Source organism: Coregonus lavaretus, assembly GCF_964263955.1.
Source record: "Coregonus lavaretus genome assembly, contig: HAP1_SCAFFOLD_3142, whole genome shotgun sequence".
NCBI lineage: Eukaryota > Metazoa > Chordata > Actinopteri > Salmoniformes > Salmonidae > Coregonus > Coregonus lavaretus.
This window is the reverse complement of record NW_028162278.1, coordinates 1-68,025: the sequence shown is the minus strand read 5'-3', so window position 1 is coordinate 68,025 and position 68,025 is coordinate 1. Positions and strand designations below refer to the sequence as shown.

General features: G+C 48.5%; 2 pseudogenes across 2 annotated transcripts; both read right to left on the bottom strand.

Annotated features, from left to right (window-relative positions):
- Positions 1-610: 610 nt before the first annotated feature.
- LOC311119394 (synaptic vesicle glycoprotein 2B-like) lies at positions 611-19,426 on the bottom strand (annotated as a pseudogene). Its single transcript has 7 exons — positions 19,418-19,426; positions 17,473-17,562; positions 10,553-10,666; positions 5,823-5,911; positions 4,994-5,148; positions 4,204-4,337; positions 611-833 (listed from the first exon to the last, which is right to left on the bottom strand). The product of its transcript is annotated as a synaptic vesicle glycoprotein 2B-like (transcript).
- A 27,575-nt stretch (positions 19,427-47,001) lies between these two features.
- On the bottom strand, positions 47,002-65,533 carry LOC311119392 (synaptic vesicle glycoprotein 2B-like; annotated as a pseudogene). Its single transcript has 8 exons — positions 65,444-65,533; positions 58,524-58,637; positions 53,794-53,882; positions 52,573-52,727; positions 51,783-51,916; positions 48,209-48,412; positions 47,419-47,578; positions 47,002-47,185 (listed from the first exon to the last, which is right to left on the bottom strand). The product of its transcript is annotated as a synaptic vesicle glycoprotein 2B-like (transcript).
- Positions 65,534-68,025: the final 2,492 nt, after the last annotated feature.

Sequence of the window (68,025 nt, the reverse complement as noted above, 5' to 3'; positions counted from 1 at the left end):
TGGAGGGGGGGGAGAGGGGGGGGAGACAGAGAGAGAGAGAGAGAGGGAGAGAGAGAGAGAGAGAGAGAGAGAGAGAGAGAGAGAGAGAGAGAGAGAGAGAGAGAGAGAGAGAGAGAGAGAGAGAGAGAGAGACAGAGAGAGGGAGAGGGAGAGAGAGAGACAGAGAGAGGGAGAGAGAGAGACAGAGAGAGGGAGAGAGAGAGAGGGAGAGAGAGAGAGAGACAGAGGGGAGACAGAGAGAGAGAGAGAGAGAGAGAGAGAGAGAGAGAGAGAGAGAGAGAGAGAGAGAGAGAGAGAGAGAGAGAGGGAGAGAGAGAGAGAGAGAGAGGGAGAGAGAGAGACAGAGAGAGGGAGAGCGAGACAGAGGGGAGACAGAGAGAGAGAGAGAGACAGAGGGGAGACAGAGAGAGAGACAGAGAGAGAGAGAGAGAGAGAGAGGGAGAGAGAGAGAGAGAGAGAGAGAGAGAGGAGGGAGGGAGAGAGAGAGAGAGAGAGAGAGAGAGAGAGACAGAGAGAGACAGAGGGGAGACAGAGAGAGAATGATATCAGAGCTGCTGACATATGTTCAGTTTGTTTTGTACCATTAACTACTTCCCATGGAGCCACGTACGTGTCCTCACTTCCCTCACCTATAATCTTTATCCTTCCTATCTTGTCCATGAAGAGGGCTGACAGGATGTTGCCCGGCAGGGTTGCTAGGCTCCCCAGAAAGCTGACCATGTAGATGACCATGTCATTCTCCTCCTGGAAGTTTAGATGGCAGCCTTTCTTCGGATGGAGGAACGTTGCATTCTCCATCCGACAGTCTTTAAACTTGGAGTCTTCCCAAAGGTCTGCCAATCACAGAGACAAGGAAAATCCAAAATGAGATCATAGGGGATCTGTGAGTGGTCTGTTCAATGTCCACATCACATATACAGTGCATTCGAAAAGTATTCAGACCCCTTAACTTTTTCCACATTTTGTTACGTTACAGCCTTATTCTAAAATTGATTAAATAGTTTTATCCCCTCATCAATCTAAATCAAATCAAATTGTATTGGTCACATACCCGTGTTTAGCAGATGTTATAGTGGGTGTAGCGAAATGCTTGTGCTTCTAGCTCCGACAGTGCAGTAATATCTAACAAGTAATATCTAACAATTTCACAACATATACCTAAAACACACAAACCTAAGGAATTAATTAAGAAAATATACAGTACCAGTCAAAGGTTTGGACACACCTACTCATTCAAAGGTTTTTCTTTATTTGATCAACTTTTTACATTGTAGAATAATAGTGAAGACATCAAAACTCTGAAATAACACATATGGAAACATGTAGTAACCAAAAAAGTGTTAAACAAATCAACATTTATTTTATATTTGAGATTCTTCAAATATCCACTCTTTGCCTTGATGACAGCTTTGCACACTCTTGGCATCCCGTAGGGATGGTGGCTGGTTTCCTCCAGACGTGACGCTTGGCATTCAGGCCAAAGAGTTCAATCTTGGTTTCATCAGACTAGAGAATTTTGTTTTTCATGGTCTGAGAGTCTTTAGGTGCCTTGTGGCAAACTCCAAGCGGTCTGTAATGTGCCTTTTACTGAGGAGTGGCTTCTGTCTGGCCACTCTACCATAAAGGCCTGATTGGTGGAGTGCTGCAGAGATTGTTGTCCTTCTGGAAGGTTCTCCCATCTCCATAGAGGAACTCTGGAGCTCTGTCAGAGTGAGCATCGGGTTCTTTGTCACCTCCCTGACCAAGGTCCTTCTCCCCCGATTGCTCAGTTTGGCCGGGCAGCCAGCTCTAGGAAGTGTCTTGGTGGTTCCAAACTTCTTCCATTTAAGAATGATGGAGGCCACTGTGTTCTTGGGGACCTTCAATGCTGCAGAAATGTTTTGGTACCCTTCCCCAGATCTGTGCCTCGACACAATCATGTTTCTGAGCTCTGCGGACAATTCCTTTAACCTCATGGCTTGGTTTTTGATCTGACATGCACTGTCAACTTTGGGACCTTATATAGACAGGTGTGTGCCTTTCCAAATCATGTCCAATCAGTTGAATTTTCCACAGGTGGACTCCAATCAAGTTGTAGAAACATTTCAAGGATGATCAATGGAAACAGAATGCACCTGAGCTCAATTTAGAGTCTCCTAGCAAAGGATCGGAATTCTTATGTAAATGAATAAAAACCTGTTTCCGCTTTGTCATCATGAGGTATTGTGTGTAGACTGATGAGGATTCTTTTTTTATTTAAGCCATTTTAGAATAAGGCCGTAACATAACATAATGTGGAAAAAGTCAAGGGGTCTGAATACTTTCCGAATGCACTGTACATCACATACATAATGCACCTCACACATCCGGATAGTCTCAGAAAGAGGTTCAACGGCTAAGGTGAACAGCAAGGGGGACATGTCTCGTCCCTCTATGGAATCAGGGACTAATTGATTGATTTGTGAGAATCCTTGCACAGGGGTTCCACATCAGATATGTGATATCAGATATGATACCTCTGCGGAAGCACAGTTCCCGCTCAGCCCAGTCAAAACTGTTCGCTGCTCTGCCACCCCAATGGTGGAACAAGCTCCCTCACGACGCCAGGACAGCGGAGTCACTGACCACCTTCCGGAGACACTTGAAACCCTACCTCTTTAAGGAATACCTGGGATAGGATAAAAGTAATCCTTATACCCCCCCCCCCTTACCCCACCCCCACGAAAAAAAGTGGTTGTCCCACTGGCTATCATAAGGTGAATGCACCAATTTGTAAGTGGCTCTGGATAAGAGTGTCTGCTAAATGACGTAAATGTAAATGTATGACACCTACCTGTAGCGGTCCTCATGAGAGCCTACCTGTAGCGGTCCTCATGAGAGCCTACCTGTGTCACCTACCTGTGGCGGTCCTCATGAGAGCATACCTGTGGCGGTCCTCATGAGAGCCTACCTGTGTCACCTACCTGTGGCGGTCCTCATGAGAGCCTACCTGTGTCACCTACCTGTGGCGGTCCTCCTGAGAGCCTACCTGTGGCGGTCCTCCTGAGAGCCTACCTGTGTCACCTACCTGTGGCGGTCCTCCTGAGAGCCTACCTGTGGCGGTCCTCCTGAGAGCCTACCTGTGTCACCTACCTGTGGCGGTCCTCCTGAGAGCCTACCTGTGTCACCTACCTGTGGCGGTTCTCCTGAGAGCCTACCTGTGGCGGTCCTCCTGAGAGCCTACCTGTGGCGGTCCTCATGAGAGCCTACCTGTAGCGGTCCTCATGAGAGCCTACCTGTGTCACCTACCTGTGGCGGTCCTCATGAGAGCATACCTGTGGCGGTCCTCATGAGAGCCTACCTGTGTCACCTACCTGTGGCGGTCCTCATGAGAGCCTACCTGTGTCACCTACCTGTGGCGGTCCTCATGAGAGCCTACCTGTGTCACCTACCTGTGGCGGTCCTCCTGAGAGCCTACCTGTGTCACCTACCTGTGGCGGTCCTCCTGAGAGCCTACCTGTGTCACCTACCTGTGGCGGTCCTCCTGAGAGCCTACCTGTGGCGGTCCTCCTGAGAGCCTACCTGTGGCGGTCCTCCTGAGAGCCTACCTGTGTCACCTACCTGTGGCGGTCCTCCTGAGAGCCTACCTGTGTCACCTACCTGTGGCGGTCCTCATGAGAGCCTACCTGTGTCACCTACCTGTGGCGGTCCTCCTGAGAGCCTACCTGTGGCGGTCCTCCTGAGAGCCTACCTGTGCCACCTACCTGTGGCGGTCCTCATGAGAGCCTACCTGTGTCACCTACCTGTGGCGGTTCTCCTGAGAGCCTACCTGTGGCGGTCCTCCTGAGAGCCTACCTGTGGCGGTCCTCCTGAGAGCCTACCTGTGCCACCTACCTGTGGCGGTTCTCCTGAGAGCCTACCTGTGGCGGTCCTCCTGAGAGCCTACCTGTGGCGGTCCTCCTGAGAGCCTACCTGTGTCACCTACCTGTGGCGGTCCTCCTGAGAGCCTACCTGTGTCACCTACCTGTGGCGGTCCTCATGAGAGCCTACCTGTGTCACCTACCTGTGGCGGTCTTCATGAGAGCCTACCTGTGCCACCTACCTGTGGCGGTTCTCCTGAGAGCCTACCTGTGGCGGTCCTCCTGAGAGCCTACCTGTGGCGGTCCTCCTGAGAGCCTACCTGTGGCGGTCCTCCTGAGAGCCTACCTGTGGCGGTCCTCCTGAGACCCTACCTGTGTCACCTACCTGTGTTATAGAAGACTGTGTTCTTGATGGTGCAGTTCTCAAAGTACGTGTTGGTCGACCTGATGTCCTCAAAGTAACAGTTCTCAAACAGGGAATCTTCAAACTTCACAGACTTGATCTCTATATTCATGAACCTAGATAAGAGAGAACAACCCTGCTTCAGTAAAGACATCTGACATCACTGTGACATACTAGTTGTCCAGTCATAATATCCCATATTGTCATCACTGTGCCATACTAGTTGTCCAGTCATAATATCCCATATTGTCATCACTGTGACATACTAGTTGTCCAGTCATAATATCCCATATTGTCATCACTGTGACATACTAGTTGTCCAGTCATAATATCCCATATTGTCATCACTGTGTCATACTAGTTGTCCAGTCATAATATCCCATATTGTCATCACTGTGACATACTAGTTGTCCAGTCATAATATCCCATATTGTCATCACTGTGACATACTAGTTGTCCAGTCATAATATCCCATATTGTCATCACTGTGTCATACTAGTTGTCCAGTCATAATATCCCATATTGTCATCACTGTGACATACTAGTTGTCCAGTCATAATATCCCATATTGTCATCACTGTGACATACTAGTTGTCCAGTCATAATATCCCATATTGTCATCACTGTGTCATACTAGTTGTCCAGTCATAATATCCCATATTGTCATCACTGTGACATACTAGTTGTCCAGTCATAATATCCCATATTGTCATCACTGTGACATACTAGTTGTCCAGTCATAATATCCCATATTGTCATCCCTGTGACATACTTGTCGTGGATGTATTCTCCCTCTTTGTGGACCTGGTTGACCAGGGAGAAGTTGAAGTGGAATCGCTCGACTCGTTCTTGATGGAAGAGTCTCACCTTGGACTCGTACTCCTCATATTGCATGTACTTGGGAACCACACCGACAGCCCGTGGTAGCTGAAACACAGAAGGAACAGTCATCTATCACACCGACAGCCCGTGGTAGCTGAAACACAGAAGGAACAGTCATCTATCACACCGACAGCCCCTGGTAGCTGAAACACAGAAGGAACAGTCATCCATCACACCGACAGCCCGTGGTAGCTGAAACACAGAAGGAACAGTCATCCATCACACCGACAGCCCGTGGTAGCTGAAACACAGAAGGAACAGTCATCTATCACACCGACAGCCCGTGGTAGCTGGGACACAGAAGGAACAGTCATCTATCACACCGACAGCCCGTGGTAGCTGAAACACAGAAGGAACAGTCATCCATCACACCGACAGCCTGTGGTAGCTGAAACACAGAAGGAACAGTCATCCATCACACCGACAGCCCGTGGTAGCTGGGACACAGAAGGAACAGTCATCCACCACACCGACAGCCCGTGGTAGCTGGGACACAGAAGGAACAGTCATCCATCATGATTGACACATCCATAGAGACTGAACAGTGCTCTTTAGTGGTAGCAAGCTATCATGTTTAAGTTTTAGATATGCAGACGTTCGTGATCTGGATTGCTTTGACTGGATTGAATATCTCCTGTATTGGTTTAGGATCACCTGATGGAATAACAGGGGGGGTTGTTGAATATACTCACAACAAAAGGTTAGTACTGTTTGTTTACCTGAAGGCCATGGTGAACCAGACGATAGCCAGGAACAGACCCTGCAGTCTGAGGTCTGGTGCTGCCAGGGACATCACGTTCTGCATTACCTGGAAACATGGAGGCAACAGCACCAACAAGTCATCCTCCTGGTTCAGATACACTCTTATGAGCAGTGCTATTGACGGTTTTCAACACTCTTATGAGCAGTGCTATTGACGGTTTTCAACACTCTTATGAGCAGTGCTATTGACAGTTTTCAACTGTCTTATGAGCAGTGCTATTGACAGTTTTCAACACTCTTATGAGCAGTGTTATTGACAGTTTTCAACTGTCTTATGAGCAGTGCTATTGACAGTTTTCAACTGTCTTATGAGCAGTGCTATTGACAGTTTTCAACTGTCTTATGAGCAGTGCTATTGACGGTTTTCAACACTCTTATGAGCAGTGCTATTGACAGTTTTCAACTGTCTTATGAGCAGTGCTATTGACGGTTTTCAACACTCTTATGAGCAGTGCTATTGACGGTTTTCAACTGTCTTATGAGCAGTGCTATTGACGGTTTTCAAAAACTTTAGAACATTTTGAATCATGTCAAGAATATGTATTGTAGCAATCTGAATTCAACACCTAGTGTCCTAATAGGGGTTAGGATCTCTTGGGGTATTTTTTTTTTTTTTCTTTTTTTTTTTTTTAAATTTTATTTCACCTTTATTTAACCAGGTAAGCCAGTTGAGAACAAGTTCTCATTTACAACTGCGACCTGGCCAAGATAAAGCAAAGCAGTGCAATAAAAAAACACAGAGTTACATATGGGGTAAAAAACATAAAGTCAAAAATACAACAGAAAATATATATACAGTGTGTGCAAATGTAGCAAGTTATGGAGGTAAGGCAATAAATAGGCTATAGTGCAAAATAATTACAATAGTATTAACACTGGAATGCTAGATGTGCAAGAGATTATGTGCAAATAGAGATACTGGGGTGCAAAGAGCAAAATAAATAACAATATAGGGATGAGGTAGTTGGGTGGGCTAATTTCAGATGGGCTGTGTACAGGTGCAGTGATCGGTAAGGTGCTCTGACAACTGATGCTTAAAGTTAGTGAGGGAGATAAGAGTCTCCAGCTTCAGAGATTTTTGCAATTTGTTTCAGTCATTGGCAGCAGAGAACTGGAAGGAATGGCGGCCAAAGGAGGTGTTGGCTTTGGGAATGACCAGTGAGATATACCTGCTGGAGCGCAGACTACGGGTGGGTGCTGCTATGGTGACCAATGAGCTAAGATAAGGCGGGGATTTGCCTAGCAGTGATTTATAGATGGCCTGGAGCCCGTGGGTTTGGCGACGAATATGTAGTGAGGACCAGCCAACAAGAGCGTACAGGTCACAATGGTGGGTAGTGTATGGGGCTTTGGAGACAAAACGGATGGCACTGTGATAGACTACATCCAATTTGCTGAGTAGAGTGTTGGAGGCTATTTTGTAAATGACATCGCCGAAGTCAAGGATCGGTAGGATAGTCAGTTTTACGAGGGCATGTTTGGCAGCATGAGTGAAGGAGGCTTTGTTGCGAAATAGGAAGCCGATTCTAGATTTAACTTTGGATTGGAGATTCTTTATGTGAGTCTGGAAGGAGAGTTTACAGTCTAACCAGACACCTAGGTATTTGTAGTTGTCCACATACTCTAGGTCAGACCCGTCAAGAGTGGTGATTCTAGTCGGGTGGGCGGGTGCCAGCAGCGTTCGATTGAAAAGCATGCATTTAGTTTTACTAGTGTTTAAGAGCAGTTGGAGGCTACTGAAGGAGTGTTGTATGGCATTGAAGCTCGTTTGGAGGTTTGTTAACACAGTGTCCAATGAAGGGCCAGATGTATACAAAATGGTGTCGTCTGCGTAGAGGTGGATCTGAGAGTCACCAGCAGCAAGAGCGACATCATTGATATACACGGAGAAAAGTGTCGGCCCAAGAATTGAACCCTGTGGCACCCCCATAGAGACTGCCATAGGTCCAGACAACAGGCCCTCCGATTTGACACACTGAACTCTATCTGAGAAGTAGTTGGTGAACCAGGCGAGGCAGTCATTTGAGAAACCAAGGCTATTTAGTCTGCCAATAAGAATGCGGTGGTTGACAGAGTCGAAAGCCTTGGCCAGGTCGATGAAGACGGCTGCACAGTACTGTCTATTATCAATCGCGGTTATAATATCGTTTAGGTCCTTGAGCGTGGCTGAAGTGCACCCATGACCAGCTCGGAAACCGGATTGCATAGCGGAGAAGGTACGGTGGTATTCGAAATGGTCGGTGATCTGTTTGTTAACTTGGCTTTCAAATACTTTCGAAAGGCAGGGCAGGATGGATATAGGTCTGTAGCAGTTTGGATCTAGAGTGTCACCCCCTTTGAAGAGGGGGATGACCGCGGCAGCTTTCCAATCTCTGGGGATCTCAGACGTTATGAAAGAGAGGTTGAACAGACTAGTAATAGGGGTTGCGACAATTTCGGCGGCTAGTTTTAGAAAGAAAGGGTCCAGATTGTCTAGCCCAGCTGATTTGTAGGGGTCCAGATTTTGCAGCTCTTTCAAAATGTCAGCTGTCTGAATTTGTGTGAAGGAGAAGCGGGGGGGGGGGCATGGGCAAGTTTCAGCGGAGGGTGCAGAGTTGGTGGCCGGGGTAGTGGTAGCCAGATGGAAAGCATGGCCAGCTGTAGCAAAATGCTTGTTGAAATTCTCGATTATTGTAGATTTATCGGTGGTGATAGTGTTTCCTAGCCTCAGTGCAGTGGGCAACTGGGAGGAAGTGCTCTTATTCTCCATGGACTTTACAGTGTCCCAAAACTTTTTGGAGTTAGTGCTACAGGATGCAAATTTCTGTTTGAAAAAGTTTGCCTTTGCTTTCCTGACTGCTTGTGTATATTGGTTCCTAACTTCCCTGAAAAGTTGCATATCGCGGGGGCTATTTGATGCTAATGCAGTACGCCACAGGATGTTTTTGTGCTGGTCAAGGGCAGTCAAGTCTGAGGAGAACCAGGGGCTATATCGGTTCTTAGTTCTGTATTTTTTGAATGGGGCATGTTTATTTAAGATTGAGAGGAAATTACTTTTAAGGAACAACCAGGCATCCTCTACTGACGGAATGAGATCTATATCCATCCAGGATACCTGGGCCAGGTCAATTAGGAAGGCCTGCTCGCTAAAGTGTTTTAGGGAGCGTTTGACAGTGATGAGGGGTGGTCGTTTGACCGCGGACCCGTTACGGACGCAGGCAATAAGGCAGTGATCGCTGAGATCCTGGTTGAAGACAGCTGAGGTGTATTTAGAGGGTATGTTAGTCAGGATGATATCTATGAGGGTACCCATGTTTACGGATTTAGGGTTGTACCTGGTAGGTTCGTTGATAATTTGCGTGAGGTTGAGGGCATCTAGTTTGGATTGTAGGATGGCCGGGGTACTAAGCATATCCCAATTTAGGTCACCAAGCAGTACGAACTCTGAGGATAAATGGGGGTAATGGCTAAGGGGTTGGGTTGACTGAGGATCTCTTGGGGTAATGGCTAAGGGGTTGGGTTGACTGAGGATCTCTTGGGGTAATGGCTAAGGGGTTGGGTTGACTGAGGATCTCTTGGGGTAATGGCTAAGGGGTTGGGTTGACTGAGGATCTCTTGGGGTAATAGCTAAGGGGTTGGGTTGACTGAGGATCTCTTGGGGTAATGGCTAAGGGGTTGGGTTGACTGAGGATCTCTTGGGGTAATGGCTAAGGGGTTGGGTTGACTGAGGATCTCTTGGGGTAATGGCTAAGGGGTTGGGTTGACTGAGAATCTCTTGGGGTAATGGCTAAGGGGTTGGGTTGACTGAGGATCTCTTGGGGTAATGGCTAAGGGGTTGGGTTGACTGAGGATCTCTTGGGGTAATGGCTAAGGGGTTGGGTTGACTGAGGATCTCTTGGGGTAATGGCTAAGGGGTTGGGTTGACTGAGTATCTCTTGGGGTAATAGCTAAGGGGTTGGGTTGACTGAGGATCTCTTGGGGTAATGGCTAAGGGGTTGGGTTGACTGAGGATCTCTTGGGGTAATGGCTAAGGGGTTGGGTTGACTGAGAATCTCTTGGGGTAATGGCTAAGGGGTTGGGTTGACTGAGGATCTCTTGGGGTAATGGCTAAGGGGTTGGGTTGACTGAGGATCTCTTGGGGTAATGGCTAAGGGGTTGGGTTGACTGAGGATATCTTGGGGTAATGGCTAAGGGGTTGGGTTGACTGAGGATATCTTGGGGTAATGGCTAAGGGGTTGGGTTGACTGAGGATCTCTTGGGGTAATGGCTAAGGGGTTGGGTTAACTGAGGATCTCTTGGGGTAATGGCTAAGGGGTTGGGTTGACTGAGGATCTCTTGGGGTAATGGCTAAGGGGTTGGGTTGACTGAGGGTCTCTTGGGGTAATGGCTAAGGGGTTGGGTTGACTGAGGATCTCTTGGGGTAATGGCTAAGGGGTTGGGTTGACTGAGATCTCTTGGGGTAATGGCTAAGGGGTTGGGTTGACTGAGTCTCTCTTGGGGTAATGGCTAAGGGGTTGGGTTGACTGAGGATCTCTTGGGGTAATGGCTAAGGGGTTGGGTTGACTGAGGATCTCTTGGGGTAATGGCTAAGGGGTTGGGTTGACTGAGGATCTCTTGGGGTAATGGCTAAGGGGTTGGGTTGACTGTCGCTGGACACCGATCCGACTCCCGGTCGGGGCTCCCCCCTGAATTCACTACTATATGTTACCTGTTTGAGCAGGTTGGTGTGTCTGACGGTCCAGCGCTGGAAGGCTGTTCCAGTGTCACTCTGGATCTCAATGAACTCATCCTCCTGGGTCTTAGGAGTCGCGATGTTGGACACCTGACAGGAGGGATTATATAACATCACATTGATATAGACCTAATAGTGATTATATAACATCACATTGATATAGACCTAATAGTGATTATATAACATCACATTGATATAGAACTAATAGTGATTATATAACATCACATTGATATAGTGTCATGAGCACTCTCTCTCCCTGGTAGCAACATTAATTGCATTCAATTCTCTGCCACTCTGCTCACTCTCTCCCTACTCTGCCTAACGAGCTCCACCTGGCTCCGCCCTGCTCTGCTCTTGTTACCTGGCCAGCTGCACTGCATTTCCCACTCACCATCCTCACCTTGCCTCACTCTGTTCTAATTACTCTGCCAGCTGAACTGCATTTCCCCACTAACCTCTCCCAGTATATCAAGCCCTGTTTTTCAGCCAAGCCCTGTCAGATCGTCTTCAAACCCGGACCAGTAACCTGCCTGTCTGCGCTCTGACTCCTGTTTGTGATACCGATCCTTTCTTGACTGCCTCCTTGTTCTACTGCCCCGTCTATCCCGACCTGCCTTCTGGACCTCGACTACTCTCCGATCTTCAGCCCCTCCGGTAACTCGATTCTGCCTTCTGTCTCTCACCACGATATTTGCCCAGCCCTGATCTGTACTTCTGCCTGCCATTCATATTGCTGTTGTGTGTGTGTTCCCCCAGGTCTCCGACCACCAGATGAGCGTGCCCAGACGCTTCACCACCCTCAGCCCGATACGCCGCTCCATCACTGGGGAACACACACACTAAGCACTTGGACTGGACACCCCCGGACATTTGGTGACCCCCGGAGCACAGGTACCCACAGGACCCTGAAAAACCCCAGAGCCCCAAGCACCCCTGGAACCCCTGACACCCCTGGCACTCCTCTTCCCGCCTGAAACCTTCAATAAAGAACTCTGAATTTGAACTTGCGCTCTTGGGTCCTCTTCTGTCCGTGACAGAACGATCTGACCATCATGGACCCAGCGCACTCCCTGACCACGATGGAAGAAGAGCCAGAGATGACTGCCATACAGCGACTGGAACGCTCTGAGGGAGACATAAATCGGATGGCTGGCGACATCGCTTCCCTTCTCCAGCTATTCAACCAGCAGCAACAACAGTTCCAACTGCAGCAACAACAGCTAGCCCAAGCCCTGCAACTACTCTCAAACCCGGCTACTCCACCTGCACCCCCCCCTGGTCCTTCTGTTCCTGTACCACCGACACTCCTTCATCCCTCCGCTGGAGGTCCCAATGCTGCAGGCCCGGCAGTGCTGCCACCAGATCCCCACGCTCCTGAACCAAAGATTGGGAACCCGGAACGTTTTGATGGCAACCAGAAGCAAGTAAGACCATTCTTGAGCAGCTGCCGAATCCAGTTTGCACTACAGCCCAGGACTTTCTCAACAGAGGGAGCCAAGGTGGGGTATGCCATCACACATCTCACCGGTCGAGCTCGGTTGTGGGGAACGGCGGAATTCGACCGGCAAACCCCAGCCTGTGCCTCCTTCAGTGCCTTTGAGGAGGAGATGTTAAAGGTCTTTGACCTAGGCTCGCCAACAGCCGAAGCGTCACAAGCTCTGCTCACCATCCGTCAGGGCAATCGGACAGTGGCAGACTTCTCCATTGACTTTCGTACCCTGGCCAGTCAAAGCTCGTTTAACCCAGAGGCACTGGTGCAAGCCTTCCTCCATAGCCTGGCGGACTATATCAAAGACGAGCTTGTTTCCCATGACCCGCCCTCAACGCTTGATGCCGCCATTGACCTTGCCGTCCGCATTGACCGCCGTATACAGACCCGGAGGAGGGAGAAGGGCCGTCTCAGTCAACCTGCCATCCGCACTCGGGTCGATACCGCTTCTGTCCAGCCCCTGCCTGTCAAGTCCCATAGCCAACTCAGTCAGCCTGAGCCCATGGAGATTGGCCGTGCCTCTCTGACTCCCGAGGAGCGTCGGCGCCGTCTAAGCTCCAACCTTTGCCTCTACTGTGGTGGCGAGAATCACCGTGTCGCCACTTGTCCGGCAAAAGCCGCAGCTCACCAGGTGTAGGGGAGATCCGGGTGAGCTCAACAAGCCTTCAGTCTCCCTCCATCCGAAAGACCCTGCTTCATCTCCGCCTTCAGCTTTCTGACAAGACTCATACATTGGCCGCCCTTGTGGATTCCGGAGCCGAAGCAAACATCATGGACCCTGAGCTTGCACAGCAACTGGGCGTGAACCATCATCAACTGACACAACCCATTCCTGCACGAGCCCTGGATGGGCATCATCTTGGCACTGTCACTCATATCTCCGCCCCTGTGACAATCCTGCTGTCAGGAAACCACCAGGAGTCCATCCAGTTTCACCTCCTACACTCACCTGGCCAACCACTCATTCTTGGATACCCGTGGCTCCGTCAGCACAACCCCCACATCGACTGGGAGACAGGAACAGTCCGTGAGTGGGGAAGGAGTTGTCACCAGACCTGTTTAAGGGGGGCCACCCTGCCCGTTCACCGGGAAAGATCTAGCGCTACCTCCGACATATCCAATGTTCCGGCCTGTTACCACAGCCTGAAAGAGGTGTTCAACAAATCCAAGGCGACATCTCTACCCCCACACAGACCCTATGACTGCGCGATTGATCTCCTGCCTGGCACAGCACCTCCCAAGGGTCGTCTGTATTCACTGTCAGCCCCGGAAAGAAAGGCCATGGAGGACTACATTAATGACTCTCTTGCCGCCGGGATAATTAGACCGTCATCTTCCCCCGCAGGAGCGGGATTCTTCTTTGTCGGCAAGAAGGACGGTTCTCTTCGTCCATGCATAGATTACCGGGGTCTGAACGACATCACGGTTAAGAATCGCTACCCACTGCCCTTACTTTCGTCTGCCTTCGAACTGCTGCAGGGAGCCACTGTATTCACAAAGCTGGACCTTCGCAATGCCTACCATCTGGTGCGGATGAGGGAGGGAGACGAATGGAAGACAGCGTTCAACACACCAACCGGCCACTATGAATATCTCGTCATGCCCTTCGGCCTCACCAATGCCCCAGCAGTTTTTCAAGCCCTAGTGAATGATATCCTCAGGGACATGCTAAATACGTTCGTATTTGTGTACCTTGACGATATTTTAATATTCTCAAAGACTCTGTCAGAACACACGCACCACGTCCAGTTGGTCCTGCGCCGCCTGCTGGAGAACTCTCTTTTCGTGAAGGCAGAGAAGTGCGAGTTCCATGCCAAAACCGTTTCATTCCTGGGGTATGTGGTGACCGAGGGCAGCATTCAGATGGATCTCACGAAGGTGTCGGCTGTCACTTCCTGGCCAGTTCCTGAGTCTCGGAAAAAGTTGCAACAGTTCCTGGGCTTTGCCAACTTTTATAGGAGATTCATCAGAAACTATAGCACAGTGGCTGCACCCCTCACGGCGCTAACCAGCACTAAACAACCGTACCAATGGACATCAGCTGCTGATAAGGCCTTCAATATCCTCAAGACATGTTTCACTTCTGCTCCCATCCTCCAGATGCCAGATGCAGCAAGGCAGTTTGTGGTGGAGGTAGATGCTTCGGACGTGGGAGTGGGTGCAGTGCTTTCTCAAAGAGCAGCTGAGGATGGCAAGATGCACCCCTGTGCCTTCTACTCCCGTCGGCTAACCCCTGCCGAATGCAACTACGACATTGGGAACCGCGAGCTGTTGGCTGTCAAGCTCGCCCTTGAAGAATGGCGGCACTGGTTAGAGGGGTCAAAGGAACCATTCGTAGTGTGGACAGACCACAAGAACCTGGAGTATATCCAAACAGCCAGGAGGCTGAACTCCCGTCAACAGCGGTGGTCTCTGTTCTTTACGCGCTTCAATTTCACGCTCTCCTACCGCCCGGGATCTCGCAACATCAAACCTGATGCTCTTTCCCGGATGTTTCAGAAGGACGAGACCACCGCCATGACAGCCCCCATTCTTCCCAGCCACTTGGTCGTAGCGGCCCTCACCTGGGAGATCGAGAAGCAGGTCATGGAGGCTCTTCGGGACCAGCCAGGTCCAAGCACCAGCGCCCCCAACCGTCTGTTTGTTCCAGCAAATCTCAGGTCACCTGTGATTCAGTGGGGGCACGAATCCCGTCTGGCCTGTCATCCCGGCATCACTCGCACCCTTCATCTGGTCCGCCAGCGGTTCTGGTGGCGGCGGATGAGACGGGATGTCCGAGAATTCATCCGAGCTTGTCCCACTTGTAACCGAAACAAGACCCCCAACCAGCCTCCTGCTGGGTTGCTGCAACCCCTACTCATACCCAAGAGGCCCTGGTCCCACGTTTCACTGGACTTTGTTACGGGCCTTCCGCCCTCTGACGGACACACAGTCATCCTTACCATTGTTGACCGCTTTAGTAAGATGACCCACTTCGTGCCCCTTCCCAAACTACCCTCTGCTAAAGAGACCTCCCAGGTGGTCCTGGAACATGTGTTTCGTATCCATGGCCTACCCCAGGATATAGTGTCAGACCGGGGCCCGCAATTCTCAGCAACCTTTTGGAAGGAGTTCTGTCATCTCCTTGGGGCCACCGCCAGCCTATCGTCTGGATTCCACCCGCAGTCAAACGGCCAGACTGAACGCATGAACCAGGAGCTGGAGAAGGCACTGAGGTGTGTGGCTTCCCAAAATCCCCGGGCCTGGGCTCAACACCTGCTCTGGGTGGAATATGCCCATAATTCACTCACCAGTTCCTCCACCGGGCTCTCCCCCTTTCAGTGTGTCTACGGGTATCAACCTCCACTGTTTGCCAGCCAGGAGGCGGATGCGACCTGTCCGTCTGCTCTTGCGTATGCCCGCCGCTGCCGCCGCACTTGGGCCCAGGCTCGCACTGTGCTCCTGAAGTCTGGAACCAGCTACGCCGTCGGTGCCAACCGACGGAGGACCCCAGCACCTACTTACCGGGTTGGTCAGAAGGTCTGGCTGTCTGCCCGGGATCTGCCGCTGCGGGTTGAATCACGTAAGCTGGCCCCTCGCTTCATTGGTCCTTTTCCTGTGCAGAAAGTCATCAGTCCAACGGCGGTCCGACTTCAGTTGCCCGCTTCCATGCGGGTCCACCCCACCTTCCACGTCTCCAAGGTCAAGCCGGTCCATGAAAGTCCCCTGGTCCCTGCAGCTCCGGCGCCACCTCCTCCGCGCCTCGTAGATGGCGGTCCTGTCTTCACCGTCCGGCGGCTGCTCCGCTCTAGGCGAAGGGGTAGGGGTCTCCAGTACCTCGTTGACTGGGAGGGATATGGTCCAGAGGAGAGGACCTGGATCCCGGCCAGGAGGATAGTGGACCGGACCCTTATCACTGACTTCCACCGACTACATCCTGATCAGCCTGCAATCCGTAGGGGCCGTCCAAGAGGGGTTCCTAGCCGTCCTGCCCGCCCTGCTTCCTGTCCTGTGCCTGACCCTGCTCCTGTCTCAGTGCCTGTCCTGTCTCCCGACCGTGACCCTCCAGCTCCTTCTGAGGATGAGGAGATTCACTCGGACCGCTCGGAGGAGTTCTGACCCGCCGCCTGCTCCCCTCCACCCTCCCGGCATGATGTTGTTCTTGGGACTTCTGGGGCCGTCCCTTGGAGGGGGGGTCCTGTCATGAGCACTCTCTCTCCCTGGTAGCAACATTAATTGCATTCAATTCTCTGCCACTCTGCTCACTCTCTCCCTACTCTGCCTAACGAGCTCCACCTGGCTCCGCCCTGCTCTGCTCTTGTTACCTGGCCAGCTGCACTGCATTTCCCACTCACCATCCTCACCTTGCCTCACTCTGTTCTAATTACTCTGCCAGCTGAACTGCATTTCCCCACTAACCTCTCCCAGTATATCAAGCCCTGTTTTTCAGCCAAGCCCTGTCAGATCGTCTTCAAACCCGGACCAGTAACCTGCCTGTCTGCGCTCTGACTCCTGTTTGTGATACCGATCCTTTCTTGACTGCCTCCTTGTTCTACTGCCCCGTCTATCCCGACCTGCCTTCTGGACCTCGACTACTCTCCGATCTTCAGCCCCTCCGGTAACTCGATTCTGCCTTCTGTCTCTCACCACGATATTTGCCCAGCCCTGATCTGTACTTCTGCCTGCCATTCATATTGCTGTTGTGTGTGTGTTCCCCCAGGTCTCCGACCACCAGATGAGCGTGCCCAGACGCTTCACCACCCTCAGCCCGATACGCCGCTCCATCACTGGGGAACACACACACTAAGCACTTGGACTGGACACCCCCGGACATTTGGTGACCCCCGGAGCACAGGTACCCACAGGACCCTGAAAAACCCCAGAGCCCCAAGCACCCCTGGAACCCCTGACACCCCTGGCACTCCTCTTCCCGCCTGAAACCTTCAATAAAGAACTCTGAATTTGAACTTGCGCTCTTGGGTCCTCTTCTGTCCGTGACATATAGAACTAATAGTGATTATATAACATCACATTGATAAAGAACTAATAGTGATTATATAACATCACATTGATATAGAACTAATAGTGATTATATAACATCACATTGATATAGAACTAATAGTGATTATATAACATCACATTGATATAGAACTAATAGTGATTATATAACATCACATTGATATAGAACTAATAGTGATTATATAACATCACATTGATATAGAACTAATAGTGATTATATAACATCACATTGATATAGACCTAATAGTGATTATATAACATCACATTGATATAGAACTAATAGTGATTATATAACATCACATTGATATAGAACTAATAGTGATTATATAACATCACATTGATATAGAACTAATAGTGATTATGGTCTTTATGACTGTAGTGTACTAGATGAGAGTAGAGTTGTACTCACGGTGAACACCCTCTCTGGTTCTCCCTTGGCCTTCCAGTTGGTATCATGGACCTGCCTCAGAATCATCCAGGCCTCGTCATGTCTCCCATTCTGACAGAGACAGACAGAAACAGCTGTCAGCCTATCACATGCAGCTACTGGAATATACAATGCCATAGAAAGGTAAACTCTTAGAAAAAAAGGTGCTATCTAGAACCTAAAAGGGTTCTTCGGCTGTCCCCACAGGGAACTGCTACAGAGCAACTCCACCACACACAGGGAACTGCTACAGAGCAACTCCACCACACACAGGGAACTGCTACAGAGCAACTCCACCACACACAGGGAACTGCTACAGAGCAACTCCACCACACACAGGGAACTGCTACAGAGCAACTCCACCACACAGGGAACTGCTACAGAGCAAATCCACCACACACAGGGAACTGCTACAGAGCAACTCCACCACACACAGGGAACTGCTACAGAGCAACTCCACCACACACAGGGAACTGCTACAGAGCAACTCCACCACACACAGGGAACTGCTACAGAGCAACTCCACCACACACAGGGAACTGCTACAGAGCAACTCCACCACACACAGGGAACTGCTACAGAGCAACTCCACCACACAGGGAACTGCTACAGAGTAACTCCACCACACAGGGAACTGCTACAGAGCAACTCCACCACACAGGGAACTGCTACAGAGAAACTCCACCACACACAGGGAACTGCTACAGAGCAACTCCACCACACAGGGAACTGCTACAGAGCAACTCCACCACACACAGGGAACTGCTACAGAGCAACTCCACCACACACAGGGAACTGCTACAGAGCAACTCCACCACACAGGGAACTGCTACAGAGCAACTCCACCACACACAGGGAACTGCTACAGAGCAACTCCACCACACAGGGAACTGCTACAGAGCAACTCCACCACACACAGGGAACTGCTACAGAGCAACTCCACCACACAGGGAACTGCTACAGAGCAACTCCACCACACACAGGGAACTGCTACAGAGCAACTCCACCACACACAGGGAACTGCTACAGAGCAACTCCACCACACACAGGGAACTGCTACAGAGCAACTCCACCACACACAGGGAACTGCTACAGAGCAACTCCACCACACACAGGGAACTGCTACAGAGCAACTCCACCACACAGGGAACTGCTACAGAGCAACTCCACCACACACAGGGAACTGCTACAGAGCAACTCCACCACACACAGGGAACTGCTACAGAGCAACTCCACCACACACAGGGAACTGCTACAGAGCAACTCCACCACACACAGGGAACTGCTACAGAGCAACTCCACCACACACAGGGAACTGCTACAGAGCAACTCCACCACACACAGGGAACTGCTACAGAGCAACTCCACCACACACAGGGAACTGCTACAGAGCAACTCCACCACACAGGGAACTGCTACAGAGCAACTCCACCACACAGGGAACTGCTACAGAGCAACTCCACCACACACAGGGAACTGCTACAGAGCAACTCCACCACACACAGGGAACTGCTACAGAGCAACTCCACCACACACAGGGAACTGCTACAGAGCAACTCCACCACACACAGGGAACTGCTACAGAGCAACTCCACCACACACAGGGAACTGCTACAGAGCAACTCCACCACACAGGGAACTGCTACAGAGCAACTCCACCACACACAGGGAACTGCTACAGAGCAACTCCACCTACCCTCCTTTACCTGCTCCACCTACCCTCCTTTACCTGCTCCACCTACCCTCCTTCACTGTCTATGTAACAACATGTTAGTGTTATGTTGTTACTGGTTACCTGCTCCATCTACCCTCCTTCACTGTCTATGTAACAACATGTTAGTGTTATGTTGCTACTGGTTACCTGCTCCACCTACCCTACTCCACTGTCTATGTAACAACATGTTAGTGTTATGTTGCTACTGGTTACCTGCTCCATCTACCCTTCTCCACTGTCTGTGTAACAACATGTTAGTGTTATGTTGCTACTGGTTACCTGCTCCATCTACCCTCCTTCACTGTCTATGTAACAACATGTTAGTGTTATGTTGCTACTGGTTACCTGCTCCATCTACCCTCCTTCACTGTCTATGTAACAACATGTTAGTGTTATGTTGCTACTGGTTACCTGCTCCATCTACCCTCCTTCACTGTCTATGTAACAACATGTTAGTGTTATGTTGCTACTGGTTACCTGCTCCACCTACCCTACTTCACTGTCTATGTAACAACATGTTAGTGTTATGTTGTTACTGGTTACCTGCTCCATCTACCCTACTCCACTGTCTATGTAACAACATGTTAGTGTTATGTTGCTACTGGTTACCTGCTCCACCTACCCTACTCCACTGTCTATGTAACAACATGTTAGTGTTATGTTGCTACTGGTTACCTGCTCCATCTACCCTCCTCCACTGTCTATGTAACAACATGTTAGTGTTATGTTGCTACTGGTTACCTGCTCCATCTACCCTCCTCCACTGTCTATGTAACAACATGTTAGTGTTATGTTGCTACTGGTTACCTGCTCCATCTACCCTACCTCACTGTCTATGTAACAACATGTTAGTGTTATGTTGTTACTGGTTACCTGCTCCTACCCTCCTTCACTGTCTATGTAACAACATGTTAGTGTTATGTTGCTACTGGTTACCTGCTCCATCTACCCTACTCCACTGTCTATGTAACAACATGTTAGTATTATGTTGCTACTGGTTACCTGCTCCACCTACCCTACTCCACTATCTATGTAACATCATGTTAATGTTATGTTGTTATTGGTTACCTGCTCCACCTACCCTCCTTCACTGTCTATGTAACAACATGTTACTGTTATGTTGCTACTGGTTACCTGCTCCATCTACCCTCCTTCACTGTCTATGTAACAACATGTTAGTGTTATGTTGTTACTGGTTACCTGCTCCACCTACCCTCCTTTACCTGCTCCATCTACCCTACTTCACTGTCTATGTAACAACATGTTAGTGTTATGTTGTTACTGGTTACCTGCTCCACCTACCCTACTTCACTGTCTATGTAACAACATGTTAGTGTTATGTTGCTACTGGTTACCTGCTCCATCTACCCTCCTTCACTGTCTATGTAACAACATGTTAGTGTTATGTTGCTACTGGTTACCTGCTCCTACCCTCCTTCACTGTCTATGTAACAACATGTTAGTGTTATGTTGTTACTGGTTACCTGCTCCACCTACCCTACTTCACTGTCTATGTAACAACATGTTAGTGTTATGTTGTTACTGGTTACCTGCTCCACCTACCCTCCTTCACTGTCTATGTAACAACATGTTAGTGTTATGTTGCTACTGGTTACCTGCTCCATCTTCCCTCCTTCACTGTCTATGTAACAACATGTTAGTGTTATGTTGCTACTGGTTACCTGCTCCATCTACCCTACTCCACTGTCTATGTAACAACATGTTAGTGTTATGTTGCTACTGGTTACCTGCTCCATCTACCCTCCTTCACTGTCTATGTAACAACATGTTAGTGTTATGTTGCTACTGGTTACCTGCTCCATCTACCCTCCTCCACTGCCTATGTAACAACATGTTAGTGTTATGTTGCTACTGGTTACCTGCTCCACCTACCCTCCTTCACTGTCTATGTAACAACATGTTAGTGTTATGTTGCTACTGGTTACCTGCTCCATCTTCCCTCCTTCACTGTCTATGTAACAACATGTTAATGTTATGTTGCTACTGGTTACCTGCTCCATCTACCCTACTCCACTGTCTATGTAACAACATGTTAGTGTTATGTTGCTACTGGTTACCTGCTCCATCTACCCTCCTTCACTGTCTATGTAACAACATGTTAGTGTTATGTTGTTACTGGTTACCTGCTCCACCTACCCTCCTTCACTGTCTATGTAACAACATGTTAGTGTTATGTTGCTACTGGTTACCTGCTCCATCTTCCCTCCTTCACTGTCTATGTAACAACATGTTAGTGTTATGTTGCTACTGGTTACCTGCTCCATCTACCCTACTCCACTGTCTATGTAACAACATGTTAGTGTTATGTTGCTACTGGTTACCTGCTCCATCTACCCTCCTCCACTGTCTATGTAACAACATGTTAGTGTTATGTTGTTACTGGTTACCTGCTCCACCTACCCTACTCCACTGTCTATGTAACAACATGTTAGTGTTATGTTGCTACTGGTTACCTGCTCCACCTACCCTCCTCCACTGCCTATGTAACAACATGTTAGTGTTATGTTGCTACTGGTTACCTGCTCCATCTACCCTCCTTCACTGTCTATGTAACAACATGTTAGTGTTATGTTGCTACTGGTTACCTGCTCCATCTACCCTCCTTCACTGTCTATGTAACAACATGTTAGTGTTATGTTGCTACTGGTTACCTGCTCCACCTACCCTACTTCACTGTCTATGTAACAACATGTTAGTGTTATGTTGCTACTGGTTACCTGCTCCTACCCTCCTTCACTGTCTATGTAACAACATGGTAGTGTTATGTTGCTACATGTTACCTGCTCCACCTACCCTACTCCACTGTCTATGTAACAACATGTTGGTGTTATGTTGCTACTGGTTACCTGCTCCATCTACCCTCCTTCACTGTCTATGTAACAACATGTTAGTGTTATGTTGCTACTGGTTACCTGCTCCACCTACCCTACTCCACTGTCTATGTAACAACATGTTAGTGTTATGTTGCTACTGGTTACCTGCTCCTACCCTCCTTCACTGTCTATGTAACAACATGTTAGTGTTATGTTGCTACTGGTTACCTGCTCCACCTACCCTACTCCACTGTCTATGTAACAACATGTTAGTGTTATGTTGCTACTGGTTACCTGCTCCATCTACCCTACTCCACTGTCTATGTAACAACATGTTAGTGTTATGTTGCTACTGGTTACCTGCTCCATCTACCCTCCTTCACTGTCTATGTAACAACATGTTAGTGTTATGTTGCTACTGGTTACCTGCTCCATCTACCCTCCTTCACTGTCTATGTAACAACATGTTAGTGTTATGTTGCTACTGGTTTCCTGCTCCATCTACCCTACTCCACTGTCTATGTAACAACATGTTACTGTTATGTTGCTACTGGTTACCTGCTCCTACCCTCCTTCACTGTCTATGTAACAACATGTTAGTGTTATGTTGCTACTGGTTACCTGCTCCACCTACCCTCCTTCACTGTCTATGTAACAACATGTTAGTGTTATGTTGCTACTGGTTACCTGCTCCATCTACCCTCCTTCACTGTCTATGTAACAACATGTTAGTGTTATGTTGCTACTGGTTACCTGCTCCACCTACCCTCCTTCACTGTCTATGTAACAACATGTTAGTGTTATGTTGCTACTGGTTACCTGCTCCATCTACCCTCCTTCACTGTCTATGTAACAACATGTTAGTGTTATGTTGCTACTGGTTACCTGCTCCATCTACCTTCCTTCACTGTCTATGTAACAACATGTTAGTGTTATGTTGCTACTGGTTACCTGCTCCTACCCTACTTCACTGTCTATGTAACAACATGTTAGTGTCATGTTGCTACTGGTTACCTGCTCCACCTACCCTCCTTCACTGTCTATGTAACAACATGTTAGTGTTATGTTGTTACTGGTTACCTGCTCCATCTACCCTCCTCCACTGTCTATGTAACAACATGTTAGTGTTATGTTGCTATTGGTTACCTGCTCCATCTACCCTCCTCCACTGTCTATGTAACAACATGTTAGTGTTATGTTGCTACTGGTTACCTGCTCCATCTACCCTCCTTCACTGTCTATGTAACAACATGTTAGTGTTATGTTGCTACTGGTTACCTGCTCCACCTACCCTACTCCACTGTCTATGTAACAACATGTTAGTGTTATGTTGTTACCGGTTACCTGCTCCATCTACCCTCCTTCACTGTCTATGTAACAACATGTTAGTTTTATGTTGCTACTGGTTACTTGCTCCATCTACCCTACTCCACTGTCTATGTAACAACATGTTAGTGTTATGTTGCTACTGGTTACCTGCTCCACCTACCCTCCTTCACTGTCTATGTAACAACATGTTAGTGTTATGTTGCTACTGGTAACCTGCTCCATCTACCCTCCTTCACTGTCTATGTAACAACATGTTAGTGTTATGTTGTTACTGGTTACCTGCTCCACCTACCCTACTCCACTGTCTATGTAACAACATGTTAGTGTTATGTTGCTACTGGTTACCTGCTCCATCTACCCTACTCCACTGTCTATGTAACAACATGTTACTGTTATGTTGCTACTGGTTACCTGCTCCTACCCTCCTTCACTGTCTATGTAACAACATGTTAGTGTTATGTTGCTACTGGTTACCTGCTCCACCTACCCTCCTTCACTGTCTATGTAACAACATGTTAGTGTTATGTTGCTACTGGTTACCTGCTCCATCTACCCTCCTTCACTGTCTATATAACAACATGTTAGTGTTATGTTGCTACTGGTTACCTGCTCCACCTACCCTCCTTCACTGTCTATGTAACAACATGTTAGTGTTATGTTGCTACTGGTTACCTGCTCCATCTACCCTCCTTCACTGTCTATGTAACAACATGTTAGTGTTATGTTGCTACTGGTTACCTGCTCCATCTACCTTCCTTCACTGTCTATGTAACAACATGTTAGTGTTATGTTGCTACTGGTTACCTGCTCCTACCCTACTTCACTGTCTATGTAACAACATGTTAGTGTCATGTTGCTACTGGTTACCTGCTCCACCTACCCTCCTTCACTGTCTATGTAACAACATGTTAGTGTTATGTTGTTACTGGTTACCTGCTCCATCTACCCTCCTCCACTGTCTATGTAACAACATGTTAGTGTTATGTTGTTACTGGTTACCTGCTCCATCTACCCTACTCCACTGTCTATGTAACAACATGTTAGTGTTATGTTGCTACTGGTTACCTGCTCCATCTACCCTCCTCCACTGTCTATGTAACAACATGTTAGTGTTATGTTGCTACTGGTTACCTGCTCCATCTACCCTCCTTCACTGTCTATGTAACAACATGTTAGTGTTATGTTGCTACTGGTTACCTGCTCCACCTACCCTACTCCACTGTCTATGTAACAACATGTTAGTGTTATGTTGTTACCGGTTACCTTCTCCATCTACCCTCCTTCACTGTCTATGTAACAACATGTTAGTTTTATGTTGCTACTGGTTACCTGCTCCATCTACCCTACTCCACTGTCTATGTAACAACATGTTAGTGTTATGTTTTTACTGGTTACCTGCTCCACCTACCCTCCTTCACTGTCTATGTAACAACATGTTAGTGTTATGTTGCTACTGGTAACCTGCTCCATCTACCCTCCTCCACTGTCTATGTAACAACATGTTAGTGTTATGTTGCTATTGGTTACCTGCTCCATCTACCCTCCTCCACTGTCTATGTAACAACATGTTAGTGTTATGTTGCTACTGGTTACCTGCTCCATCTACCCTCCTTCACTGTCTATGTAACAACATGTTAGTGTTATGTTGCTACTGGTTACCTGCTCCACCTACCCTACTCCACTGTCTATGTAACAACATGTTAGTGTTATGTTGTTACCGGTTACCTGCTCCATCTACCCTCCTTCACTGTCTATGTAACAACATGTTAGTTTTATGTTGCTACTGGTTACTTGCTCCATCTACCCTACTCCACTGTCTATGTAACAACATGTTAGTGTTATGTTGCTACTGGTTACCTGCTCCACCTACCCTCCTTCACTGTCTATGTAACAACATGTTAGTGTTATGTTGCTACTGGTAACCTGCTCCATCTACCCTCCTTCACTGTCTATGTAACAACATGTTAGTGTTATGTTGTTACTGGTTACCTGCTCCACCTACCCTACTCCACTGTCTATGTAACAACATGTTAGTGTTATGTTGCTACTGGTTACCTGCTCCATCTACCCTACTCCACTGTCTATGTAACAACATGTTACTGTTATGTTGCTACTGGTTACCTGCTCCTACCCTCCTTCACTGTCTATGTAACAACATGTTAGTGTTATGTTGCTACTGGTTACCTGCTCCACCTACCCTCCTTCACTGTCTATGTAACAACATGTTAGTGTTATGTTGCTACTGGTTACCTGCTCCATCTACCCTCCTTCACTGTCTATATAACAACATGTTAGTGTTATGTTGCTACTGGTTACCTGCTCCACCTACCCTCCTTCACTGTCTATGTAACAACATGTTAGTGTTATGTTGCTACTGGTTACCTGCTCCATCTACCCTCCTTCACTGTCTATGTAACAACATGTTAGTGTTATGTTGCTACTGGTTACCTGCTCCATCTACCTTCCTTCACTGTCTATGTAACAACATGTTAGTGTTATGTTGCTACTGGTTACCTGCTCCTACCCTACTTCACTGTCTATGTAACAACATGTTAGTGTCATGTTGCTACTGGTTACCTGCTCCACCTACCCTCCTTCACTGTCTATGTAACAACATGTTAGTGTTATGTTGTTACTGGTTACCTGCTCCATCTACCCTCCTCCACTGTCTATGTAACAACATGTTAGTGTTATGTTGTTACTGGTTACCTGCTCCATCTACCCTACTCCACTGTCTATGTAACAACATGTTAGTGTTATGTTGCTACTGGTTACCTGCTCCATCTACCCTCCTCCACTGTCTATGTAACAACATGTTAGTGTTATGTTGCTACTGGTTACCTGCTCCATCTACCCTCCTTCACTGTCTATGTAACAACATGTTAGTGTTATGTTGCTACTGGTTACCTGCTCCACCTACCCTACTCCACTGTCTATGTAACAACATGTTAGTGTTATGTTGTTACCGGTTACCTGCTCCATCTACCCTCCTTCACTGTCTATGTAACAACATGTTAGTTTTATGTTGCTACTGGTTACCTGCTCCATCTACCCTACTCCACTGTCTATGTAACAACATGTTAGTGTTATGTTTTTACTGGTTACCTGCTCCACCTACCCTCCTTCACTGTCTATGTAACAACATGTTAGTGTTATGTTGCTACTGGTAACCTGCTCCATCTACCCTCCTTCACTGCCTATGTAACATCATGTTAGTGTTATGTTGTTACTGGTTACCTGCTCCACCTACCCTACTCCACTGTCTATGTAACAACATGTTAGTGTTATGTTGTTACTGGTGTAATGTGATTTTCTGGAAAAAAAATTCTAAATTTGTCTGTCATAGTTGACGTGTACCTATGATGAAAATTACAGGCCTCTCTCATCTTTGTAAGTGGGAGAACTTGCACAATTGGTGGCTGACTAAAAACTTTTTTTCCCCACTGTATATATATATAGGGAATCTAAAACAAAAATCCAGAAAATCACATTGTATGATTTTTAAGTAATTAATTTGCATTTTATTGCACGACATAAGTATTTGATACATCAGAAAAGCAGAACTTAATATTTGGTACAGAAACCTTTGTTTGCAATTACAGAGATCATACGTTTCCTGTAGGTCTTGACCAGGTTTGCACACACTGCAGCAGGGATTTTGGCCCACTCCTCCATACAGACCTTCTCCAGATCCTTCAGGTTTCGGGGCTGTCGCTGGGCAATACAGACTTTCAGCTCCCTCCAAAGATTTTCTATTGGGTTCAGGTCTTGAGACTGGCTAGGCCACTCCAGGACCTTGAGATGCTTCTTACGGAGACACTCCTTAGTTGCCCTGGCTGTGTGTTTCGGGTCGTTGTCATGCTGGAAGACCCAGCCACGACCCATCTTCAATGCTCTTACTGAGGGAAGGAGGTTGTTGGCCAAGATCTCGCGATACATGGCCCCGTCCATCCTCCCCTCAATACGGTGCAGTCGTCCTGTCCCCTTTGCAGAAAAGCATCCCCAAAGAATTATGTTTCCACCTCCATGCTTCACAGTTGGGATGGTGTTCTTGGGGTTGTACTCATCCTTCTTCTTCCTCCAAAGACGGCGAGTGGAGTTTAGACCAAAAAGCTCTATTTTTGTCTCATCAGACCACATGACCTTCTCCCATTCCTCCTCTGGATCATCCAGATGGTCATTGGCAAACTTCAGACGGGCCTGGACATGCGCTGGCTTGAGCAGGGGGACCTTGCGTGCGCTGCAGGATTTTAATCCATGACGGCGTTGTCATGAGCCCTCTCACTCCACCGGGTTACCACCTTAATTTGTTTCCACTATCTTCCACTCTGCTCACCACTCTCTCTCTACTCAGCCTAACTAGCTCCACCTGTCCCTGCTCTGCTCGGCTCTAATTACTCTGCCAGCTGCGCTGCATTACCCACTAACCTCTCCCAGTATTTAAGGCCCTGTCTTTCAGCTCTCCGGTGTCAGATCGTCTGCAAAGCTCACACCCGGAACCTGTTTGCTCGCGCTTCTGGCTCACCCTGGTTTTGTGACCCCGGACCTGCCTGTTTTTTGGATACTCTTCTGCCTCAGGAGATCCAGACCTGCTTCTGCCATTACGACTCCTGACTACTCTTCAATCCCGGTAACTCTGACCAGCCTTCTGCCTTGCTACTACGCATTTTGGATTTCCCTTGAACTGTACTGCTGCCTTGTTTCATTCCGCCCTGTTGTGTCTGTGTCTCCCCCCCCCCAGGACTTCTGGACCACCCACCACCGGCTTCATAGGACGCATCGCTGCCACTGGGGGGGGCACAGACCCAGCACATTGGACGGGATCCCTGTTACCCCTGGAGCCTTCATTCACTCCCTACTTCCCTTTTCCCTTAAGTTTAATAAACTTTCTGGTGTGACGCAATTGTGGTCCTCTGGTCGTCTGTCTGAACCGTGACAGTACGATCTGACCATTATGGACTCAGCGCACACTTTCCCCGACATGGAAACCGATGAGCATGAGCAGCAGTTCCAGCAGCAGCAACAACAACTCGCCATGATCTTTCAACTCCTCACCAACCTTACCCCAGCCAGTCTGCCCACCAGCCCTGCCCCCGAGTTACCTGCCCCGGTCATTGCAGCCGCTGCCCCGGAACCCAAGATTGGAAACCCCGAGCGGTTCAACGGCGATTCAACCCAGGTCCGGCCATTCCTGACTAGCTGCCGACTTCAGTTCTCCTTGCAGCCAAGGACCTTCGCCACGGAGGGGGCTAAAGTTGGGTATGCCATCACTCACCTGACGGGCCGAGCTCGACTCTGGGGAACAGCAGAGTTCGAACGTCAAACCCCCGCATGTGCAACCTTCGACCTGTTTGCTGAGGAGATGCTGAAGGTGTTTGACCTGGATTCACCCACCGCAGAGGCGTCTCGTGAACTGTTCAGTATTCGACAAGGCAGACGTACAGTCGCAGACCATTCCATCGACTTCCGAACCCTGGCTAGACGAAGTTCTTGGAACACACCATCGTTGGTGGACGCGTTCTTCCATAGTTTGGCTGACTATATCAAGGACGAGTTGGTCTCCCATGAACTGCCTTCCACTCTTGATGAAGCCATCGCACTGACTGTCAGGATCGACAGAAGGATACAGACCCGTCGTCGTGAGAGGGGGCGCCAAGGTCCACCTACTACCGGCATTCGGAGAGATCCGACTGGGCTCCTGTCATCTACTGCCACTCACCCAGGTCAGCTTGATCAGTCTGAGCCTATGGAGATTGGGCGAGCCTCTCTCACTCCTGCAGAGCGCCAGCGCCGCTTCACCTCAAACCTCTGCCTCTATTGTGGAGGTGATGGACATCGTGTGGTAACCTGCCCTTTAAAGGGCCGAAGCTCACCGGGCATAGGGGGAGTCCGGTTGAGTTCAATGACCATCCAGTCCTCCGACCGCAAACCCCTGCTGCAAGTTCACCTCCGCCTCTCTGACTCAACTCACACCCTGGCTGCTCTGGTGGATTCTGGCGCCGAAGCCAACATAATGGACATCAAGCTGGCACGCCAACTGGGACTGGAGAACCTCCGTTTGACACCTCCTATTCCTGCCCGGGCACTGGACGGACACTTACTCGGATCGGTCACTCATGTCACGGCCCCGGTCTCGATGGGTCTGTCCGGAAACCATCAAGAAACTATCCAGTTTCACCTGCTCCCCTCTCCAGGCCAACCCCTCATCCTGGGTTACCCATGGCTCCGCCGGCACAACCCTCAGCTCGACTGGGTGACCGGGGTGATCAGGGAGTGGGGAGAGGACTGCCACCGAACCTGCCTGCTTGCTGCCGCACTACCCCCTCGGCCAGTACCTACTAACTCCGCTCCTGACCTCTCCAATGTCCCAGAATGCTACCATGGTCTCAGAGAGGTGTTTAACAAAGCAAGAGCCACATCTCTGCCCCCTCACCGACCGTACGACTGTGCCATCGACCTCCTCCCTGGAACAGCTCCTCCAAGGGGTCGTCTTTATTCGTTGTCTGCTCCTGAAAGAAAGTCCATGGAGGACTACATCAATGGCTCTCTGTCCGCAGGATTAATCCGTTCATCTTCATCTCCTGCTGGTGCTGGCTTCTTCTTTGTGGGGAAGAAGGACGGATCTCTTCGCCCCTGCATCGACTACAGGGGACTCAACGACATCACAGTGAAAAACCGTTACCCTCTGCCTCTGCTCACCTCTGCTTTTGAGTTGCTCCAGGGAGCCACTGTTTTTACCAAGTTGGATCTCAGAAACGCTTACCACCTAGTGCGGATCCGGGAGGGAGATGAATGGAAAACCGCATTCAATACACCAACAGGCCACTACGAGTATCTGGTTATGCCTTTTGGCCTCACCAATGCTCCTGCTGTGTTCCAGGCTCTAGTGAATGATGTACTGCGGGACATGTTAAACAAGTTTGTCTTCGTTTACCTGGATGACATCTTAATCTACTCCAGAGACCTGTCTGAACACACCCGCCATGTCCAGCAAGTCCTTCATCGTCTTCTGGAGAATTCCCTCTACGCCAAGGCAGAGAAATGTGAGTTTCACGTCAAGACAGTGGCCTTCCTGGGGTACATAGTGGCAGAGGGAAGTATCCAAATGGATCCTGCCAAAGTATCAGCAGTCACTTCATGGCCAGTTCCGGAGAACAGAAAGAAGCTGCAACAGTTTCTGGGGTTTGCTAACTTCTATAGGAAGTTTATCCGGAACTACAGTACCGTTGCTGCCCCTCTCACTGCTCTAACCAGCACCAAGCAACCCTTCACCTGGACCCCAGCAGCCGACAAAGCCTTCAGTACCCTCAAGGTGAGGTTCACCTCCGCTCCCATCCTCCAGATGCCTGATGTGGACCGGCAATTCATTGTGGAGGTGGACGCCTCGGATGTGGGAGTTGGTGCTGTGATTTCTCAGTGGGCTGCGGAGGATAGGAAGCTCCATCCCTGTGCCTTTTTCTCACGTCGGTTGTCCCCCTCTGAGTGCAATTACGACATAGGGAACCGTGAGCTGCTGGCTGTGAAGCTTGCCTTGGAGGAGTGGCGTCACTGGCTGGAGGGGTCCACCATTCCATTTCTCGTTTGGACCGATCATAAGAACTTGGAGTACATCCGCACGGCCAAACGGTTGAACTCCAGGCAGTCCCGCTGGGCCCTGTTCTTCACCAGGTTTAATTTCACTCTGTCATACCGGCCTGGATCACGCAACACCAAGCCAGACGCCCTCTCCCGTCAATTCCAGAAGGATGACACCCCCTCCAAGGACCCTGTGTCGATTCTGCCAAGTCCCTGCATCGTTGCAGCTCTGACCTGGGCTGTTGAGGAACAGGTGCTGGAGGCTCTCCGTAACCAGCCAGGTCCCAGCACCTGCCCAGCTGACCGCCTTTTTGTCCCCGAAGACCTGAGGTCCCAGGTCGTTCAGTGGGGACATGACTCCCGCCTAGCTTGTCACCCTGGCTCCACCCGCACTTACAACCTGCTCGCCCAGAGGTTCTGGTGGCCCTCTCTGAGGAAGGATGTACGGGAATTCGTCCAAGCCTGCCCCATCTGCAACCAACACAAGTCGTCCTGCCAGCCCCCAGCCGGATTGCTGCAGCCCCTGCCTGTGCCCAGACGTCCCTGGTCTCACATCGCCCTTGACTTTGTCACGGGGCTGCCCCCTTCAAGGGGCATGACCGTCATTCTCACCATCGTTGACCGTTTCAGCAAGATGGCACACTTCATTCCCCTCCCCAAGCTCCCAACCGCCAAGGAGACCGCCCAGGTGGTCCTGGAACACGTCTTCCGGATCCACGGACTGCCAAGGGATGTAGTTTCTGACCGTGGTCCACAATTCTCCTCCGCTTTTTGGAAGGAGTTCTGTCACCTGCTGGGAGCCACAGTCAGTCTGACTTCCGGATTCCATCCCCAATCCAATGGGCAGTCAGAGCGGGCTAATCAGGAGCTCGAGAAGGCACTGCGATGCATGACTTCACGCAACCCCCACTCCTGGTCGCAGCAATTGACATGGGTGGAGTACGCACACAATTCTCTGACCTGCTCTGCCATCGGTATGTCCCCTTTCCAATGTGTTTATGGATACCAGCCTCCTCTATTTGCCAGCCAGGAAGAGGAGGTTACTTGCCCGTCTGCACTTGCTTTTGCCCGTCGATGTCGCCGCACCTGGTCACAAGCCCGAGCCACACTCCTCAGATCCGTTGCCAGCTACACTACCGGGGCCAACCGTCGGAGAATTCCTGCTCCCACCTACCATGTTGGTCAAAGGGTGTGGTTGTCATCGAAGAACCTGCCACTCAGGGTGGAGTCGCAGAAGCTGGCACCTCGGTTCATTGGCCCATTCCCTATCATAAGAGTGATTAGCCCAACTGCTGTCCGGCTCCAACTGCCTAATTCCCTGAGGGTGCACCCCACTTTCCATGTGTCTAAGATTAAGCCCATCCATGAGAGTCCGCTGGTCCCTGCGGCGCCTGGTCCTCCTCCTCCACGGCTCGTCGATGGTGGTCTGGTTTACACCGTCCGCCGCCTGCTTCGGTCCAGACGGAGGGGTAGGGGTCTCCAGTACCTCATTGACTGGGAGGGCTATGGACCTGAGGAAAGGACCTGGGTGCCAGCTAGTCGGATTGTGGATAGGACTCTCATCACCGCTTTCCACCAACGGCATCCTGATCAACCTGCAATCCGTAGGGGCCGCCCCAGAGGGGTCCCTAACCGTCCTGCCCGCTCGGCTTCCTGTCCTGTGCCTGATCCTGTCTCGGGACCTGTCCCATCTCCCGACCACGGCCCTCCGGCTTCCTCCGAGGATGAGGACGTTCACTCGGACCATTCGGAGGAGTTCTAGCCCTCCTCCGGCTCCCCTCCTCCCGCCCGGCGTGGTGTTGCTCTTGGGACTTCTGGGGCCGTCCCTTGGGGGGGGGGTTCTGTCATGAGCCCTCTCACTCCACCGGGTTACCACCTTAATTTGTTTCCACTATCTTCCACTCTGCTCACCACTCTCTCTCTACTCAGCCTAACTAGCTCCACCTGTCCCTGCTCTGCTCGGCTCTAATTACTCTGCCAGCTGCGCTGCATTACCCACTAACCTCTCCCAGTATTTAAGGCCCTGTCTTTCAGCTCTCCGGTGTCAGATCGTCTGCAAAGCTCACACCCGGAACCTGTTTGCTCGCGCTTCTGGCTCACCCTGGTTTTGTGACCCCGGACCTGCCTGTTTTTTGGATACTCTTCTGCCTCAGGAGATCCAGACCTGCTTCTGCCATTACGACTCCTGACTACTCTTCAATCCCGGTAACTCTGACCAGCCTTCTGCCTTGCTACTACGCATTTTGGATTTCCCTTGAACTGTACTGCTGCCTTGTTTCATTCCGCCCTGTTGTGTCTGTGTCTCCCCCCCCCCAGGACTTCTGGACCACCCACCACCGGCTTCATAGGACGCATCGCTGCCACTGGGGGGGGCACAGACCCAGCACATTGGACGGGATCCCTGTTACCCCTGGAGCCTTCATTCACTCCCTACTTCCCTTTTCCCTTAAGTTTAATAAACTTTCTGGTGTGACGCAATTGTGGTCCTCTGGTCGTCTGTCTGAACCGTGACAGGCGTAGTGTGTTACTAATGGTTTTCTTTGAGACTGTGGTCCCAGCTCTCTTCAGGTCATTGACCAGGTCCTGCCATGTAGTTCTGGGCTGATCCCTCACCTTCCTCATGATCATTGATGCCCCACGAGGTGAGATCTTGCATGGAGCCCCAGACCGAGGGTGATTGACCATCATCTTGAACTTCTTCCATTTTCTAATAATTGCGCCAACAGTTGTTGCCTTCTCACCAAGCTGCTTGCCTATTGTCATGTAGCCCATCCCAGCCTTGTGCAGGTCTACAATTTATCCCTGATGTCCTTACACAGCTCTCTGGTCTTGGCCATTGTGGAGAGGTTGGAGTCTGTTTGATTGAGTGTGTGGACAGGTGTCTTTTATACAGGTAACGAGTTCAAACAGGTGCAGTTAATACAGGTAATGAGTGGAGAACAGGAGGGCTTCTTAAATAAAAACTAACAGGTCTGTGAGAGACGGAATTCTTACTGGTTGGTAGGTGATCAAATACTTATGTCATGCAATAAAATGCAAATTAATTACTTAAATATCATACAATGTGATTTTCTGGATTTTTTTTGTAGATTCTGTCTCTCACAGTTGAAGTGTACCTATGATAAAAATTACAGACCTCTGCATGCTTTGTAAGTAGGGAAACCTGCAAAATCGGCAGTGTATCAAATACTTGTTCTCCCCACTGTATATTTGCATTAAAATATATGCGGGATTGGAAGTGATGCAGACAATTACATTGATGGAAGCTACAATCTATCTGCAATATTAAAGCTGATCTACCCCCTAATTAAAAAAATACAAAATAAAAATAAAGATTTCGAAAAAAACAAATCCAATTTTGACAAACTCCCATATCTACTGGGTGAAATGCCACAGTGTGCCATCACAGCTGCAAGATTAGTGACCTGTTGCCACAAGAAAAGGGCAACCAGTGAAGAACAAACACCATTGGAAATACAACCCATATGTATGTTTATTTATTTTCCCTTTTGTACTTTAACTATCTCCTGAGTGGCGCAGCGGTCTAAGGCACTGCATCTCAGTGCTTGGGGCGTCACTACAGACACCCTGGTTCGATTCCAGGCTGTATCACAACCGGCCGTGATTGGGAGTCCCATAGGGCGGCGCACAATTGGCCCAGCGTCGTCTGGGTTTGGCCGGTGTAGGCCGTCATTGTAAATAAGAATTTGTTCTTAACTGACTTGCCTAGTTAAATAAAGGTAAAATAAAAACATTGTTACAACACTGTATATGACTTTTGAACTGTCTTTATTCTTTTGGAACATTTGTGAGTGTAATGTTTACTGTTCACTTTTTATTATTTATTTCACTTTTGTTTATCCATTTCACTTGCTTTGGCAATGTAAACATATGTTTCCCAATAAAGCCCCTTGAATTTAATTTAATTTAATTGAGAGACAGAGAGTGGGATAGAGAGAGAGAGAGAGAGAGAGAGAGAGAGAGAGAGAGAGAGAGAGAGAGAGAGAGAGAGAAGAGAGAGAGAGAGAGAGGCAGAGAGACAGACAGACAGACAGACAGACAGTGAGAGAGAGAGAGAGAGAGAGAGAGAGAGAGAGAGAGAGAGAGGTGAGTTTTACCATAACTCAATGAATTGAAGCAGTGAGAGATTCAGTTACTGCCTCAGCATTTCTGTCTTTCTGCATAGCAGTAGTCCAACACTAGATGGCACCTTATCACACCCAGGCCCTTAATCCTGACAGAGCATCACACACTCCCACCCTGTTCCTGGAGAGCTACCCTCCTGTAGGTTTTAACTCCCACCCTGTTCCTGGAGAGCTACCCTCCTGTAGGTTTTAACTCCAACCCTGTTCCTGGAGAGCTACCCTCCTGTAGGTTTTAACTCCAACCCTGTTCCTGGAGAGCTACCCTCCTGTAGGTTTTAACTCCAACCCTGTTCCTGGAGAGCTACCCTCCTGTAGGTTTTCGCTCCAACCCTGTTCCTGGAGAGATAATCTCCTGTAGGTTTTAACTCCCACCCTGTTCCTGGAGAGCTACCCTCCTGGAGGTTTTAACTCCAACCCTGTTCCTGGAGAGCTACCCTCCTGTAGGTTTTAACTCCAACCCTGTTCCTGGAGAGCTACCCTCCTGTAGGTTTTAACTCCAACCCTGTTCCTGGAGAGCTACCCTCCTGTAGGTTTTAACTCCAACCCTGTTCCTGGAGAGCTACCCTCCTGTAGGTTTTAACTCCAACCCTGTTCCTGGAGAGCTACCCTCCTGGAGGTTTTAACTCCAACCCTGTTCCTGGAGAGCTACCCTCCTGTAGGTTTTAACTCCAACCCTGTTCCTGGAGAGCTACCCTCCTGTAGGTTTTAACTCCAACCCTGTTCCTGGAGAGCTACCCTCCTGTAAGTTTTCGCTCCAACCCCAGGTGTTATTAACCTGATTCATCTTATCAACCTGCTAATTATTAGAATCAGGTGTGCTAGATTAGGGTTGGAGCAAAGGTCATGTGATGTCATAATCACCCCCTCATTGATATATCCACATGATGTCATAATCACCCCCTCATTGATATATCCACGTGATGTCATAATCACCCCCTCATTGATATATCCACATGGCTTCTCTTTGGAGTCATGTGATGTCATAATCACCCCCTCATTGATAAATCCACATGGCTTCTCTTTGGAGTCACGTGATGTCATAATCACCCCCTTTATGAAGGCCTCTTCTCTTATGGTTCTACATGAGGTACATGATCTACAGGGGAAGCATCCTTTATGAAGGCCTCTTCTCTCTCTCTCTGACCACATCTGATTGAACCAATATGTTGGATACATTTCTTCATGGTTTCTAGGTGAATAAAGGTGGATTCTGGAAGGCAGAATTTAAAGAGAAGTCTGATGATAGTCTATGCCAGTGTTTATTGACAATAGACTTGATGGCATTACGGCACCCTACATAATAAATACACTGTACAGAGCGTTGGTTAACTCCTTTGTTCCAAATATGGTCTGAAGATGATCTGTTTATCTGTGAAAGGGGAAATCTCCTGAAAACTGTCAGAAAACGTCCTCTACTGGACTAAAAACCCATCCTGTTGCCTAGAAACCTGTCAACAAGCAGTGGGACAGTATTTTAAGTTCTAAGTGCAGTGAAGCCTAATGATGTTTAATGTGGAATTGAAATCTGTTCATATACACCCCCAGGAAGAATATTACACCTTTTTTTTTTCATTTTCTGACAAGCGAGCACTTACAATTGGTCATTTTAACTTTTACATAAATTCATAAAATGTTTGGGAATGACGTACAGTAAGGCCTTATTGAAGATTCTATAGCGATATAGAGTGGGAAAGTGGCCATGCGTTTGGACAATTAACAGACACTGCAATAAATAAAACCAAATAAAATCTGTCTCATCCAGGACCGGAGTCTACGCAGACCAGTGCGCGATAGCCAATCAGAGCTACAGTAGGCCTTTATGCAAATAAGCAATTTGCCACATGGGCCTGCCATCATATACTTTGAACTGGACTGTGTGTTTACAGGAAGTAACCACAGCGCGACTTTAGATCATTAGAAGCATTCGCCAAAAGCCACAAAATACACATGAATGGATTTCTGCAAATATGTAAATACCACTTGGGGGTCCTCTTACATTTGGGAACTTTACAGCCCTATTGATCAAACAACCATGAAAAGGTTGGCTCTCTCTCCCTCAGTTATGAACATCAACAACAACAAGATCAGCAGCTAAAGGGCAAGATGAGCTAAAATCTAACGAAGGAGCATTAGATAAACGCTCTCAAACCTTTCCAGCTAGTTGGCCGTCAACATTACACTGATAAACGATGAGGAATAGTAGCCTGCTCGTCCTTCTGCAGCTTGGCTGCCAGTGCATGCTGGTCCCAACCCACGTTTTGACAACGAACTTGCCTGCCAATGCATGCTGGTCCCAACCCACGTTTTGACAACGAACTTGCCTGCCAATGCATGCTTGTCCCAACCCACGTTTTGACAACGAACTTGCCTGCCAATGCATGCTGGTCCCAACCCACGTTCTGACAACGAACTTGCCTGTCCGCCCATTTGATCGATGCCAAATACATTTGATTGACAACTAAGGGTGCGTTTGTAAATTAATAATAATAATAATATAATATGAAATTGAAGTAGAAGCCAGAGAAGAGAGATGGATAACAGTCTTTCAAGTTCAGCATACAGTGCATTCGGAAAGTATTCAGACCCCTTGAATTTTTCAACATGTTGTTACATTACAGCCTTATTCTAAAATTGATAGAATTGTTGTTTTCCCTCATCAATCTACACACAATACACCATAATGACTAAGCAAAAACAGGTTATGAGATTTGTTTTCACATTTATAAAAAAACAACAACTGAAATATCACATTTACATAAGTATTCAGACCCTTTACTCAGTACTTTGTTAAAGCACCTTTGGCAGCGATTACAGGGTATGACGCTACAAGCTTGGCACACCTGTATTTGGGGAGTTTCTCCCATTCTTCTCTGCAGATCCTCTCAAGCTCTGTCAGGTTGGATGGGGAGCGTCACTACACAACCATTTTCAGGTCTCTCCAGAGGTGTTCGATCGGGTTCAAGTCCGGGCTCTGGCTGGGCCACTCAAGGACATTCAGAGACTTGTCCCGAAGCCACTCCTGCGTTGTCTTGGCTGTGTGCTTAGGGTTGTTGTCCTGTTAGAAGGTGAACCTTCGCCCCAGTCTGAGGTCCTGAGCTCTCTGGAGCAGGTTTTCATCAAGGATCTCTCTGTACTTTGCTCCGTTCATCTTTCCCTCTATCCTGACTAGTCTCCCAGTCCCTGCCGCTGAAAAACATCCCCACAGCATGATGCTGCCACCACCGTGCTTCACCGTAGGGATGGTGCCAGGTTTCCTCCAGATGTGACGCTTGGCATTCAGGCCAAAGAGTTCAATCTTGGTTTCATCAGACCAGAGAATCTTGTTTCTCATGGCCTGAGAGTCCTTTATGTGCCTTTTGGCAAACTCCAAGCGGGCTGTCATGTGCCTTTTACTGAGGAGTGGCTTCGGTCTGGCCACTCTACCATAAAGGCAGATTGGTGGAGTGCTGCAGAGATGGTTGTCCTTCTGGAAGGTTCTCTCATCTCCACAGAGGAACTCTGGAGCTCTGTCAGAGTGACCATCGGGTTCTTGGTCACCTCCCTGACCAAGGCCCTTCTACCCCGATTGCTCAGTTTGGCCGGGCGGCCAGGTCTAGGAAGAGTCTTGGTGGTTCCAAACTTCTTCCATTTAAGAATGATGGAGGCCACTGTGTTCTTGGGGACCTTCAATGTTGCAGAAATGTTTATGTACCCTTCCCCAGATCTGTGCCTCAACATAATCCTGTCTTGGAGCTCTACGGACAATTCCTTCGACCTCATGGCTTGGTTTTTGCTCTGACATGCACTGTGTGCCTTTCCATATCATGCCCAATCAATTGAATTTACCGCAGGTGGACTCCAATCAAGTTGTAGAAACATCTCAAGGATGATCAATGGAAACAGGATGCTCCTGAGCTCAATTTCGAGTCTCATAGCAAAGGGTCTGAATACTTCTGTAAATAAGGTATTTCAGTTTTTATTTATTTATACATTTGCTAACATTTCTAAAAACCTGTTTTCGCTTTGTCATTATGGGGTATTGTGTGTAGATTGATGAGGAAATGTTTTATTTAATACATTTTTAAATAAGGCTGTAACGTAACTAAATGTGGAAAAAGGGAAGGGGTCTGAATACTTTCCGAATGCTAGCTAGCTAACAAAGTGATTCACATTTCTTGCTAGCTAACCAAATGACACCTGCATCTCTAGCTGTCACCACCGAACAATGATATGAGGGGAAAAAGTCGGTCACTCCTCCAATGACATGACTGCAGTCAAGACATGACATCCTCCCAGCAGCTTAGATTCCGTTATTTTTGCTAAATAAATAGCTACATAAATAGCTAGCTTATTAACCATGTTATATCTGACTTGTGATCATTGTCTTTGCTAGTTTGATTGTATTGACATTCCCAGCCTTAGTTACATCCGTCAGTTTTTCTTTCTAAATATTGAGTTGAAACTGAAACAGAGCATCCTGGATGGGTGGAGGACGAGACCAGCTGTGATTTACAGCCTGATAGCAAGATGTTCTGGACTACCAAGAAATGGATTGGTGAATTATACACTGATCAAAAATATCAACGCAACATGCAACAATTTCAAAGTTTTTACTGAGTTATCAAATCAAATCAAATCAAATGTTATTGGCCACATGCGCCGAATACAACAGGTGTAGTAGACATTACAGTGAAATGCTTACTTACAGCCCTTAACCAACAGTGCATTAATTTTTTTATAAAAAAAAGTAAAATAAAACAACAACAAAAAAAGTGTTGAGAAAAAAAGAGCAGAAGTCAAATAAAATAACAGTAGGGAGGCTATATATACAGGGGGGTACCGGTGCAGAGTCAATGGGAAATAACAGTAGGGAGGCTATATACAGGGGGGTACCGGTGCAGAGTCAATGTGCGGGGGCACCGGCTAGTTGAGGTGGTTGAGGTAATATGTACATGTGGGTAGAGTTAACGTGACTATGCATAAATAAACTTGCCTGCCAATGCATGCTTGTCCCAACCCACGTTTTGACAACGAACTTGCCTGCCAATGCATGCTGGTCCCAACCCACGTTCTGACAACGAACTTGCCTGTCCGCCCATTTGATCGATGCCAAATACATTTGATTGACAACTAAGGGTGCGTTTGTAAATTAATAATAATAATAATATAATATGAAATTGAAGTAGAAGCCAGAGAAGAGAGATGGATAACAGTCTTTCAAGTTCAGCATACAGTGCATTCGGAAAGTATTCAGACCCCTTGAATTTTTCAACATGTTGTTACATTACAGCCTTATTCTAAAATTGATAGAATTGTTGTTTTCCCTCATCAATCTACACACAATACACCATAATGACTAAGCAAAAACAGGTTATGAGATTTGTTTTCACATTTATAAAAAAACAACAACTGAAATATCACATTTACATAAGTATTCAGACCCTTTACTCAGTACTTTGTTAAAGCACCTTTGGCAGCGATTACAGGGTATGACGCTACAAGCTTGGCACACCTGTATTTGGGGAGTTTCTCCCATTCTTCTCTGCAGATCCTCTCAAGCTCTGTCAGGTTGGATGGGGAGCGTCACTACACAACCATTTTCAGGTCTCTCCAGAGATGTTCGATCGGGTTCAAGTCCGGGCTCTGGCTGGGCCACTCAATGACATTCAGAGACTTGTCCCGAAGCCACTCCTGCGTTGTCTTGGCTGTGTGCTTAGGGTTGTTGTCCTGTTAGAAGGTGAACCTTCGCCCCAGTCTGAGGTCCTGAGCTCTCTGGAGCAGGTTTTCATCAAGGATCTCTCTGTACTTTGCTCCGTTCATCTTTCCCTCTATCCTGACTAGTCTCCCAGTCCCTGCCGGTGAAAAACATCCCCACAGCATGATGCTGCCACCACCGTGCTTCACCGTAGGGATGGTGCCAGGTTTCCTCCAGATGTGACGCTTGGCATTCAGGCCAAAGAGTTCAATCTTGGTTTCATCAGACCAGAGAATCTTGTTTCTCATGGCCTGAGAGTCCTTTATGTGCCTTTTGGCAAACTCCAAGCGGGCTGTCATGTGCCTTTTACTGAGGAGTGGCTTCGGTCTGGCCACTCTACCATAAAGGCAGATTGGTGGAGTGCTGCAGAGATGGTTGTCCTTCTGGAAGGTTCTCCCATCTCCACAGAGGAACTCTGGAGCTCTGTCAGATTGACCATCGGGTTCTTGGTCACCTCCCTGACCAAGGCCCTTCTACCCCGATTGCTCAGTTTGGCCGGGCGGCCAGGTCTAGGAAGAGTCTTGGTGGTTCCAAACTTCTTCCATTTAAGAATGATGGAGGCCACTGTGTTCTTGGGGACCTTCAATGTTGCAGAAATGTTTATGTACCCTTCCCCAGATCTGTGCCTCAACATAATCCTGTCTTGGAGCTCTACGGACAATTCCTTCGACCTCATGGCTTGGTTTTTGCTCTGACATGCACTGTCAACTGTGGGACCTTATATAGACAGGTGTGTGGCTTTCCAAATCATGTCCAATTAATTGAATTTACCGCAGGTGGACTCTAATCAAGTTGTAGAAACATCTCAAGGATGATCAATGGAAACAGGATGCTCCTGAGCTCAATTTCGAGTCTCATAGCAAAGGGTCTGAATACTTCTGTAAATAAGGTATTACAGTTTTTATTTATTTATACATTTGCTAACATTTCTAAAAACCTGTTTTCGCTTTGTCGTTATGGGGTATTGTGTGTAGATTGATGAGGAAAATGTTTTATTTAATACATTTTTAAATAAGGCTGTAACGTAACTAAATGTGGAAAAAGGGAAGGGGTCTGAATACTTTGAGAATGCTAGCTAGCTAACAAAGTGATTCACATTTCTTGCTAGCTAACCAAATGACACCTGCATCTCTAACTGTCGCCACCGAACAATGATATGAGGGGAAAAAGTTGGTCACTCCTCCAATGACATGACATCCTCCCAGCAGCTTAGATTCCGTTATTTTTGCTAAATAAATAGCTACATAAATAGCTAGCTTATTAACCATGTTATATCTGACTTGTGATCATTGTCTTTGCTAGTTTGATTGTATTGACATTCCCAGCCTTAGTTACATCCGTCTGTTTTTCTTTCTAAATATTGAGTTGAAACTGAAATAGAGCATCCTGGATGGGTGGAGGACGAGACCAGCTGTGATTTACAGCCTGATAGCAAGATGTTCTGGACTACCAAGAAATGGATTGGTGAATTATACACTGATCAAAAATATCAACGCAACATGCAACAATTTCAAAGATTTTACTGAGTTATCAAATCAAATCAAATCAAATGTTATTGGCCACATGCGCCGAATACAACAGGTGCAGACATTACAGTGAAATGCTTACTTACAGCCCTTAACCAACAGTGCATTTATTTTTTTATAAAAAAAAGTAAAATAAAACAACAACAAAAAAAGTGTTGAGAAAAAAAGAGCAGAAGTCAAATAAAATAACAGTAGGGAGGCTATATATACAGGGGGGTACCGGTGCAGAGTCAATGTGCGGGAGCACCGGCTAGTCGAGGTGGTTGAGGTAATATGTACATGTGGGTAGAGGTAAAGTGACTATGCATAAATAATTAACAGAGTAGCAGCAGCGTAAAAAGATGGGGTGGGGGGGCAGTGCAAATAGTTCGGGTAGCCATGATTAGCTGTTCAGGAGTCTTATGGCTTGGGGGTAGAAGCTGTTGAGAAGTCTTTTGGACCTAGACTTGGCACTCCGGTACCGCTTGCCGTGCGGTAGCAGAGAGAACAGTCTATGACTAGGGTGGCTGGAGTCTTTGACAATTTTGAGGGCCTTCCTCTGACACCGCCTGGTATATAGGTCCTGGATGGCAGGAAGCTTGGCCCCAGTGATGTACTGGGCCGTACGCACTACCCTCTGTAGTGCCTTGCGGTCGGAGGCCGAGCAGTTGCCATACCAGGCGGTGATGCAACCAGTCAGGATGCTCTCGATGGTGCAGCTGTATCATTTTTTGTTACAGTTCATAAAAGGAAATCAGTCAATTTGAAATAAATTCATTAGGCCCTAATTTATGGATTTCACATTACTTGGAATACAGATATGCATTTGTTGGTCACAGATACCTTTAAAAGAGTGTTGTCCCACTCCTCTTCAATGGATGTGCGAAATTGCTGGATATTGGTGGGAACTAGAACACGATGTCGTACACGTCAATCCAGAGCATCCCAAACATGCTCATTGGGTGACATGTCTGGTGAGTATGCAGGCCATTGAAGAACTGGGACATTTTCAGCTTCCAGGAGTTGTGTCCAGATCCTTGCGGCGTGGGGCCGTGCGTTATCATGCTGAAACAGGCACAATGGGCCTCAGGAACCCTCCTCACGGTATCTCTGTGCATTCCAATTGCCATCAATAAAATGCAATTGTGTTCATTGTCCGTAGCTTATGCCTGCCCATACCATAACCACACCGCCATCATGGGGCACTCTGTTCACAACGTTGACATCAGCAAACCGCTCGCCAAGAGTGTGCAAAGCTGTCATCAAGGCAAAGAGTGGATATTTGAAGAATCTCAACACTTTTTTGGTTACTACATGATTCCATATGTATTATTTCAGAGTTTTGATGTCTTCACTATTATTCTACAATGTAGAAAATAGTAAAAATAAAGAAAAACCCTGGAATGAGGAGGTGTGTCCAAACTTTTGACTGGTAGTGTATATAATGCCCACTACAATCATTGATAAGTTACAGGTTCAGAGATACTAACTACAGCATTTCAACTCCACAGAGACAGAAAGGACACACACACATTATAACAGAATTTAATTGTTTTACCATCACAAAACAAAACAAAACAAAGGTTTTTATGTTTTCTTGTTTGCCATCTCATGATGCCTGGTCGTTCCTTTGGGGGATGTTCTGCAGGTCAGGGTTACAGTAACGGGTTAAGGCTGACTCCCTATAACACATCTGGCTGCAGATATCCAGAAGAAACGATCTATTACCTTAAAAGATTAGGTTTGTTACAGTTAACTTTACTATGACTCTGTTGTTGCTTTGTGAATCCAGACAATAAGGGTGTCCTGATTTGTCAGACTGTTCAACCATATTATACAGCTATTCTATTACAGCTGGTCTGTTATTGTACAACAACAAATACAACATTGGTCGTCAAACTAAAGTATTTCCTAAATAAACAGACAGCATTTCGATTTAAACTACACACACACACAGCTCAATGAAGTCAAAAAGTACCATACTCCTTAGAAATGTTGATACGTGTTGATGTAAATGTAGTACATGCTGTGAACCAGTGTTTCCCAACTCCAGTCCTCCAGTACCCCAACAGCCCAACTCCAGTCCTCCAGTACCCCCAACAGCCCAACTCCAGTCCTCCAGTATCTGGAGGACTGGAGTTGGGCTGTTGGGGATACTGGAGGACTGGAGTTGGGCTGTTGGGGGTACTGGAGGACTGGAGTTGGGCTGTTGGGCATACTGGAGGACTGGAGTTGGGCTGTTGGGGATACTGGAGGACTGGAGTTGGGCTGTTGGGGGTACTGGAGGACTGGAGTTGGGCTGTTGGGGGGGACTGGAGGACTGGAGTTGGGCTGTTGGGGATACTGGAGGACTGGAGTTGAGCTGTTGGGGTACTGGAGGACTGGAGGGGCTGTTGGGGGATACTGGAGGACTGGAGTTGGGCTGTTGGGGATACTGGAGGACTGGAGTTGAGCTGTTGGGGTACTGGAGGACTGGAGGGGCTGTTGGGGTACTGGAGGACTGGAGTTGGGCTGTTGGGGGTACTGGAGGACTGGAGTTGGGCTGTTGGGGGTACTGGAGGACTGGAGTTGGGCTGTTGGGGGATACTGGAGGACTGGAGTTGGGCTGTTGGGGGTACTGGAGGACTGGAGTTGGGCTGTTGGGGTACTGGAGGACTGGAGTTGGGCTGTTGGGGTTACTGGAGGACTGGAGTTGGGCTGTTGGGGTACTGGAGGACTGGAGTTGGGAAACACTGCTGTAAACGATACATCAGGATTTTAAAAATAGAGCAAAATATAAAAATGTCTAAACTCAAATTTCCACATAATTTTAGAAAAAAATAGTTTCTTACATTGTCATGGCAACAGACAACCAAGACAGGATTTAATAGAATCAATATCTAGAACACAGCTCTACTGGAAAAGAAGAGACTGAACACAAACAAGACAGGATTTAATATAATCAATATCTAGAACAGAACTCTACTGGAAAAGGAGAGACTGAACACAAACAAGACAGGATTTAATATAATCACTATCTAGAACACAGCTCTACTGGAAAAGAAGAGACTGAACACAAACAAGACAGGATTTAATAGAATCACTATCTAGAGCACATCTCTACTGGAAAAGGAGAGACTGAACACAAACAAGACAGGATTTAATAGAATCAATATCTACTGGAAAGGAGAGCTTCAACTCAAACAAGACAGGATTTAATAAAATCAGTATCTAGAACAGAGCTCAACTGGAAAAGGAGAGACTGAATACAAACAAGACATGATTTAATATAATCAATATCTACTGGAAAAGGAGAGCTTCAACTCAAACAAGACAGGATTTAATAAAATCAGTATCTAGAACACAGCTCAACTTGAAAAGGAGAGACAGAACACAAACAAGACAGGATTTAATATAATCAGTATCTAGAGCACATCTCTACTGGAAAAGGTGAGACTGAATACAAACAAGACAGGATTTAATATAATCAATATCTACTGGAAAAGGAGAGACAGAACACAAACAAGACAGGATTTAATAAAATCAGTATCTAGAACACAGCTCAACTTGAAAAGGAGAGACAGAACACAAACAAGACAGGATTTAATATAATCAGTATCTAGAGCACATCTCTACTGGAAAAGGAGAGACAGAACACAAACAAGACAGGATTTAATATAATCAGTATCTAGAGCACATATCTACTGGAAAAGGAGCGACTGAATACAAACAAGACAGGATTTAATATAATCAATATCTACTGGAAAAGGAGAGCTTCAACTCAAACAAGACAGGATTTAATAGAATCAGTATCTAGAACACAGCTCAACTTGAAAAGGAGAGACAGAACACAAACAAGACAGGATTTAATATAATCAGTATCTAGAATGGAGGGGATTCTGAACCACATTCAGTGTCATGACCAGGTGAAAGGTAAAGAGCAAAGAAGAAATGTTCCAATTCAGAGCTGCCGGAGATGGAAGTTCTTATCACAAAATGGAATGGAACAAGGAAAATGGAACATTGGTTCTGAATCGTACAATAGCAGTACATTGAAACTTTAGCCGTCTTGAATTCCAACCCAAATGCCAACCCAATGCACATAACAATACCTTTCCTGAATAGTTGGTTTTAAATCAAAGCACATATTCTTTATTTTCATTTCAAATCATTTAAACACAAATCAAACATACCAAATAAAGAGTGATGTCTCCTCCACTAATGGGACGGCATTTTAAGGTGAACAGAAGAAAAACACAATTTCAAACAATGTAAAATGGTGACATGTCTTGATGAGGGTACCACACGTTCTTCACATCGCCATGGGAACAGAAAACCCGGCCCCTATTCTGTCACACACGGCTCACATCGCCATGGGAACAGAAAACCCAGCCCCTATTCTGTCACACACGGCTCACATCACCATGGGAACAGAAAACCCAGCCCCTATTCTGTCACACACGGCTCACATCGCATGTGAAAGTCTCTCTCCCAACTGGACCAACCCATATGTACAGACAGCTTTATTTGGCCGTGACGCTGTAAAGATTTGCAAAATTCCGCTAACTTTCCCCAAATTCCCACGTTTAAGCAGGAAATCCGGGAATCCTCCAACCAAGATTTCTTGAAAACCTGGGAATTTTGGAAAGCTACAGGAATCTTGCAAACCCTTGATGCTGTAGATGTTTGGCTGTTTTCACTCCAGGATCTTCTCCCGTGTGTCGGGCAGTTTAGTGGCCAGCAGGCCTCCACAGACCAGCGCTGCGAATGCCAGGAAAATGGGGATGATCTTTGTGATGCCGATGAACTTGGCAAAGATGACGCTGCCAATGATGGCTGCCAGCTTACAGGTACCATTCAGCACTCCGAACGCTGTGCATCTGAGGAAGAGAGAGGAAGAGTCATCAGTGGGGTTTAAGACGGGTGCTTTAAGGACAGTTTAAAACAGTGGTTCTCAACTGGTGGGTCGGGAGGTTTTGAATGGCTCACAGGTGTCTGAGTAAAGACAACCTGGATCAGTTTGAAACAACCTAAATCCCTCATCGTGAACACCCCAGACATCAGTCTAATATCAGGACGTTGACATGGGGATTGGGATTGTGGTTCTCTGTACCTTTTATCAGAAGGGTAGATTTCTACTGTGATAACCTCCAGTCCGTTCCAGGCAGCGACGCTGGTGGCGTAGAAGAGGCACTGAAATAATATAACTGCCCCCTGACTGAAGCTGAGTAGCAGGAGGAACGTACAAGCTGCTGATATTAGCATAGAACCACCTGGAGGGGGGGGAGAGGGGGGGGAGACAGAGAGAGAGAGAGAGAGGGAGAGAGAGAGAGAGAGAGAGAGAGAGAGAGAGAGAGAGAGAGAGAGAGAGAGAGAGAGAGAGAGAGAGAGAGAGAGAGAGAGAGACAGAGAGAGGGAGAGGGAGAGAGAGAGACAGAGAGAGGGAGAGAGAGAGACAGAGAGAGGGAGAGAGAGAGAGGGAGAGAGAGAGAGAGACAGAGGGGAGACAGAGAGAGAGAGAGAGAGAGAGAGAGAGAGAGAGAGAGAGAGAGAGAGAGAGAGAGAGAGAGAGAGAGAGAGGGAGAGAGAGAGAGAGAGAGAGGGAGAGAGAGAGACAGAGAGAGGGAGAGCGAGACAGAGGGGAGACAGAGAGAGAGAGAGAGACAGAGGGGAGACAGAGAGAGAGACAGAGAGAGAGAGAGAGAGAGAGAGGGAGAGAGAGAGAGAGAGAGAGAGAGAGAGGAGGGAGGGAGAGAGAGAGAGAGAGAGAGAGAGAGAGAGACAGAGAGAGACAGAGGGGAGACAGAGAGAGAATGATATCAGAGCTGCTGACATATGTTCAGTTTGTTTTGTACCATTAACTACTTCCCATGGAGCCACGTACGTGTCCTCACTTCCCTCACCTATAATCTTTATCCTTCCTATCTTGTCCATGAAGAGGGCTGACAGGATGTTGCCCGGCAGGGTTGCTAGGCTCCCCAGAAAGCTGACCATGTAGATGACCATGTCATTCTCCTCCTGGAAGTTTAGATGGCAGCCTTTCTTCGGATGGAGGAACGTTGCATTCTCCATCCGACAGTCTTTAAACTTGGAGTCTTCCCAAAGGTCTGCCAATCACAGAGACAAGGAAAATCCAAAATGAGATCATAGGGGATCTGTGAGTGGTCTGTTCAATGTCCACATCACATATACAGTGCATTCGAAAAGTATTCAGACCCCTTAACTTTTTCCACATTTTGTTACGTTACAGCCTTATTCTAAAATTGATTAAATAGTTTTATCCCCTCATCAATCTAAATCAAATCAAATTGTATTGGTCACATACCCGTGTTTAGCAGATGTTATAGTGGGTGTAGCGAAATGCTTGTGCTTCTAGCTCCGACAGTGCAGTAATATCTAACAAGTAATATCTAACAATTTCACAACATATACCTAAAACACACAAACCTAAGGAATTAATTAAGAAAATATACAGTACCAGTCAAAGGTTTGGACACACCTACTCATTCAAAGGTTTTTCTTTATTTGATCAACTTTTTACATTGTAGAATAATAGTGAAGACATCAAAACTCTGAAATAACACATATGGAAACATGTAGTAACCAAAAAAGTGTTAAACAAATCAACATTTATTTTATATTTGAGATTCTTCAAATATCCACTCTTTGCCTTGATGACAGCTTTGCACACTCTTGGCATCCCGTAGGGATGGTGGCTGGTTTCCTCCAGACGTGACGCTTGGCATTCAGGCCAAAGAGTTCAATCTTGGTTTCATCAGACTAGAGAATTTTGTTTTTCATGGTCTGAGAGTCTTTAGGTGCCTTGTGGCAAACTCCAAGCGGTCTGTAATGTGCCTTTTACTGAGGAGTGGCTTCTGTCTGGCCACTCTACCATAAAGGCCTGATTGGTGGAGTGCTGCAGAGATTGTTGTCCTTCTGGAAGGTTCTCCCATCTCCATAGAGGAACTCTGGAGCTCTGTCAGAGTGAGCATCGGGTTCTTTGTCACCTCCCTGACCAAGGTCCTTCTCCCCCGATTGCTCAGTTTGGCCGGGCAGCCAGCTCTAGGAAGTGTCTTGGTGGTTCCAAACTTCTTCCATTTAAGAATGATGGAGGCCACTGTGTTCTTGGGGACCTTCAATGCTGCAGAAATGTTTTGGTACCCTTCCCCAGATCTGTGCCTCGACACAATCATGTTTCTGAGCTCTGCGGACAATTCCTTTAACCTCATGGCTTGGTTTTTGATCTGACATGCACTGTCAACTTTGGGACCTTATATAGACAGGTGTGTGCCTTTCCAAATCATGTCCAATCAGTTGAATTTTCCACAGGTGGACTCCAATCAAGTTGTAGAAACATTTCAAGGATGATCAATGGAAACAGAATGCACCTGAGCTCAATTTAGAGTCTCCTAGCAAAGGATCGGAATTCTTATGTAAATGAATAAAAACCTGTTTCCGCTTTGTCATCATGAGGTATTGTGTGTAGACTGATGAGGATTCTTTTTTTATTTAAGCCATTTTAGAATAAGGCCGTAACATAACATAATGTGGAAAAAGTCAAGGGGTCTGAATACTTTCCGAATGCACTGTACATCACATACATAATGCACCTCACACATCCGGATAGTCTCAGAAAGAGGTTCAACGGCTAAGGTGAACAGCAAGGGGGACATGTCTCGTCCCTCTATGGAATCAGGGACTAATTGATTGATTTGTGAGAATCCTTGCACAGGGGTTCCACATCAGATATGTGATATCAGATATGATACCTCTGCGGAAGCACAGTTCCCGCTCAGCCCAGTCAAAACTGTTCGCTGCTCTGCCACCCCAATGGTGGAACAAGCTCCCTCACGACGCCAGGACAGCGGAGTCACTGACCACCTTCCGGAGACACTTGAAACCCTACCTCTTTAAGGAATACCTGGGATAGGATAAAAGTAATCCTTATACCCCCCCCCCCTTACCCCACCCCCACGAAAAAAAGTGGTTGTCCCACTGGCTATCATAAGGTGAATGCACCAATTTGTAAGTGGCTCTGGATAAGAGTGTCTGCTAAATGACGTAAATGTAAATGTATGACACCTACCTGTAGCGGTCCTCATGAGAGCCTACCTGTAGCGGTCCTCATGAGAGCCTACCTGTGTCACCTACCTGTGGCGGTCCTCATGAGAGCATACCTGTGGCGGTCCTCATGAGAGCCTACCTGTGTCACCTACCTGTGGCGGTCCTCATGAGAGCCTACCTGTGTCACCTACCTGTGGCGGTCCTCCTGAGAGCCTACCTGTGGCGGTCCTCCTGAGAGCCTACCTGTGTCACCTACCTGTGGCGGTCCTCCTGAGAGCCTACCTGTGGCGGTCCTCCTGAGAGCCTACCTGTGTCACCTACCTGTGGCGGTCCTCCTGAGAGCCTACCTGTGTCACCTACCTGTGGCGGTTCTCCTGAGAGCCTACCTGTGGCGGTCCTCCTGAGAGCCTACCTGTGGCGGTCCTCATGAGAGCCTACCTGTAGCGGTCCTCATGAGAGCCTACCTGTGTCACCTACCTGTGGCGGTCCTCATGAGAGCATACCTGTGGCGGTCCTCATGAGAGCCTACCTGTGTCACCTACCTGTGGCGGTCCTCATGAGAGCCTACCTGTGTCACCTACCTGTGGCGGTCCTCATGAGAGCCTACCTGTGTCACCTACCTGTGGCGGTCCTCCTGAGAGCCTACCTGTGTCACCTACCTGTGGCGGTCCTCCTGAGAGCCTACCTGTGTCACCTACCTGTGGCGGTCCTCCTGAGAGCCTACCTGTGGCGGTCCTCCTGAGAGCCTACCTGTGGCGGTCCTCCTGAGAGCCTACCTGTGTCACCTACCTGTGGCGGTCCTCCTGAGAGCCTACCTGTGTCACCTACCTGTGGCGGTCCTCATGAGAGCCTACCTGTGTCACCTACCTGTGGCGGTCCTCCTGAGAGCCTACCTGTGGCGGTCCTCCTGAGAGCCTACCTGTGCCACCTACCTGTGGCGGTCCTCATGAGAGCCTACCTGTGTCACCTACCTGTGGCGGTTCTCCTGAGAGCCTACCTGTGGCGGTCCTCCTGAGAGCCTACCTGTGGCGGTCCTCCTGAGAGCCTACCTGTGCCACCTACCTGTGGCGGTTCTCCTGAGAGCCTACCTGTGGCGGTCCTCCTGAGAGCCTACCTGTGGCGGTCCTCCTGAGAGCCTACCTGTGTCACCTACCTGTGGCGGTCCTCCTGAGAGCCTACCTGTGTCACCTACCTGTGGCGGTCCTCATGAGAGCCTACCTGTGTCACCTACCTGTGGCGGTCTTCATGAGAGCCTACCTGTGCCACCTACCTGTGGCGGTTCTCCTGAGAGCCTACCTGTGGCGGTCCTCCTGAGAGCCTACCTGTGGCGGTCCTCCTGAGAGCCTACCTGTGGCGGTCCTCCTGAGAGCCTACCTGTGGCGGTCCTCCTGAGACCCTACCTGTGTCACCTACCTGTGTTATAGAAGACTGTGTTCTTGATGGTGCAGTTCTCAAAGTACGTGTTGGTCGACCTGATGTCCTCAAAGTAACAGTTCTCAAACAGGGAATCTTCAAACTTCACAGACTTGATCTCTATATTCATGAACCTAGATAAGAGAGAACAACCCTGCTTCAGTAAAGACATCTGACATCACTGTGACATACTAGTTGTCCAGTCATAATATCCCATATTGTCATCACTGTGCCATACTAGTTGTCCAGTCATAATATCCCATATTGTCATCACTGTGACATACTAGTTGTCCAGTCATAATATCCCATATTGTCATCACTGTGACATACTAGTTGTCCAGTCATAATATCCCATATTGTCATCACTGTGTCATACTAGTTGTCCAGTCATAATATCCCATATTGTCATCACTGTGACATACTAGTTGTCCAGTCATAATATCCCATATTGTCATCACTGTGACATACTAGTTGTCCAGTCATAATATCCCATATTGTCATCACTGTGTCATACTAGTTGTCCAGTCATAATATCCCATATTGTCATCACTGTGACATACTAGTTGTCCAGTCATAATATCCCATATTGTCATCACTGTGACATACTAGTTGTCCAGTCATAATATCCCATATTGTCATCACTGTGTCATACTAGTTGTCCAGTCATAATATCCCATATTGTCATCACTGTGACATACTAGTTGTCCAGTCATAATATCCCATATTGTCATCACTGTGACATACTAGTTGTCCAGTCATAATATCCCATATTGTCATCCCTGTGACATACTTGTCGTGGATGTATTCTCCCTCTTTGTGGACCTGGTTGACCAGGGAGAAGTTGAAGTGGAATCGCTCGACTCGTTCTTGATGGAAGAGTCTCACCTTGGACTCGTACTCCTCATATTGCATGTACTTGGGAACCACACCGACAGCCCGTGGTAGCTGAAACACAGAAGGAACAGTCATCTATCACACCGACAGCCCGTGGTAGCTGAAACACAGAAGGAACAGTCATCTATCACACCGACAGCCCGTGGTAGCTGAAACACAGAAGGAACAGTCATCCATCACACCGACAGCCCGTGGTAGCTGAAACACAGAAGGAACAGTCATCCATCACACCGACAGCCCGTGGTAGCTGGGACACAGAAGGAACAGTCATCTATCACACCGACAGCCCGTGGTAGCTGAAACACAGAAGGAACAGTCATCTATCACACCGACAGCCCGTGGTAGCTGAAACACAGAAGGAACAGTCATCTATCACACCGACAGCCCCTGGTAGCTGAAACACAGAAGGAACAGTCATCTATCACACCGACAGCCCGTGGTAGCTGAAACACAGAAGGAACAGTCATCCATCACACCGACAGCCCGTGGTAGCTGAAACACAGAAGGAACAGTCATCTATCACACCGACAGCCCGTGGTAGCTGGGACACAGAAGGAACAGTCATCTATCACACCGACAGCCCGTGGTAGCTGAAACACAGAAGGAACAGTCATCTATCACACCGACAGCCCGTGGTAGCTGGGACACAGAAGGAACAGTCATCCATCACACCGACAGCCCGTGGTAGCTGGGACACAGAAGGAACAGTCATCTATCACACCGACAGCCCGTGGTAGCTGAAACACAGAAGGAACAGTCATCCATCACACCGACAGCCTGTGGTAGCTGAAACACAGAAGGAACAGTCATCCATCACACCGACAGCCCGTGGTAGCTGGGACACAGAAGGAACAGTCATCCACCACACCGACAGCCCGTGGTAGCTGGGACACAGAAGGAACAGTCATCCATCATGATTGACACATCCATAGAGACTGAACAGTGCTCTTTAGTGGTAGCAAGCTATCATGTTTAAGTTTTAGATATGCAGACGTTCGTGATCTGGATTGCTTTGACTGGATTGAATATCTCCTGTATTGGTTTAGGATCACCTGATGGAATAACAGGGGGGGTTGTTGAATATACTCACAACAAAAGGTTAGTACTGTTTGTTTACCTGAAGGCCATGGTGAACCAGACGATAGCCAGGAACAGACCCTGCAGTCTGAGGTCTGGTGCTGCCAGGGACATCACGTTCTGCATTACCTGGAAACATGGAGGCAACAGCACCAACAAGTCATCCTCCTGGTTCAGATACACTCTTATGAGCAGTGCTATTGACGGTTTTCAACACTCTTATGAGCAGTGCTATTGACGGTTTTCAACACTCTTATGAGCAGTGCTATTGACAGTTTTCAACTGTCTTATGAGCAGTGCTATTGACAGTTTTCAACACTCTTATGAGCAGTGTTATTGACAGTTTTCAACTGTCTTATGAGCAGTGCTATTGACAGTTTTCAACTGTCTTATGAGCAGTGCTATTGACAGTTTTCAACTGTCTTATGAGCAGTGCTATTGACGGTTTTCAACACTCTTATGAGCAGTGCTATTGACAGTTTTCAACTGTCTTATGAGCAGTGCTATTGACGGTTTTCAACACTCTTATGAGCAGTGCTATTGACGGTTTTCAACTGTCTTATGAGCAGTGCTATTGACGGTTTTCAAAAACTTTAGAACATTTTGAATCATGTCAAGAATATGTATTGTAGCAATCTGAATTCAACACCTAGTGTCCTAATAGGGGTTAGGATCTCTTGGGGTATTTTTTTTTTTTTTCTTTTTTTTTTTTTTAAATTTTATTTCACCTTTATTTAACCAGGTAAGCCAGTTGAGAACAAGTTCTCATTTACAACTGCGACCTGGCCAAGATAAAGCAAAGCAGTGCAATAAAAAAACACAGAGTTACATATGGGGTAAAAAACATAAAGTCAAAAATACAACAGAAAATATATATACAGTGTGTGCAAATGTAGCAAGTTATGGAGGTAAGGCAATAAATAGGCTATAGTGCAAAATAATTACAATAGTATTAACACTGGAATGCTAGATGTGCAAGAGATTATGTGCAAATAGAGATACTGGGGTGCAAAGAGCAAAATAAATAACAATATAGGGATGAGGTAGTTGGGTGGGCTAATTTCAGATGGGCTGTGTACAGGTGCAGTGATCGGTAAGGTGCTCTGACAACTGATGCTTAAAGTTAGTGAGGGAGATAAGAGTCTCCAGCTTCAGAGATTTTTGCAATTTGTTTCAGTCATTGGCAGCAGAGAACTGGAAGGAATGGCGGCCAAAGGAGGTGTTGGCTTTGGGAATGACCAGTGAGATATACCTGCTGGAGCGCAGACTACGGGTGGGTGCTGCTATGGTGACCAATGAGCTAAGATAAGGCGGGGATTTGCCTAGCAGTGATTTATAGATGGCCTGGAGCCCGTGGGTTTGGCGACGAATATGTAGTGAGGACCAGCCAACAAGAGCGTACAGGTCACAATGGTGGGTAGTGTATGGGGCTTTGGAGACAAAACGGATGGCACTGTGATAGACTACATCCAATTTGCTGAGTAGAGTGTTGGAGGCTATTTTGTAAATGACATCGCCGAAGTCAAGGATCGGTAGGATAGTCAGTTTTACGAGGGCATGTTTGGCAGCATGAGTGAAGGAGGCTTTGTTGCGAAATAGGAAGCCGATTCTAGATTTAACTTTGGATTGGAGATTCTTTATGTGAGTCTGGAAGGAGAGTTTACAGTCTAACCAGACACCTAGGTATTTGTAGTTGTCCACATACTCTAGGTCAGACCCGTCAAGAGTGGTGATTCTAGTCGGGTGGGCGGGTGCCAGCAGCGTTCGATTGAAAAGCATGCATTTAGTTTTACTAGTGTTTAAGAGCAGTTGGAGGCTACTGAAGGAGTGTTGTATGGCATTGAAGCTCGTTTGGAGGTTTGTTAACACAGTGTCCAATGAAGGGCCAGATGTATACAAAATGGTGTCGTCTGCGTAGAGGTGGATCTGAGAGTCACCAGCAGCAAGAGCGACATCATTGATATACACGGAGAAAAGTGTCGGCCCAAGAATTGAACCCTGTGGCACCCCCATAGAGACTGCCATAGGTCCAGACAACAGGCCCTCCGATTTGACACACTGAACTCTATCTGAGAAGTAGTTGGTGAACCAGGCGAGGCAGTCATTTGAGAAACCAAGGCTATTTAGTCTGCCAATAAGAATGCGGTGGTTGACAGAGTCGAAAGCCTTGGCCAGGTCGATGAAGACGGCTGCACAGTACTGTCTATTATCAATCGCGGTTATAATATCGTTTAGGTCCTTGAGCGTGGCTGAAGTGCACCCATGACCAGCTCGGAAACCGGATTGCATAGCGGAGAAGGTACGGTGGTATTCGAAATGGTCGGTGATCTGTTTGTTAACTTGGCTTTCAAATACTTTCGAAAGGCAGGGCAGGATGGATATAGGTCTGTAGCAGTTTGGATCTAGAGTGTCACCCCCTTTGAAGAGGGGGATGACCGCGGCAGCTTTCCAATCTCTGGGGATCTCAGACGTTATGAAAGAGAGGTTGAACAGACTAGTAATAGGGGTTGCGACAATTTCGGCGGCTAGTTTTAGAAAGAAAGGGTCCAGATTGTCTAGCCCAGCTGATTTGTAGGGGTCCAGATTTTGCAGCTCTTTCAAAATGTCAGCTGTCTGAATTTGTGTGAAGGAGAAGCGGGGGGGGGGGCATGGGCAAGTTTCAGCGGAGGGTGCAGAGTTGGTGGCCGGGGTAGTGGTAGCCAGATGGAAAGCATGGCCAGCTGTAGCAAAATGCTTGTTGAAATTCTCGATTATTGTAGATTTATCGGTGGTGATAGTGTTTCCTAGCCTCAGTGCAGTGGGCAACTGGGAGGAAGTGCTCTTATTCTCCATGGACTTTACAGTGTCCCAAAACTTTTTGGAGTTAGTGCTACAGGATGCAAATTTCTGTTTGAAAAAGTTTGCCTTTGCTTTCCTGACTGCTTGTGTATATTGGTTCCTAACTTCCCTGAAAAGTTGCATATCGCGGGGGCTATTTGATGCTAATGCAGTACGCCACAGGATGTTTTTGTGCTGGTCAAGGGCAGTCAAGTCTGAGGAGAACCAGGGGCTATATCGGTTCTTAGTTCTGTATTTTTTGAATGGGGCATGTTTATTTAAGATTGAGAGGAAATTACTTTTAAGGAACAACCAGGCATCCTCTACTGACGGAATGAGATCTATATCCATCCAGGATACCTGGGCCAGGTCAATTAGGAAGGCCTGCTCGCTAAAGTGTTTTAGGGAGCGTTTGACAGTGATGAGGGGTGGTCGTTTGACCGCGGACCCGTTACGGACGCAGGCAATAAGGCAGTGATCGCTGAGATCCTGGTTGAAGACAGCTGAGGTGTATTTAGAGGGTATGTTAGTCAGGATGATATCTATGAGGGTACCCATGTTTACGGATTTAGGGTTGTACCTGGTAGGTTCGTTGATAATTTGCGTGAGGTTGAGGGCATCTAGTTTGGATTGTAGGATGGCCGGGGTACTAAGCATATCCCAATTTAGGTCACCAAGCAGTACGAACTCTGAGGATAAATGGGGGTAATGGCTAAGGGGTTGGGTTGACTGAGGATCTCTTGGGGTAATGGCTAAGGGGTTGGGTTGACTGAGGATCTCTTGGGGTAATGGCTAAGGGGTTGGGTTGACTGAGGATCTCTTGGGGTAATGGCTAAGGGGTTGGGTTGACTGAGGATCTCTTGGGGTAATAGCTAAGGGGTTGGGTTGACTGAGGATCTCTTGGGGTAATGGCTAAGGGGTTGGGTTGACTGAGGATCTCTTGGGGTAATGGCTAAGGGGTTGGGTTGACTGAGGATCTCTTGGGGTAATGGCTAAGGGGTTGGGTTGACTGAGAATCTCTTGGGGTAATGGCTAAGGGGTTGGGTTGACTGAGGATCTCTTGGGGTAATGGCTAAGGGGTTGGGTTGACTGAGGATCTCTTGGGGTAATGGCTAAGGGGTTGGGTTGACTGAGGATCTCTTGGGGTAATGGCTAAGGGGTTGGGTTGACTGAGTATCTCTTGGGGTAATAGCTAAGGGGTTGGGTTGACTGAGGATCTCTTGGGGTAATGGCTAAGGGGTTGGGTTGACTGAGGATCTCTTGGGGTAATGGCTAAGGGGTTGGGTTGACTGAGAATCTCTTGGGGTAATGGCTAAGGGGTTGGGTTGACTGAGGATCTCTTGGGGTAATGGCTAAGGGGTTGGGTTGACTGAGGATCTCTTGGGGTAATGGCTAAGGGGTTGGGTTGACTGAGGATATCTTGGGGTAATGGCTAAGGGGTTGGGTTGACTGAGGATATCTTGGGGTAATGGCTAAGGGGTTGGGTTGACTGAGGATCTCTTGGGGTAATGGCTAAGGGGTTGGGTTAACTGAGGATCTCTTGGGGTAATGGCTAAGGGGTTGGGTTGACTGAGGATCTCTTGGGGTAATGGCTAAGGGGTTGGGTTGACTGAGGGTCTCTTGGGGTAATGGCTAAGGGGTTGGGTTGACTGAGGATCTCTTGGGGTAATGGCTAAGGGGTTGGGTTGACTGAGATCTCTTGGGGTAATGGCTAAGGGGTTGGGTTGACTGAGTCTCTCTTGGGGTAATGGCTAAGGGGTTGGGTTGACTGAGGATCTCTTGGGGTAATGGCTAAGGGGTTGGGTTGACTGAGGATCTCTTGGGGTAATGGCTAAGGGGTTGGGTTGACTGAGGATCTCTTGGGGTAATGGCTAAGGGGTTGGGTTGACTGTCGCTGGACACCGATCCGACTCCCGGTCGGGGCTCCCCCCTGAATTCACTACTATATGTTACCTGTTTGAGCAGGTTGGTGTGTCTGACGGTCCAGCGCTGGAAGGCTGTTCCAGTGTCACTCTGGATCTCAATGAACTCATCCTCCTGGGTCTTAGGAGTCGCGATGTTGGACACCTGACAGGAGGGATTATATAACATCACATTGATATAGACCTAATAGTGATTATATAACATCACATTGATATAGACCTAATAGTGATTATATAACATCACATTGATATAGAACTAATAGTGATTATATAACATCACATTGATATAGTGTCATGAGCACTCTCTCTCCCTGGTAGCAACATTAATTGCATTCAATTCTCTGCCACTCTGCTCACTCTCTCCCTACTCTGCCTAACGAGCTCCACCTGGCTCCGCCCTGCTCTGCTCTTGTTACCTGGCCAGCTGCACTGCATTTCCCACTCACCATCCTCACCTTGCCTCACTCTGTTCTAATTACTCTGCCAGCTGAACTGCATTTCCCCACTAACCTCTCCCAGTATATCAAGCCCTGTTTTTCAGCCAAGCCCTGTCAGATCGTCTTCAAACCCGGACCAGTAACCTGCCTGTCTGCGCTCTGACTCCTGTTTGTGATACCGATCCTTTCTTGACTGCCTCCTTGTTCTACTGCCCCGTCTATCCCGACCTGCCTTCTGGACCTCGACTACTCTCCGATCTTCAGCCCCTCCGGTAACTCGATTCTGCCTTCTGTCTCTCACCACGATATTTGCCCAGCCCTGATCTGTACTTCTGCCTGCCATTCATATTGCTGTTGTGTGTGTGTTCCCCCAGGTCTCCGACCACCAGATGAGCGTGCCCAGACGCTTCACCACCCTCAGCCCGATACGCCGCTCCATCACTGGGGAACACACACACTAAGCACTTGGACTGGACACCCCCGGACATTTGGTGACCCCCGGAGCACAGGTACCCACAGGACCCTGAAAAACCCCAGAGCCCCAAGCACCCCTGGAACCCCTGACACCCCTGGCACTCCTCTTCCCGCCTGAAACCTTCAATAAAGAACTCTGAATTTGAACTTGCGCTCTTGGGTCCTCTTCTGTCCGTGACAGAACGATCTGACCATCATGGACCCAGCGCACTCCCTGACCACGATGGAAGAAGAGCCAGAGATGACTGCCATACAGCGACTGGAACGCTCTGAGGGAGACATAAATCGGATGGCTGGCGACATCGCTTCCCTTCTCCAGCTATTCAACCAGCAGCAACAACAGTTCCAACTGCAGCAACAACAGCTAGCCCAAGCCCTGCAACTACTCTCAAACCCGGCTACTCCACCTGCACCCCCCCCTGGTCCTTCTGTTCCTGTACCACCGACACTCCTTCATCCCTCCGCTGGAGGTCCCAATGCTGCAGGCCCGGCAGTGCTGCCACCAGATCCCCACGCTCCTGAACCAAAGATTGGGAACCCGGAACGTTTTGATGGCAACCAGAAGCAAGTAAGACCATTCTTGAGCAGCTGCCGAATCCAGTTTGCACTACAGCCCAGGACTTTCTCAACAGAGGGAGCCAAGGTGGGGTATGCCATCACACATCTCACCGGTCGAGCTCGGTTGTGGGGAACGGCGGAATTCGACCGGCAAACCCCAGCCTGTGCCTCCTTCAGTGCCTTTGAGGAGGAGATGTTAAAGGTCTTTGACCTAGGCTCGCCAACAGCCGAAGCGTCACAAGCTCTGCTCACCATCCGTCAGGGCAATCGGACAGTGGCAGACTTCTCCATTGACTTTCGTACCCTGGCCAGTCAAAGCTCGTTTAACCCAGAGGCACTGGTGCAAGCCTTCCTCCATAGCCTGGCGGACTATATCAAAGACGAGCTTGTTTCCCATGACCCGCCCTCAACGCTTGATGCCGCCATTGACCTTGCCGTCCGCATTGACCGCCGTATACAGACCCGGAGGAGGGAGAAGGGCCGTCTCAGTCAACCTGCCATCCGCACTCGGGTCGATACCGCTTCTGTCCAGCCCCTGCCTGTCAAGTCCCATAGCCAACTCAGTCAGCCTGAGCCCATGGAGATTGGCCGTGCCTCTCTGACTCCCGAGGAGCGTCGGCGCCGTCTAAGCTCCAACCTTTGCCTCTACTGTGGTGGCGAGAATCACCGTGTCGCCACTTGTCCGGCAAAAGCCGCAGCTCACCAGGTGTAGGGGAGATCCGGGTGAGCTCAACAAGCCTTCAGTCTCCCTCCATCCGAAAGACCCTGCTTCATCTCCGCCTTCAGCTTTCTGACAAGACTCATACATTGGCCGCCCTTGTGGATTCCGGAGCCGAAGCAAACATCATGGACCCTGAGCTTGCACAGCAACTGGGCGTGAACCATCATCAACTGACACAACCCATTCCTGCACGAGCCCTGGATGGGCATCATCTTGGCACTGTCACTCATATCTCCGCCCCTGTGACAATCCTGCTGTCAGGAAACCACCAGGAGTCCATCCAGTTTCACCTCCTACACTCACCTGGCCAACCACTCATTCTTGGATACCCGTGGCTCCGTCAGCACAACCCCCACATCGACTGGGAGACAGGAACAGTCCGTGAGTGGGGAAGGAGTTGTCACCAGACCTGTTTAAGGGGGGCCACCCTGCCCGTTCACCGGGAAAGATCTAGCGCTACCTCCGACATATCCAATGTTCCGGCCTGTTACCACAGCCTGAAAGAGGTGTTCAACAAATCCAAGGCGACATCTCTACCCCCACACAGACCCTATGACTGCGCGATTGATCTCCTGCCTGGCACAGCACCTCCCAAGGGTCGTCTGTATTCACTGTCAGCCCCGGAAAGAAAGGCCATGGAGGACTACATTAATGACTCTCTTGCCGCCGGGATAATTAGACCGTCATCTTCCCCCGCAGGAGCGGGATTCTTCTTTGTCGGCAAGAAGGACGGTTCTCTTCGTCCATGCATAGATTACCGGGGTCTGAACGACATCACGGTTAAGAATCGCTACCCACTGCCCTTACTTTCGTCTGCCTTCGAACTGCTGCAGGGAGCCACTGTATTCACAAAGCTGGACCTTCGCAATGCCTACCATCTGGTGCGGATGAGGGAGGGAGACGAATGGAAGACAGCGTTCAACACACCAACCGGCCACTATGAATATCTCGTCATGCCCTTCGGCCTCACCAATGCCCCAGCAGTTTTTCAAGCCCTAGTGAATGATATCCTCAGGGACATGCTAAATACGTTCGTATTTGTGTACCTTGACGATATTTTAATATTCTCAAAGACTCTGTCAGAACACACGCACCACGTCCAGTTGGTCCTGCGCCGCCTGCTGGAGAACTCTCTTTTCGTGAAGGCAGAGAAGTGCGAGTTCCATGCCAAAACCGTTTCATTCCTGGGGTATGTGGTGACCGAGGGCAGCATTCAGATGGATCTCACGAAGGTGTCGGCTGTCACTTCCTGGCCAGTTCCTGAGTCTCGGAAAAAGTTGCAACAGTTCCTGGGCTTTGCCAACTTTTATAGGAGATTCATCAGAAACTATAGCACAGTGGCTGCACCCCTCACGGCGCTAACCAGCACTAAACAACCGTACCAATGGACATCAGCTGCTGATAAGGCCTTCAATATCCTCAAGACATGTTTCACTTCTGCTCCCATCCTCCAGATGCCAGATGCAGCAAGGCAGTTTGTGGTGGAGGTAGATGCTTCGGACGTGGGAGTGGGTGCAGTGCTTTCTCAAAGAGCAGCTGAGGATGGCAAGATGCACCCCTGTGCCTTCTACTCCCGTCGGCTAACCCCTGCCGAATGCAACTACGACATTGGGAACCGCGAGCTGTTGGCTGTCAAGCTCGCCCTTGAAGAATGGCGGCACTGGTTAGAGGGGTCAAAGGAACCATTCGTAGTGTGGACAGACCACAAGAACCTGGAGTATATCCAAACAGCCAGGAGGCTGAACTCCCGTCAACAGCGGTGGTCTCTGTTCTTTACGCGCTTCAATTTCACGCTCTCCTACCGCCCGGGATCTCGCAACATCAAACCTGATGCTCTTTCCCGGATGTTTCAGAAGGACGAGACCACCGCCATGACAGCCCCCATTCTTCCCAGCCACTTGGTCGTAGCGGCCCTCACCTGGGAGATCGAGAAGCAGGTCATGGAGGCTCTTCGGGACCAGCCAGGTCCAAGCACCAGCGCCCCCAACCGTCTGTTTGTTCCAGCAAATCTCAGGTCACCTGTGATTCAGTGGGGGCACGAATCCCGTCTGGCCTGTCATCCCGGCATCACTCGCACCCTTCATCTGGTCCGCCAGCGGTTCTGGTGGCGGCGGATGAGACGGGATGTCCGAGAATTCATCCGAGCTTGTCCCACTTGTAACCGAAACAAGACCCCCAACCAGCCTCCTGCTGGGTTGCTGCAACCCCTACTCATACCCAAGAGGCCCTGGTCCCACGTTTCACTGGACTTTGTTACGGGCCTTCCGCCCTCTGACGGACACACAGTCATCCTTACCATTGTTGACCGCTTTAGTAAGATGACCCACTTCGTGCCCCTTCCCAAACTACCCTCTGCTAAAGAGACCTCCCAGGTGGTCCTGGAACATGTGTTTCGTATCCATGGCCTACCCCAGGATATAGTGTCAGACCGGGGCCCGCAATTCTCAGCAACCTTTTGGAAGGAGTTCTGTCATCTCCTTGGGGCCACCGCCAGCCTATCGTCTGGATTCCACCCGCAGTCAAACGGCCAGACTGAACGCATGAACCAGGAGCTGGAGAAGGCACTGAGGTGTGTGGCTTCCCAAAATCCCCGGGCCTGGGCTCAACACCTGCTCTGGGTGGAATATGCCCATAATTCACTCACCAGTTCCTCCACCGGGCTCTCCCCCTTTCAGTGTGTCTACGGGTATCAACCTCCACTGTTTGCCAGCCAGGAGGCGGATGCGACCTGTCCGTCTGCTCTTGCGTATGCCCGCCGCTGCCGCCGCACTTGGGCCCAGGCTCGCACTGTGCTCCTGAAGTCTGGAACCAGCTACGCCGTCGGTGCCAACCGACGGAGGACCCCAGCACCTACTTACCGGGTTGGTCAGAAGGTCTGGCTGTCTGCCCGGGATCTGCCGCTGCGGGTTGAATCACGTAAGCTGGCCCCTCGCTTCATTGGTCCTTTTCCTGTGCAGAAAGTCATCAGTCCAACGGCGGTCCGACTTCAGTTGCCCGCTTCCATGCGGGTCCACCCCACCTTCCACGTCTCCAAGGTCAAGCCGGTCCATGAAAGTCCCCTGGTCCCTGCAGCTCCGGCGCCACCTCCTCCGCGCCTCGTAGATGGCGGTCCTGTCTTCACCGTCCGGCGGCTGCTCCGCTCTAGGCGAAGGGGTAGGGGTCTCCAGTACCTCGTTGACTGGGAGGGATATGGTCCAGAGGAGAGGACCTGGATCCCGGCCAGGAGGATAGTGGACCGGACCCTTATCACTGACTTCCACCGACTACATCCTGATCAGCCTGCAATCCGTAGGGGCCGTCCAAGAGGGGTTCCTAGCCGTCCTGCCCGCCCTGCTTCCTGTCCTGTGCCTGACCCTGCTCCTGTCTCAGTGCCTGTCCTGTCTCCCGACCGTGACCCTCCAGCTCCTTCTGAGGATGAGGAGATTCACTCGGACCGCTCGGAGGAGTTCTGACCCGCCGCCTGCTCCCCTCCACCCTCCCGGCATGATGTTGTTCTTGGGACTTCTGGGGCCGTCCCTTGGAGGGGGGGTCCTGTCATGAGCACTCTCTCTCCCTGGTAGCAACATTAATTGCATTCAATTCTCTGCCACTCTGCTCACTCTCTCCCTACTCTGCCTAACGAGCTCCACCTGGCTCCGCCCTGCTCTGCTCTTGTTACCTGGCCAGCTGCACTGCATTTCCCACTCACCATCCTCACCTTGCCTCACTCTGTTCTAATTACTCTGCCAGCTGAACTGCATTTCCCCACTAACCTCTCCCAGTATATCAAGCCCTGTTTTTCAGCCAAGCCCTGTCAGATCGTCTTCAAACCCGGACCAGTAACCTGCCTGTCTGCGCTCTGACTCCTGTTTGTGATACCGATCCTTTCTTGACTGCCTCCTTGTTCTACTGCCCCGTCTATCCCGACCTGCCTTCTGGACCTCGACTACTCTCCGATCTTCAGCCCCTCCGGTAACTCGATTCTGCCTTCTGTCTCTCACCACGATATTTGCCCAGCCCTGATCTGTACTTCTGCCTGCCATTCATATTGCTGTTGTGTGTGTGTTCCCCCAGGTCTCCGACCACCAGATGAGCGTGCCCAGACGCTTCACCACCCTCAGCCCGATACGCCGCTCCATCACTGGGGAACACACACACTAAGCACTTGGACTGGACACCCCCGGACATTTGGTGACCCCCGGAGCACAGGTACCCACAGGACCCTGAAAAACCCCAGAGCCCCAAGCACCCCTGGAACCCCTGACACCCCTGGCACTCCTCTTCCCGCCTGAAACCTTCAATAAAGAACTCTGAATTTGAACTTGCGCTCTTGGGTCCTCTTCTGTCCGTGACATATAGAACTAATAGTGATTATATAACATCACATTGATAAAGAACTAATAGTGATTATATAACATCACATTGATATAGAACTAATAGTGATTATATAACATCACATTGATATAGAACTAATAGTGATTATATAACATCACATTGATATAGAACTAATAGTGATTATATAACATCACATTGATATAGAACTAATAGTGATTATATAACATCACATTGATATAGAACTAATAGTGATTATATAACATCACATTGATATAGACCTAATAGTGATTATATAACATCACATTGATATAGAACTAATAGTGATTATATAACATCACATTGATATAGAACTAATAGTGATTATATAACATCACATTGATATAGAACTAATAGTGATTATGGTCTTTATGACTGTAGTGTACTAGATGAGAGTAGAGTTGTACTCACGGTGAACACCCTCTCTGGTTCTCCCTTGGCCTTCCAGTTGGTATCATGGACCTGCCTCAGAATCATCCAGGCCTCGTCATGTCTCCCATTCTGACAGAGACAGACAGAAACAGCTGTCAGCCTATCACATGCAGCTACTGGAATATACAATGCCATAGAAAGGTAAACTCTTAGAAAAAAAGGTGCTATCTAGAACCTAAAAGGGTTCTTCGGCTGTCCCCACAGGGAACTGCTACAGAGCAACTCCACCACACACAGGGAACTGCTACAGAGCAACTCCACCACACACAGGGAACTGCTACAGAGCAACTCCACCACACACAGGGAACTGCTACAGAGCAACTCCACCACACACAGGGAACTGCTACAGAGCAACTCCACCACACAGGGAACTGCTACAGAGCAAATCCACCACACACAGGGAACTGCTACAGAGCAACTCCACCACACACAGGGAACTGCTACAGAGCAACTCCACCACACACAGGGAACTGCTACAGAGCAACTCCACCACACACAGGGAACTGCTACAGAGCAACTCCACCACACACAGGGAACTGCTACAGAGCAACTCCACCACACACAGGGAACTGCTACAGAGCAACTCCACCACACAGGGAACTGCTACAGAGTAACTCCACCACACAGGGAACTGCTACAGAGCAACTCCACCACACAGGGAACTGCTACAGAGAAACTCCACCACACACAGGGAACTGCTACAGAGCAACTCCACCACACAGGGAACTGCTACAGAGCAACTCCACCACACACAGGGAACTGCTACAGAGCAACTCCACCACACACAGGGAACTGCTACAGAGCAACTCCACCACACAGGGAACTGCTACAGAGCAACTCCACCACACACAGGGAACTGTTACAGAGCAACTCCACCACACAGGGAACTGCTACAGAGCAACTCCAGCACACACAGGGAACTGCTACAGAGCAACTCCACCACACAGGGAACTGCTACAGAGCAACTCCACCACACACAGGGAACTGCTACAGAGCAACTCCACCACACACAGGGAACTGCTACAGAGCAACTCCACCACACACAGGGAACTGCTACAGAGCAACTCCACCACACACAGGGAACTGCTACAGAGCAACTCCACCACACACAGGGAACTGCTACAGAGCAACTCCACCACACAGGGAACTGCTACAGAGCAACTCCACCACACACAGGGAACTGCTACAGAGCAACTCCACCACACACAGGGAACTGCTACAGAGCAACTCCACCACACACAGGGAACTGCTACAGAGCAACTCCACCACACACAGGGAACTGCTACAGAGCAACTCCACCACACACAGGGAACTGCTACAGAGCAACTCCACCACACACAGGGAACTGCTACAGAGCAACTCCACCACACACAGGGAACTGCTACAGAGCAACTCCACCACACAGGGAACTGCTACAGAGCAACTCCACCACACAGGGAACTGCTACAGAGCAACTCCACCACACACAGGGAACTGCTACAGAGCAACTCCACCACACACAGGGAACTGCTACAGAGCAACTCCACCACACACAGGGAACTGCTACAGAGCAACTCCACCACACACAGGGAACTGCTACAGAGCAACTCCACCACACACAGGGAACTGCTACAGAGCAACTCCACCACACAGGGAACTGCTACAGAGCAACTCCACCACACACAGGGAACTGCTACAGAGCAACTCCACCTACCCTCCTTTACCTGCTCCACCTACCCTCCTTTACCTGCTCCACCTACCCTCCTTCACTGTCTATGTAACAACATGTTAGTGTTATGTTGTTACTGGTTACCTGCTCCATCTACCCTCCTTCACTGTCTATGTAACAACATGTTAGTGTTATGTTGCTACTGGTTACCTGCTCCACCTACCCTACTCCACTGTCTATGTAACAACATGTTAGTGTTATGTTGCTACTGGTTACCTGCTCCATCTACCCTTCTCCACTGTCTGTGTAACAACATGTTAGTGTTATGTTGCTACTGGTTACCTGCTCCATCTACCCTCCTTCACTGTCTATGTAACAACATGTTAGTGTTATGTTGCTACTGGTTACCTGCTCCATCTACCCTCCTTCACTGTCTATGTAACAACATGTTAGTGTTATGTTGCTACTGGTTACCTGCTCCATCTACCCTCCTTCACTGTCTATGTAACAACATGTTAGTGTTATGTTGCTACTGGTTACCTGCTCCACCTACCCTACTTCACTGTCTATGTAACAACATGTTAGTGTTATGTTGTTACTGGTTACCTGCTCCATCTACCCTACTCCACTGTCTATGTAACAACATGTTAGTGTTATGTTGCTACTGGTTACCTGCTCCACCTACCCTACTCCACTGTCTATGTAACAACATGTTAGTGTTATGTTGCTACTGGTTACCTGCTCCATCTACCCTCCTCCACTGTCTATGTAACAACATGTTAGTGTTATGTTGCTACTGGTTACCTGCTCCATCTACCCTCCTCCACTGTCTATGTAACAACATGTTAGTGTTATGTTGCTACTGGTTACCTGCTCCATCTACCCTACCTCACTGTCTATGTAACAACATGTT